The sequence below is a fragment of the Peromyscus californicus genome, unplaced genomic scaffold (genome assembly GCF_007827085.1).
Source record: "Peromyscus californicus insignis strain IS unplaced genomic scaffold, ASM782708v3 Scaffold_10__1_contigs__length_136768540, whole genome shotgun sequence".
NCBI lineage: Eukaryota > Metazoa > Chordata > Mammalia > Rodentia > Cricetidae > Peromyscus > Peromyscus californicus.
In genome coordinates, this window is record NW_026294391.1 from 53462334 (window position 1) to 53534422 (window position 72089).

The 72089-nt window shown below is 38.1% G+C and overlaps 1 protein-coding gene across 1 annotated transcript; it reads right to left on the reverse strand.

Annotated features, from left to right (window-relative positions):
• Nucleotides 1–8578: 8578 nt before the first annotated feature.
• Nucleotides 8579–54448, reverse strand: Eda2r (ectodysplasin A2 receptor). The gene is given in 9 exon segments (XM_052745452.1): nt 8579–9665; nt 12563–12635; nt 12637–12728; nt 14240–14325; nt 14861–15015; nt 15017–15040; nt 34901–34997; nt 48399–48495; nt 54341–54448. Coding segments are annotated over 7 exon segments (900 nt in total). The 5' UTR covers nt 34988–34997; nt 48399–48495; nt 54341–54448; the 3' UTR covers nt 8579–9282.
• Between the last annotated feature and the right edge of the window lie 17641 nt (nt 54449–72089).

Consider the following 72089-nt stretch of genomic DNA (forward strand, 5'->3'; position numbering starts at 1 on the left):
TAGGTTGCCCCCTTCTTTACATTTTGCCTTGAAACATCAAACAAATAAGCCAACAGTCTTTCCTTGAGAATGTTTATGGTCTGTGATTGAAATTTGTGTTGTGGGCTTTCCTTCCACCCAGTCTTCACCATAAGCAATATGGGAACTTAGTTGGATAAACATTATGTTTCCTAATGCCTGTCATCAGGAGGCATTCATGGAATAGTGGAACACAATTCAGTCTAAGGGGCATACAGACTCAAGCTAGAATTCCAGAACATCATTTAAAGTCATACAATCATTAGAAAATCACTAAATCTGTCAGAACTTTAGTTTTCTTCTTTACAAGATGAAGATTACCACAGGCAACTACCATCTACAGCATGAGGTTTTGGTTCAATAAAACACAGGGTACTGATGCATATGTAGGGGTCAACTCATATAAGAGTGCCCCTTAGTTTTTGTTTTTTTAATTGCTGTGAGAAACACCATAATCAAAAGCAACTTGTAAAGAAATGGTTGGTTTGGCTTACATGTCCAGATTCATCACTGAAGGAAATCAGGGCAGGAGCAGTAACAGGAACCTGGAGGTAAAAATTCCATGGAGGAATGCTTCTTACTGTCTTGCTCTCCATGCCTTACTCAGTTTGCCCTCTTCTACAATACAGGACTACTTGCCCAGGGGTAGCACCACCCCTAGTGAGCTAGGCTCTTCCACATCAACTGTTAATGGAGAAAATGTCCCATAGGCTTGCCTATAGGCCAATCTGAGAGAATATTTTTCTCAATTGTGGTTCCTTCTCAAATACTCTAGACTGTGTCAAATTGACAAAAAACCAATCAGTGTACTAACCACCGTGTATTAATACTCCATTCCACTTCATTGTCACTGCACTATTACTTACAAAGGGCTTATTAAGGAATGGAATCTTTTACCATCAAAAGCCACAAGGCTAAATGCTTAGTGGATGAAGCAGGGCAGTGGTAGCACATGCCTTTAATCCCAGCACTCAGGAGACAGAGCCAGGCAGATCTCTGTGGGTTCAAGGCCAGCCTGGTCTCCAGAGCGAGATCCAGGACAGGCACCAAAACTACACAGAGAAACCCTGTCTTGAAAAAAAAAAAAGAAGAAGACAAAGAAAAAAAGCTTAGTGGATGACAGCCATGCAGCTGAGCAAGTATCCTAGGGAGAAAGCCATTTTGTTCAGACAAACAGCACTGAAATCCCAATACTCATGTATAGATGATTTCTTAGTCCTTAAAAGGCTAACTTCTAAGTATACAGAAACTTAGCAGTCACACTGTGAACATAACTAAGTAGTGTTACTAGCCCAGAAAAATGTGAGTGTTCCTAGTCACTAATAAAAAGATTAATAACCATCTAAAAATTCCCTGTTTGATGCCTTGATGATTTTACTGCTCTTATCCATCTGTTCAGAGATCTAGTTTCCTCACATCCTTCTAGGGTAGAGTGGGGGTTCATTGCCCTGTGACTAGCACAGGCACACAGTGACTTCAACTCCACAGCAGACAAGGTTACTGCTCACATATTAACCAATTCTGTGCCTCCATCACTGCATACATTTGTGAATTTAATCTTCCTCACTACAGCAGCATTCCCAATTTTAATCAAGTGAGAATATAAGACCTGACATGTTTTCTTACATCCCAAACAGGACAGTGTCACCACAGTGGCCAGCCTCTTAACAACTAGTAACTGCCAGTCAATCACAGTCAATCAACATTTTATCCAATGATAATGCTAATATGCCTCACTGTGGCCTGCACTGGTACTCCTTTGCCTAACATCTCTTTACTTTGTCCAATCTGGAGACTGTAGTGACTTCCCCTGTCCTCCTCTTTTGGTCTGAGACATGTGCCTAAACCTTCCTCTAAGTTCCTCCTATATACTTCCTTTTTCACTTTCTCCCTGGCTATGTAGATAGTTGAAAAAGAATAGAACTGAACACATTTCTTTTTCACCCTGAATTGAGTAACTAAGTAGAGAGAAAGAGTGAGAGAGAGCAAGAGAGAGACAGAGAGAGAGAGAGAGAGAGAGAGAGAGAGAGAGAGAGAGAGAGAGAGAGAGAGAGATTACAGACTCAGCCCCGGCAATGAGGTATGTGAAAAGTATTTAAATTGACAAGTCAAAAGTAAGCTCAGAGATCAGTGATCACGAAATGTTTTTAAAACAGCCTTATTGAGTATTTTATATATAATAAAATTCATCCATTTCAAGTGTGCCTGTCCACAAATTTTTGGGGCGGTGGGGTTTCAAGACAGTATTTCTCTGTGTAGCCCTGGCTTTCCTGGAACTCACTCTGTAGACCAGGCTGGCCTCTAACTCAGAGATCCACCTGCCTCTGCCTCCTGAGTGCGGGGATTAAAGGTGTGCATCACCACTGTCCAGCTGCCTGTCTGCAGTTTTTAATAAATTTACTGAGAAGTGCAGTTACAACCATAACAATTTTGTCTTCTAAATAAAATCATGTATGACTATTAACATTTGTTTCTCTTGTACCCACTACCAAGAGATCACTAATTTACCATCTGTCACCACTCACTTACATTGCACAAACATTTAATATAAATGGAACTATGCAACATGTGCCTTCTGGTACCTGAATCCTTTCACTTTTTATAATTTGAGATTGAACTCTGAAATATCATGTATAAGAATTTCAATTATTTTAATTGTTGTTTAATAACTTATGCTATATTACAATTTGTTTACTCATTTATCAGTTGATGAACTTTGTATTGTTATCAATTTTGAATATTATAAACAATGTTTCTAAGAGTATTTAGTCATTATGTGTACATGTCTTAATTAACTTCAGTATATATTGAAGAGTAGAATTATTGAATCATATGACAACTGAAGCTTTAACTTTTGCAGGAACTGCCAGACTGTTTCAAAAAGGTCATACCATTTTACAATCCCACCAACAATGTATGAATTTTCTCCTTTTTTAACATCCTTGTCAGTATGCATTTTATTAGGATTAGACAATATTTGAAATAGAAAGAAATTTAATTTGCCTGGTTTTAAATAAAATTATAGTAGTGAAGAACATTTCAAATCAAATGCTAGTTCTTTAGCAGCCCCTTGAATCCAAACAAAAATACAGACCAAACAATGGAAAGCAATGTTCTTAAGAGGCAATCTTACTGATGGTCTAGCTTGTGTGTGTGTGTGTGTGTATCTGTTTTCCTATTTTTAAAAGTGTGACCAAAAGGGGATTTGGTTCATTCCTCCAAATATATGCACACAGTCTTAAGACTACATAAACCTGCTTACAAATTATAACTTCAGAACACAAAATTGTCTGGTAGATCTGTAGCCAGACAAGATTATAAATGTCATAAACAATTCAAAAGCAGGATAATTTAGACTATAACTCAGATCTCCTGGGTTACAAGTCAGAATCCCTGTAGCCCTGGTGCTACACCCAATGATTAGAAACACATTTCTTTCTGTACTGACTGAGCAGACATACAAAACAACCGAATGAGTCACCCCAGTTCTCTGAAAGCAGAGGAATAAACAAGACATTTGGATGTTCATCTGTTTATTGGTTCATATGAATTGTTTGCAGATTATCATAAACCAAACACAACTTGTCAGTATCCACACATGCATATGGCACAATATTTAACAAAATCTTTATAAATAGTTCATTTTAAGGAAAACAATAATTAAAATCTACCTACATTAAACACAAAACACCAAAGACCTTGGTAATAAATTGAGAGGCAGTGAATGAGGGTGACACCTCAGTGTGGCAGGGCTGTTTGTTGGGGAGAGTAATGTAGTACTAACATTTTTACTTAACATATTAAGACCCTTATGGAAGAATGTTGATCTTCCATACTACTTACAACCTTTCAAAAATCCAGTGAAACTGTAAGTGGAGAAAAAAAGTAAACACTGAAGCCTGACTTACCTCCACTAAATACCTACTTCTGCCTTGTAAACAAAATCAATTTCCTTTTGCTAGTTCAAATATGTAAAACTCAACAACTGTCCAGGCTCAGAGTTATGTTGAATATATTTCTAATGAATTCTTCTACTGACTTATATCCCCAAGTAGAAGACACATAAAAACATAGTACTCAGAGTTGTCCCACTTTATAAGGACACTACTTGAGCAAACATGCAAATATGAATTTGGCTATGGCCAAATATCAATTATAACGAAAAAAAAAACCACCCTTCACTTCTACCCAAGATACCTCAGAAATCAAATTAAAAAAAAAAAACCTTTACCTTATTCTAATTACCAGCTCCAACTGTTAAATTTAAGAAAATTGAAACCAAGATGATTCTTGGTATGGGTATATAATGACCTTGCTATGTCCAAGCACAGTGTAGTGGGATGCCTGGCTCATTTCATCACATTGTTTTTGCTGTTCTCTCATCACAATCCTTCTCACTAAGAAGCAGTGATATAGACTTGAGTGTGAAGCAGTGCCATGCACATGTTGACCTTTTAACAGCTGGGAACTCCTTAAGCCGAAACCACCTCAGACTGGGTGTTAGTTCTTCTCCACCAGAAGTATAGATATGACTAAATAAAGTTGGTGAGATAAGAAGAAACAGTCCCAGAAAAAAAGTACAGTGAACCCAAAGACCAAGATCTAAACCTTGGCTCGCACATATTTGCTAATGCTTACATGAGACCAGGTTGCCTGGTGTAGGCTAGTGGTTCAATTGCTTCTAATCCTCTGTCAAGTAAAATGGGACCTTTTAGCATTTTTCTCCCATGCTTTTAACACACTTATCAGTGGTTTGATCTTGAGGCCCTTAATCAGTGTTTGTAGATGAGCTGTTATTAAAAGTACACTTAACAGAATTCTAAAAACAGAAATCTTGTGGAGAATATTCTGTTAGGGATAAGATCTGATGATGAAGTCTATGTTTTACCTTAACCACCAAGCACTTCTGGGATAGAAACTAGCAATACAAGATTCATAAAGATTCTGAAATAATAAAGAATAATATAATCTCCAAGGAGGTTCGTGTTTCTCTCTGATCATGAAATGTGTAGAGAGGAGCTAAAGACAAAATGAACCTTCAAAAAAACCAAATGGACAGCATAGTAGCCATCAAACTGACATGTCAAAAGAAATACCCATACCTTTGGGTACCTTTCACATCTTCACTTAGCTAACCCTAAATAGGTTGGGAGTATTTTAGAGACCTGCTGGGTGGTTGTACAGAAAGCCCAGACATAGGAAAGGAAAAATTGGCTCAAGAATGTTCTGTAGAGTCCTGAAAGATCAAACTTCAGCCTGGCTTCCTGCTAGGGGTAGGTAGAGAAATATAGAACTTTGAATATTAGACAAAGCCCTGGAGACCCATATGAAATTTCCTTTCTGTGTTCTATGATACAACTCAGGACCATTGCTCTTTGAATATCCACTGGACCTTCCAATAGACTCACAGAATGCTATGAGTCTAGGGACCCATGAAGCAAGCAAAAAAAAAAAAAAATCTTATAAACCGTATTTAAGAGCTAATGGGAGGAAAAGCAAGACAAGCGCCTAAGATGAACTCCTGTGATATTTTCTAATGGAAAACTCCACCACAGCTTCAGCAACACTAGCAGATTCTGCAATGTATTGCATTTCTTAGTGGTGAAAATGTTTTATTTCCTCCTTTCCTCCCATCCTTTCATTCCTTCCTCTACTAATCTCTTTCTTCTGTAATACTAGGATGGAATCTATGACCTTGTTCATGCTAAAGGGAACAGCTGGGAACTCCTTAAGCCAAAACCCCTCAGACTGGTTATTATTATCTAAATTCCTATCCCTTGGGTTTCTGAAAAAGAGTCTTGCAATGCAATGCAGACCTGCTTCAAAATTCTGGTACTTCTGCTTCTGCCACCTTTATATTAAGAGAATACTAGCCGGGCGGGTGGTGGCGCACGCCTTTAATCCCAGCACTCGGGAGGCAGAGCCAGGCGGATCTCTGTGAGTTCGAGGCCAGCCTGGTCTCCAAAGCGAGTTCCAGGAAAGGCGCAAAGCTACACAGAGAAACCCTGTCTCGAAAAACCAAAAAAAAAAAAAAAAAAAAAGAGAATACTTGTATGCATCCATGCCCTGCTCTTCTACCTTTTAAAAGGCATCAGGAAGTGTCAAGTGAGGAGAAATGACTAAAAAGCCTTCTAGCCTTGCTATGTACCCCTGTTTCACTGAGTAACCCCTTTACTGTCTCTATCAAAGTCTGTATAATGATCCATGGAGATGACAGCTGTGATGTGAATAATGTAAAGTGCAGCACCCATGTGTGTAGTAAACCTTAACATCTTTGACCAGGATAATTGTTCTTATCTTTAGATTGTTTTGAATAAATGAAGTCACACCAGCATTGTGGACAGTGTCTACTACTCCCAAGCATACAGATCCAGTTGCTTTACTCATTTGACCACTTTTCCCATCTAAACCTGAACCACTGTGAGAGAAAAGGTATCAAAACTACTGGCTCTTTTTGGACAGAAAGGGATACTTAAAACCAATGCATGATGGTCGTATCTATATCCTGAGGGTCACATCTGCCATGTTCTACAGAAAGGTTATGAAGAAAAAGGTTTCAATTCATGCTGAGAAGCATGTGAAACTGGAGGTTCAGGCTTAAGAGAAATGGACTGACTATTCTCTAAGCCAAGAAAGCACCAAATGGTCCCCTTTGCTCCTCAGTGTTCTATTCCTGCACCTCAGAAACTTCACAGTCAAGACCTGACTGGAAGGGAAAAAGGTAAGAATACTAGAGTAATAAAAATGGAAAGAAGTTTAAGAAAAGACAGTTTCAAAAGCTAAAAGACATAAATTTGAATCCAACTAGTGAGCAGCCTAATCTTTGAGAATGAAGACTCTAACAAATATGCTGGCTTCAGAGCCATCACAGCTATGGAAAACTAGGACATGAGTTGTAGAATCAAGGTCTTCAGGCCTCCCTCATGATCTCTCTCTCTCTCTCTCTCTCTCTCTCTCTCTCTCTCTCTCTATATATATATATATATATATATATATATATATATATATATATATATATATCCTTCCACTCTGTGTGTGTGTTTATGTGTGTTTGTGTGCATGTGTGTATATGCTTGTGCATACGTGTGTGTTCAGGCCTCCCCTATGATATCTCTCTACATATCCTTCTACTCCATGTGTGTGTGTGGTGTGTGGTGTGTGTGTGTGTGTGTGTGTGTGTGTGTGTGTGTGTGTGTGTGTGTGTTTGTGAGAGAGAGAGAGAGAGAGAGAGAGAGAGAGAGAGAGAGAGAGAGAGAGAGATGAGAGAGTCAAAGCAGAAATTTAAAATGGAAAGCACTTCATTTTTCTCTCTAAACTCTCAGGAGAGTTCTGTAAAACCCTTTCTTCAGACCTACCTGACAAAAAAATATAGGCAGGAAAAATACACAGGCAGAAAAACTCTACCCTGTGCATCATTATTCCCCCCCACTTCCATAATTAATTAAAGAGAAATTACATGCCCAGCAGTCCCAAGGCTATGGATTCTGGGTCCCCAGACTAAAATAAGAAAACAATAAATGTTCAACGTCAGTCTTGGGGAAATGATGGGGCTTTAAACCTCTGATAGGATGGTGGCTCCGTATACTCCATTTTTAGAGTACTGATTATTGTGGGGCCTACGTCCCAGGCCCACGCTACTGGTGTTGAATAGAAGAGCAGGAAAGTCCAGCAACAACCACTGGCAAGGTTGCCAAGAGGGAAAGAGACCTAGAAGAAGAGCAGAGGAAGTTAGAATCTTGTGACTCAGTTTCATCATCACCCTCTTCCTTTTCTCTAAAAGTGCATGGTTAGACCAGTGATTTAGGACACAATAGCAGAATATATCACCTGGCCATGGAGATGGCAAATCTATACTATTCTAAACTAGCAAAGGTATTTTTCCTGAAACTTGGTTAAGTTTTAACAAGATGTACTTGAGAAAAACCCAAAGTGTTGCTTTCCAGACAGATAATGTCTTCAGTTCTCTCCCATGGCAGAGGAGTCACATGTGTGGCCCAAGGAACAGAACCAGAACCCATAAGTGAGTATGAGAGACAGTTATGCATTTTATATTAAGCTCCAATTCTTCAGTCATAGCTATACTACACATTGGGCAGTTGTGAGCTCTTATTCACTGCAGTACATACACAAGAACTGTATTACCTCTTGATGAAGAAATAGACTGGGCATCCTTAGTCCAAAATTCAAAGATTCAAAATCCCAAGTGCTTGAAACTTTATAACTATTTGGCATGACACTATAAGTGAAAAATTTCATACTTGATCACACATGACAGTTTGTACTAAGAATAGTACATGAAAGTACCTTCAGGGAATGTGCACAAGGTGTACATGAAGCATTAATGAATTTTGTACATGTTCTATTTTTTTCTCCAAGATGTTTCTACACACACACACACACACACACACACACACACACACACACACACACACACACCATGTATATTTATACATACATATAACATATGTATATGTGACATATATTGAGATACATACACATATGTTTTGAAATCCAATGATGGAGTTAGATGAACTCTATAATGGGACTGCTAATCCTGGGTTCTAGCCTAGTTCTGAGATTGGGTTGCTCTATGACTTTAAGAAAATCACTTTTCACCTCTGTGGCTCAATTCCTGCTTGTTTAAAATGAGATTAGCATATTTCTGATTTGCCTACCACAAAGGCATGAAGTTATGAAGTTCAAAACAAATGTAGTGGATATAGAAGGAATTTGTAGTTTGCGGCCAAATGCAGGGAAAGGAAGGAAAGCAAGAAAGGAAGCATGGTATAAGCATTCTCATAAAGATATTATAAAGGACACTTGTGTATGTTTTCATTCAATCCTTACAATAACTTATGAGCAGAAGAATCTGTGTCTGAAAGGTAAAATGATTTCCGCAAGCTCATAAGGCTATTCAGAAACTTCGATTTATTTCAATATAGAGTTGCACACTGTTCAATGCTGTGCTGCTTATACACATGAAAGGAGAAAACTGAATATGACTAGTTAATAGTGGGGTCCAGATGAAGAAACTGGCATCATGTCAGCCTGCTCAGTCTCCAGACAATTGTTGGCTTACAAGTCTGATGTAAAATTAGCTGAAAAGCTTAGTACCACAGCTGTTGCCTCTCCAACCTCTATCAGCCCAATTTCCTGCCACTCTTCCTCCAAAATCCTATTGAACAATACAACTTGGAAATTTGTTGAGAGTGGCCCACACCTTCTGGTCTTTTAACCATACCTTTCTAGCTCACCTCAGTAGAGTCAAAGGCTGGGAACTTCAAAAGGTACGTAGAGCCCCAGCCTGTCTCCGGAGCTTTCAGCTGTGTTCTCCCTCAAGGTTTCAGCTCCAGGACAAGGGGCAGAGGTGGAAAACTTTTGTAGGTCCAGCTCTGTACATTCAATGGGGGTATGGACCCATTGAGAATGGCTCTCTGAGGCACAGGAGGCCATGGTAAAGGACTCCTGGGTGGGAAAGCCACGAGTGGAGCTGCAGTCGTCATCCAGAATGGAGTTAATTGGCTTGATCTCAAAGATGCTCTCATTCACTGGAAGTTCAGGACTTGTCTCCTGGCCAGGTGGCATGGGGAAAATAGAATCCTCCTCCACTGCCTTTTCAGCCTCATATTGCAACGAATCTCCTGCAACTTGAAGCAGAAAGCCACTGGGTCACCCACAGTCAGGGTTTCTTCTCAACAGGGTACCTCTTCCTGAGCACAAAATAGGGAAGGGGTGAAGGGGTCTAGGAGCCAGAGTTCCTCTTCCTTCCTGGAGGACCAGAGCATCTAGAAGTGGGCTAAAATCACACATTTCAGGAATATACTTTCATTGAGGTGTTACATTAAGTCTGTCAGATGATGGATTAGGGAAGACAAATTTATTCAGCTAGAGATAAATGCTTCATAGAAAAGATATTTTAATACACCCCCTTCTTCCATGATCTGTGTATATTATATCATATGGCAAAGGAACCATGCTATCAGAATTATGGTAGTGGATGTTAAAATAGGAAGATTATCTTGAATTATGCAGATGAGTTCATAAATACCGTTAAGATAAATCATATTTTTATTCTATGATTAATGATGAACATTTTAATTTAGTTCCATTTTTCTAGGTTACTAGATGCATCATGATAAGTGTAAGAAGGCAGAAATGACACAGAGCATTAGAAAGATGTAGCATAAAACAACATCAATATACGACTGCTAGTTTTAGAAATAGAAGAGAGCCATGATCCAAAAAAATATGAGCAGCCTCTAGTTGTTCTCAACTTCCTTAATACTTCAACCCTTTAATACAGCTCTTCATGTTGCTGGTTTATAATGATAGTTTTGCTACTGTTATGAATTATATTGAAAAAAATCTGTGTTTTCTGATGGTCTTAGGCAACCTCTGTGAAAGGGTCATTCTACCCCCAAAGAGATCGTGACCTACAGGCTGAGAACCACTGCTCTAGCAGCTGAGAGTGACCTTCAGATGATAGCCACCAAGAAAATAAGACTTCAGTCCTATAAATTGATGAGGATTTCCCTAAAGCATACAGAAAGAAACACAGTCCCACCAATTTCTTGATTTAGGCCTTGTTAAGATCCAGAAAAGCCTGCTAAACTTCTGAGCTATGGAAACTGAGACAATCAATTAAATATGTGACAATTTGCTATAACAATGATAAAGATAATTAACCTATCATTCATGCATGAGTCTGACTCAATATTAGGTTACAAACTGAGTATATGTTTATATTTCTCCACTGTGGTTGTGGTTCTGTAGTTCATTCAAATTATTTGTGAGTACTTAAGAAAATTTCATACACAATTATAAATTTCTGGATCATTTGAAAATTTGGAAGGTTTTGCAGTGGTAACAAAGAGAAGGAACTGAGTAATGGATTCTTGTTTAAATGGGAGATGGTCCTTCTAGTATGTCACAATTCCATTCTTTTTTTTTCCTGCATTTGCATTGGGTTTAATTCATACTAAGTTGATATCCCCTAGAAAGCCCTAGAATGTGTATAAGTCTCTGAGTACTAATAGACACCTTTCTCATATGCAAATCATGAGGAAGCTACCTGTCCTTATGCTCCCAGGAGGACACTACAATAAGTGTCCTTAGGCTAGAAAAAGTTACTCATTTTTTTCTCTTCCAAGGGAAGAACAGGGAGACAGGCAGTTCTTAGATACTTCATCACATTCACCTAGCTGAAAGCAGGGACCCAAATACTTCATTATCCATGATCCAGAACTAGTCAAGAATTCTTAATTTACATACCACCTTCCAAAGACTGAATGGTCAATGAAACAGAGATACAGTGGTCCACCATAATCTGAACTGTCAGAGCTACCAGAGTAACTTTACGAAGATTGAAGTAGAGTTGAATAAGGGTCATTGACAATCAAGAGGGAAACATTATATCTCATGAAATGCTAGATTCATCTTTGCTTAGAAAACATGGAATACATACAAATAAATAATTGATAGGCTCTAGAGCCAAATTGACTAAGCAAGCTCTATTTAAGAAGGATTTTCCAACACAAGTAGAGTGAAGCTAAAATAAAGTGTTGCCTCTGGCACAGTATCCACATTAAGTTAAGAAATCCTGACAGTCCTTGTGTTTAGTAAACTCTATCCTTTCCTTTACTAGCACAGGTCTATTTATTAGTCTGAGTTAGTTTTCTTGTCCCCATTAGGTTCTTAGTTACATTAATTGCACTGAAGCTGCATTGGACACTGGTATTCTTGTCTGAGATTCTAATGTCTTATTTAGTCCCTGATGATCCTACCTCTTCCATATTTGCTGCTTAATGAACTATACTTTCTTTATTACATTATTGGCTAGTAGATGAAGTTTTAAAAAGTAATTAAGACTTTAAACATCATCGTCTATCTTGATTTTCACGTAACCATGTCCTATGGCTTTGGCCAGTTCTCTTGAGCAGTAGTATTTTGGAGGACAGAAAATATAAGAAAGTTGACTAAACACTATGCTCTCAGTAATTTCATTTTGGGAAATTTCTACATTGACAGTATTTACTGTAGACCTCATTAACTTTTATTAGCCATGTTCTAGGTATAGCTAAATCCTCTTCAATTCTGATGTTTCAGAATCTATTAATACATACATACATAAAAGAGTTTAAAACAAATTATCCAATCCATTTTCACTTTAAAGATTAAAAATAAATAAACTCAAGGGGTCTAGATAATTTGAGTTACACTACGATTTAAAAATAGAATTAGATGTTTGGTCTTTAGGTTCCTTGACCAAGTGATTTCCCATTAAGGCAAACTCTCCACAAACCCTTAAAGCATGATAAACCAGTCTGGTCCACTAAACTTCAAGGTAGATTTCAGCCCTTTTGACATCCCATCTTTTTTGATGCCATCCCAGATAGCTCCCATATGATAACAGAGCATCATTCCCGGGAATTTCCGTTGTGGCGGGGAAGGCACATTAACTTACAATCTCAGAAAAATTCCTCTTTTTTACCAAAAAAGGTATCTTATTTCTGATTCACATGAAATGTTAAGCAGACACACTTACCACATTGACAATGTCTGTTGAAGATCTGCTTGCAGTAGAGGAAGAAGAGTCCAAGGAAGGCTAACGCAAACACCCACCAGCAGACTGCCCACCAGTGCGACAAGTGTGGCTTCTTTACCGGGAACATTGTGTGCATCTACCTTCACTAAGCTCAACTGGAAGGTACCTGTGAAACAACAACCAAACAATGGGAGCCATTAGTCAATGTGGGCAGTTAACACTCAGACAAGGGCCCCGAAGTTTTTAGGCCCCATCTTCTCTTTTAAGTCATCTATCAGGGCTGCTATGTTCTTACCTGAGAGTAAGTAAAATTATAATGAAAACAGCAGAACTCATATGCTGCAGACCTGGTATAAATTAGCATGACTAACCAAAAAAATGCTGTTATTGTGGTTTATTCATGCTATGTTTAGTAATATAACCTAAAAAATAGAACCAAATTAAAATGTTCATCAGTAAATACTGAATCAGCAAATCATGATTTACCCCTAAGATGTCATAAAAGACCTTTCATTTATTAATATAAATAGCCAGTAGAGAAAAACAAAGCGAAGAAAGAACCTTCATAGAAAATGTTGTAAAGCACAAAATATTAGCATATATTGTCTAAGAATATGAATATATATGAAGTAATGCAAACATTTAAACACTAGTGGAAAATGTGACAGAGGAATGTGCCCATGAATTATCACACACTTAAAGACACTCTTAAAGACATCAACACACTTGTAGCCAATGCACTTTGAGTGGGAACAATGTATGTCATGTCTAGACTGAGTCAGTTAAAAGCTGGTACATCTAAATCACTTCTCTCTGTGACAAGGAACAGGGCACTATCTAGTCTAGCAATCATAGGCACATGATGGAAGAAGGACTTTGCCTTATGAAAGGAAACATGGGATTTGTTTATTACCATAGGACAGCCTAGTAAAAAGTTGCTTAAAATTTCATCAAAGTGGTTGTTTCTATGGAGGGAAGGAAAGAAGGGGATTCAGAAAGGATCACAAAGGAAAGATTATTATGTCTGTTCTCTTAAAAATCTGAAGGAAATATATAAAATTTTAGGATTTATTATCTAGGAATCTCAGCTAATTCAGGACTTTGTATTTTTAGACTTACTTGTATTTTGCAATGTCTTTTTTATACGTCATGATTTTTAGAGATACACCAATAATTTAAAGAGTATGTTAAAAGATACACAAAAATTATAGAAAGTCAGACAAAAAAATAAACCTCAAGTGCCATGGACATAGACTAGATTCTAGTTCTTTCTTCATATTCTGATGTGGTCTAAAACCCAAGTACTTCCATATACCATGTACATGACTCTAATAGCAATATTGACTCTAATAGAAATTAAGTATAGAAATGCGGTTATTTTTTAAAGTACATTGTTACATTCATTACGCCATCAAACCTAGCCAAGTAGCTCACAAAGTATGAATAAAAATATTTTCTCATTAGATTCAATTTTTAAGACTAGGGAAAGGAGGTCCAATGAATTTAATTTGAATAATGAAAAGTTGGGGTTTAATCATAGGCGATTGCCTTCACCAATACTCCAATGAAAGGAGTACTAAGGAGTATTCTCCTTCTACAAGAATAAAGAAAGAAGTCTATTGACTTTGTTGACACACAGAGGTTTGGAGAAGATGGGAGAGAAAAGTAGATACACACACTGAACCTCAGAAGAAGGAGTCTGCTTTGTGCATGGGATGCATTCTTGGTCCTGCAGGCCCCCAATGCGTGTCTTTCGGTAGAACCTGTGATCAGAGCAGAAAGAAATGGCAGAGCCATGAAACAGGCAATTGACCTATAACAGTCCTTCCTGAGATCATAGGGACTAAGAGTCTTTCCTTCATGTTTCCTTCATTGGAAGCAGTACCTACCCTTGAGAGATCTCTTATTTGTGTGATCCAGTCCACCTTTTTCCTAATTCATCACATCCTATAGCCAAAAGGTGAGCTAAGGTCATGAGACAGGGAAGCAGTTAGATGATCCCAATTTCTTCATGATTTCTGTGCAATCTATCTAAAGCGACATTTTTACTTTAAATTTTAGGCAGAATGTCAGCATGATTAATAAGCTTTTTAAGTGCTAATCCATATTTGATAATTGCTGGATATTTTATATATAGGGATCTAGTTAGGAATGTATGGCTTCTCATTCATAGAGCTTCAATAGAGCATGATGTGGGTAGTTAGAATACTTTTATTGGGGTCTAAGAGGTAGGATGATAAGGGACATAAAAGAGCTTTAAAAAGTCCCAGATAGACTGATACAATTTAGTAGGCTTACCTGGGCATACAGTCGCCACAGATAGCATTAGAGGTATTTGTGCAGTTGGCCTTCTGGACCCGATTGATGACAGCACAGGTGATGCAAGTCTGACACCTGTGATGTCCCCAGGTGCTTTTATACTTTCGGGGAGGACAGGCTATGCAGTATGCATCTGCCACCTTCTCCATAACCACAGTCCTGAAATAGAGAAGTACTAATAAGAGCTTTAAAGAGAAGATCTGCTATGAGTCAATACATATGAATAAAACGTAAAGCAACATTTTTTAAACTAAAAATTTTAACAACATTATTGGGGCCATTAAATCAATTCAGATTGTAACCAACACAGAAAACTGAAATGGAACTAAGTAGTATAGTGACATAAAATGAAGTAAAGCTAAGTGCATCAATAAAAAGAAACAAGGTTATACTATGAAAAAATAAACTCCCAAAATTTTAGTTATGTGAAGACAAAAGACTATTTCTTATTCACACTCTGCCTGTAAGAGATTTAAAGAGGATTCTGGCCTATATTAGCCACAGTGGAGCATACATGAAAGGTTTCACTCTGTGCTACAAAAATATCAGGTAAAAGATAACATTTTGTCCTCAAGAAATAACACATTTCACTTTTATCATGCAGCACAGGCCACACACATCAACTGATCAGTATTAAGTATAAAGAGTACAAGAAAGTACAATTTTACAATATATCAAAATGTGGGTACTAGCAAATATCTGACATGAAAAAGTCCCTATCTTTTTAATTAAAACTTTTATAGATAAAACACATATTAGTACATATTGGGTAATGATGAAAAATTACTTTTTATTCTAGTACAGTAAAAATGTTTTAATACCCAGTGGATAAGGGATCTATCTGGCTTTTGCTTCAGGTCAGCTATCAATGCAATGATACTGGGACTATTACTCCCAACCTATTCTTTCTGTGCATAAGATAACTGAACAATTGAAGAGATTGGAACAGATGTTCTGTAAAGATTATTCTAGCTCTCCTACTATGGAAATCAGTGTGATGGCTCCTTAGAAGATCTATCTCAATGTACTACTCTTGGGCATATACTGAAAGTATGCTTTATCATAACACAGAGACACTTGCTCAACAATGTTTATTGATGTTTTACTAGCAATAGCCAGAAATTAGAAACAACCTAGATGTCCTTCAACAGTTGAATGGATCAAGAATGTGGGACATTTCCACTATGGAATATCATTTGCCTGTTACAAAATGAATAGTTAGGCAAATAGATAGAACGAGGAAAAAAAATCATCCCGAGTAAGGTAACTCAGATCCAGAAGGACAAATTTGGTGTGTATTTGATATGTATGGACATTGGCTGTTATGTCAATTATAATCAAGCTACAATCCAAAGAGGGGATGGACAGATCTCCCTAGAAAGGGGAACTAGAATAGGCAGTTATGGAGTGGTAGAGGAACTGAAAAAGGAAGATCAAAAAGGGTGAGGGAGGGAAAAGAGGGATGAGGGAGGGAATATGGGGAGAAACAACTAAAATTCAGGGTCATTTATGGGGTCGTATGGAAATTTGATACAGTAGAAGCTTCCTAAAGTATATACGTATATGAAGGCAATCTAAATGGATTCACAAAATAACAGAGGAGGCCCCGCTCCAAGTGGACATCTCTTATCAAAAAAAAAAAAAATAGAAGCCTCTAGTACAAGAATTGGGTTATATCTAATTGAGTTGTTGGCCAATATGGTCCAATGGGAACTCCCAAACAACCCAGAATGTTGCCAATAGTATGGGTTGTTCTCCAAAAACTGACTGCAAGGCCTAATTTTTGAAGACAACACCTACACAATTCACTAAACATGGAGACTTCAAGCGAGTGCCTACCTAGAGGCTTCACCTATAAGGACTACTGTTCTTGGTACCAGAAGGTACTCTGCACACTACCAAAGGAGAAGCATAAACACCAAACCCAGCTATTAACTCTCTGATCAACAATGCTGTCTTGTCTGTGAGATATTCTAGGTCAATGGTGGCACAAAGCTTGTGGGGGTAACAACCAATATCTGATTTGACTTAAGGTCTACTCTGTAAGATAGAAGCCATACCAAATACTGCTTGAGTGACTAAGAATCTGAGACTAAATATCTCAGGGACCTAGGATAAAAACAAATACTGGTGTTCTAAAAAAAATAGCAATAAAATGAGTCCTAATGATATTCTACTATACTCATAGATCAGTGCCTTGCTCGGTCATCATCAGAGAAGCTTCCTGCTGCAGCAGATGGGAACAAATACGGAAGCCCAAAGCCATACATTATTCAGAGAGAGAGAGACTTTGGAACTCTCATCCTTAAATGTAATATCTCTATCAAATCCCTCCTCTATAGGATCAGGGAACCCCACAGAAGAGGAGGTGAACAGAGTGTAAGAGCCAGAGGGGATGGAGGACAGCAAGAGAACAAGGCCCTCTAAATCAACAGGATCAAAGCTCATGTGAACTTACAGAGACTGAGGCAGGGCCCACACGAGTCTGCCCCAGATGGTGTTCTAGAGCTGAAAAGAGGAGACACATGTCCCCATCCCTAACCCAGAAACTGTCTCCATTTGATAGCACTTGCAAATGAAAATGTAGTTTTCTCCAAGGGAATGTCATTGGAGAAGCAAACAACTCTTAAGGGTAGGCTGCATGCCTAGCAGTAGATGGCTGACAGAAAACAAGCTCGATGGCATCTTTGGACATTTTTTTGTCTCACAATGTCATGTCAGGGCTTTCCCTTTTTTTAAGTTTACCTTATTTTTTATTTTTATTTTTACTTTCTTTTATTTGTATATTTTTGCTTTCTTTTTACCCTACAGGTCCTTGCATATATATTATGGCTTTCAGTTGAGTGTTTCTATGGGATTCCTGAATATGAGAATGAATGAGTCTATTCTATATCTGTTTCTTGTGCCTTCTGTTGGGCTCTTTTCCTTCTATTTGTTTTTCCTATTCTGATGTGTGAGTTTCTGTTTTATCTTATTATATTTTATTTTATAATTATTCCATATAAACCTGTTTCTTTTCTACTGAGAGATAGCAAAGGGGTATATCTGGATGGGAGGGGAAGTAGGGAGGAATGAGAAGCAGTAGAGGGAAGGGAACCATAATCAGGATGTATTATGTGAGGAAAAATTCCACTTTCAATAAAAAGAGAAAAAACACCTGTACACTGTGGTTAAAAAATTATTCTACCTCTGACAGGTCAAACAGCTACAAAATTCATGCCTGATAGTACTCATAGATTTTTTTCAAGTTTATGCAAAATGATACAGTATTTCTGTTTGGGGGATGAAAATGTCTAAGAAATAGATAGAAACAAAATTGCACATGTGATTAATAGCACTTAATTCTATAATTAAAATAATTGAATAAGACAACTTATATATACCACAATTAAAAACAGCAAGTAAACCAATACACTTTGTGTTTTCTTGGGGAAAATTTTGAGATACCTTTTAATACTTGGATAACTATGTGAAAAATAATAAAATATAATTTGGTCCTGATATTATCAACAAAAACAAATTTCAAATGAATCAGATATTTAAGAATTAAAAGTGAAAAATACTTGGAGGAGTCAGTTGACTTTCTCTTTAGACTGGGGAATAGGAAAAAACTTTCTTAATTGTAACTCAAAAGTCCAAAGTCTATAAATAGCTAAGAATGTAATAAAAAATAAAAGAAGGTTTAGGCACAACAATTTAAAAGCAAAAGTGTAAAACAAAAAATACATATACCTTGTATCACAGGCTAAATTTTTATATCTCAAATATATAGAACTGAAACAACAACTGACTAGAAACTAAATACATAAAAATAAACATAAATGGTTCAGATGAGAAATGTTCAAACTTACTCATAACCAGGTGAATTAAGTACAACGCTATCCTCACATGTGATTTTTCACTTACTAAAGTAAACAAATTGCAAAAAAAAAGTTAACAATATCATGTGTTTAGAAAGCTTCAGGGTAAAGAGAGAGATGGCTCAGCAGTTAAGAGCACTGACTGATGTTCTAGAGGACCCGGGTTCAATTCCCAGCCTGTCCAGTGTCCAATTATGCCAGGAGAGAGAGAGAGAGAGAGAGAGAGAGAGAGAGAGAGAGAGAGAGAGAGAGAGAGAGAGAGAGAGGAGGAGGAGGAAGGGGGAAGGGAGGAGAGAGGGAGAAAGGGAGGGAGGGAGGGAGAGAGAGAGAATTGCATTTAGGATTCTGTCCCATAATTCAACTGTGCATGTGTTGTTACCATCATGGCTAGTGCAGAGTAAGTTCTCAGTGAACAAGTAACATTAGGTATTGCTATGCATTCTGAAAGTTCTCAGTGAACAAGTAACATTAGGTATTGCTATGCATTCTGAAAGTTCTCAGTGAACAAGTAACATTAGGTATTGCTATGCATTCTGAAATAAGTAGGACTCTGGTATCAGAAGAACAGGATGTGAGTCCCTGTTAACTAACTGACTAGAGAAGACAATCATGGAAGCTATCCACATTCACTGATAATCAAATAATAAATTTACATATTGTTCAGCATTTTCCTTGATTTTACTGGTTAATTCAGATAACACTTAATAAACAAATATTATGTATTATGAATCTGCCATGGGTATCATGACTAAATGATTAAAATAAGACAAAAATCCCTGCCTTCACAGACTTTTATACTTATCTATTCTCCATATAAACTTCTAAGGTTGTATTATTACCCCTATTTCAAAGGGAAAACTTTTTGTGCCAAAACACTTGGCTAACTCATGAGATTTCTCCATGCACAAACAGAGATACTGTGCTGTAGTGGACCTGAGCAACAGAGATATTGACACAAGTAGCCAGTCAAAGTACCATCTTTATTTTTTGAGTCTAAGAATACTATGTGAGGCTGGATGTCTGAGTATATACTGGAAGGTAGTATACTACAATCACTACAGTCTTAGAAATATCTTTCATTACAAAACTCAGAGACTTCTTTCCTTCAAATGAGATAAATAGAGAAAATGCTCAGGAAACATCTTCCAACCAACAGGTAGTCTAGCAGAGTAATGCAAGACCCAGAAATGCCAAAGAACAAAATATAGACCAATTAATATTTCTAATCCAAGGATATAGAAAATTAGTCTTTCAACCTGACATCCACAAAGAAGTCCAGAATCTGTATGTTAACACAGATAACTGCCTGATAAAGTAGAAGATTTTAGTAGGACTCTGAGTATCCTCAAAATATATCACATACCATAAACACCCATGACAACAAGAATCAAAAAATTCGCCGGCAGTGGTGGTGCATGCCTTTAATCCCAGCACTGGGGAGGCAGAGGCAGGCAGATCTTTGTGAGTTCAAGGCCAGCCTGGTCTCCAAAGCGAGTTCCAGGAAAGGCACAAAGCTACACAGAGAAACCCTGTCTCGAAAAAAAAAAGAATAAAAAAATTCAGATTAATGGAAAAAAGACAATCAACAAACACTACCAGTTAGATGAATCAATTATTGGAATTGTTTAACAAGGATTTTAGAGCACCCATAAAAGGTGTTTTGACAAGCAATTACAAATTACATTTAAATATGAGAGAAAATTAAAACAACACAGCAAGCAACACACATTTTCATTGGCAAGTATGGTTTTTGACATTAATGCTCAAGCAGGCTTGAAGCTTAAGGTCATTTTGCTCCTGCCTTCTGAATGCTGGAACTGGAGCTAGAAGTAACCATATTTAGCTCAAAGAAATTATTTTTAAGAGCCAAATGGAAGTTATAAAAATAGCTAAATAAATGAACAAAATTCACTGAGTTCACTAGAAAATTAGAAAAATCACTGAACCTGAGGATAAAACAATAGAATAAATGCAATTCAAATAGTAGGAAAATAAGATTAAAATAGAAAAAACAAGACAAAGATTGGAGAACTTTGGGGCTAAAATCAAGCAATAAAATTATCAAAGTCATATGAAAGAAAAACCAAAATAATTTCCATCAAAAAACACTCCAAGAAACAGAGGCTGAAAATTTCACAAATTTAGAAAAAGAATCACCAAATATGATGATCAATTAACATAGAATAAGTTCAAACAAATACACACAGAGTCAAGTAGTAAAAACAATATGGTAAATGGCACAAAAAATAGAGATGTTGACCAATGGAAAAAAAAACCCTGAAGATCCAAACATGAGTATGCATAACCACATCCATCTACGATTATACAAAGATGCTAAAAACATACACTGGAGAAAAGACTGCATCTCCAATAAAGGGTGCCAGGAAAACATGATGTCCACATGTAGAAGAAAGATATCAGACCTGTATGTATCACCTTTCACAAAATCTAACTCCTAATGGAACAAAGACTTAAATGTAACATCTCAAATGTCTAGAGGAAAATATATGAAATATTCTACATGAAATGAGTGTAGGAATGGACTTTCTAAATAGGAATTCAATGGCCCAGAAATTGAGATCAACAACTAACCTCATAGAATTATAAAGAGGAACTTCATAAAACTTAAAAGCTTCCATACAGCTAAAGAAATGATCACATGAAGAGTACTCCCACAGAATAAGAGAGAATCTTTGCCAGCTATACATCTGAGAGTATTAACATCCAAAAGATGTAAAGAACTCAAAAAACAAACAGACAAAAAACCCTCATAAATAATCCATTCAAAAAATAGGCTTGAGATATGAACAGATGGGAACAGCAGGGTACAAATGATCTGATCAGGGAAATAGGAACGAGAGGCTCTAATTATGGAAGGGAGAGGAAGATAAATACAGAAGAAATGGGGAGGAGGATGAAATAACAGTAAGCATGTCTAAAAAAGTCTCAAGGAATCACACTATTAGGTATTTACCTAAAAAGCCCTATTAAACATAACTCTATGTATAAATATATATATATATATACACATATATTAAATAAAATTTTCTTTTTATTTAACATAAAATATGTTGACATAAGCTTTTGGTTGACAATGCTCCCTCCAAGAGCCAAAGACAACCTAACAAAAACCCCAACACCAGGCATAAGAAGCCTTCTTTTGAATTTTTGGCTAGGCTTGTCCAAGAAACTCCTAAAACAAACAGCCTATTGCTATTGACATTGATTGCCCTCAAAAGCAGAAGGCAAGTCTCTGGTGCTAAAGACACTATGCACTTTAGGCATACGGCTCAGAGGCCCCTGTGCAGGAACTAACTTGAATGTATCTTCTGTGAGGACTAGCTTTCCTGATTCCAGAAGAGACCATGGAACCTTTCAAGCTTCCAAAGGAAGGACACAACTAACCGTCCTACCCATCTATGATGCCTATGAAGCACAGCAGTGACCACCATGATATAATAAGCCTAATAGGTACAGCAGTGGCACACATACCTTGGTGGTAACCAAGAGCCTTCTAATTTCACTTAAGATCTGCTCAGCAAGAGGGAAGTCATGCCTGGTACAAGAAACCTTTTCAACTACCTAGTGCTAGTGAAGTCAGAGATCTTAGAGGAGAACCTACAACTGTCATTTTACTAAACCACCAATATTCCTAACCACATTTTAAATATTTTTCTTTATAGCCACAGATAAGTGTAGTCCTTACCCCTTATCAAGGAAACTTATCTTTGCAAAAGGAGACCATTATAGAAAACGACAAATAATCAAAATTCAGAGTTTTAGTGCCCAGCCCCAATGGATACATCTACAAAACCACTTCTATTCCTAAAGTTCATGGAACTTTATGGATAAGGAAGTTTGTGTCTCCTAATAATGTCAGAAATACAATGCCTAAATATGAGCTGAACAAGGAAAACAACAAAGACATGTTAAAGTGAATGGGAAAAGACAGGAGGCTTCAACCTTACACAAAGACCTACAAGCAACCAAAGAATGCCCAGAGTGGGAAAAATAGTTTTCACAGAGAAGAGCACACCAGTACCAAGAAGAGATATGAAGTAATGGTTTTAGGGAGGAAAGGGAAGGAAGAAAATGATGTAATCATATTTTAATTTTAAAAACTAAAACAAAAATCTTTTAAAAATAAACTTTCTTTTCATGACTTTAATAAATCCTGTTTGGTGATTACACCAAAATATCATGTCTGATATCCCTAACAATTATATTTATATGTTGGGTGTGATGGTATGAATAAGAACGACCCTATAGACTCATTTATTTGAATGTTTAGTTATCAGAGAGTGGCAGTATTTGAAAAGGAATAGGAGATGTTGTCTTGTTGGAAAAGATATGGCCTTGTTAAAGAAAGTGTGTCACCGTGGGAATGGGTGTTCAGGTTTCAAAACCCCAAGCCAGTCCCAGTGTCTCTGTCTTTTCCTGCTGCCTGCAGTTTTAGATGTAGAACTCTAAAGCTCCTTCCCCATTACCATATCAGCCTGCATTCTGTTGTGCTTCCTGCCATGCTTATAATGGACTAAATTTGTGAAACTGTAAGCAAGTCTCAACTAAATGCTTTCTTTTAAAGAAGTTTCTGTGGTCATGGTGTCTCTTCACAGCAAAAGAACACTGACTAAAACACTGGTGAAGTAAAGTAAAGACACTTAAGTGATGGTTCCATATTCATAACTGGAAAAAGTTGAAACTATCAGACCCTGAAAAATCACATGTGTGTATTTTAGTATTTAGAACAGCTAAGTAAATAATATAAAGGAATACAATATAAATGGCACAAATAAATCAAGATGGAAAGATACCTTTGTGTAACTAGCAGGAAGGCAAGAAAAGACAAAAGGAATAGGAATGGCGACAACAACAATAAAATGGTAGCCTTAAGCTCTAAAATGCCAATCAATAACAATCTTAAATTTAAATCATCTAAGCAAAGCAATTAAAAGGCAGAAATGAGCATTGTAGATAAAATCAGATCCTATCAAATTGCCCCCAGTAGCCATTTCTTTCACTGATGAATGAATCATTTCCTAAGAATTAAGAAGATGCAAATTATCATTTAAAAACTCTTGTTGATAGTCATCTTTCATAGTTAGGAGGCAAAGAGTTTTTCCTTTTAAATGATTCAGGTTCCCAAATGATTTGGCTTCTAATCAGTTTAATAGCCAGGAAACATTTATCTTAATTTTATCATGCTTTTATGACACTGACACAAAACTTTGATGCTCATCATGGAGTAGGTATAGTTATTTGCTTTTAAAAGTTGTTTATATAACATACAAGAACAATTAGCTAACAATTATAATCAAGAATGGTTTATCCTGCAAATATATAATATTTTAATTTTAAGAATTCATTACTAAATTAATAAATTTACATGATAAAAACAAAATATATGAAAAGGTAGATATAAAATAATAAAATACAACAAAATTTGAAACCATTTCTGATTTTAATATATTTGTTTAATCTATAAAGGATTAAAAAATACTTTATTTGGCAATATTTGTCTACTCAAGTACCTTACATGAGTAGAAATTGGACAATAAACATTGCACTAAGAAACAGTTCACAGATTAGTATATTTCTCTGTCAAATATTTAAAAAGCAACAAAAATTCGCATAAAGTTTTATAAATTAGTAATTTAATATTATAGAAGAAAACACAAAATTAACAGATGATGGAAATATGCATTATTCATTTTGGGGTTTGACTTCTGGGACGTGGGAGTTTATGCATTATTGAAAATGCATGCAATTGTAATGGAAATTAGTAAAAAATGTTCAAAAGTGGTATCTGTTCATATATTTCAAGAATATTAAAACTGTATTTAGTTTACAAATTATACTTTTAGAATAATATCCTGAGGAAGTACTGTTAATTTTCTGCAATGATTTGTTTACAGTGATATTTATAATTCATGAGTGAAATATAAAATTGAATAAAGATAACTGAACAGAAATGTTGTCTTGGATGTTGTTAGCTACTTATCCAAACACCATGGGCTTTCTTTAATAATCAATGCTGATTTCATTCTAGGTAGTATGATGATCAGGCTAAAAAATGGTTTCTTACTTTGTTTAGTCAATCATGACAACATCATTCTTGTTTGCAAACACACATTTCCCAGTCACCCTACCTGGTATATAAATATGCATTACCCAGTAACATATCATATATAAAGGGGAATCTACCTAGAAACTTGGGGAAATATTTATTTCCTGATAAATGAAAAGTTCTTTTGGCCTTGTCTCTGCTTCATTACTTTTGTGGTATGAAGATATATGCCTGGGTTTTGACAACTACGAGCCATGAGTATGGTGACAGAATAGCAAGGTATTCAAAATACCTGAAAATTGACCATGTCCTTGGTAACACTGTTGATCAGCAAAACCAACCACAAGGCTGTCTGTATCCAGACTTCAATATGTTCATACATGTGCTTATACAGTAAGTCACTCTTAAATTTTAATTACTGATTGCTTTTCATTCTAAACATGGACAATTTGTTGAAGTTTTAAAACAATTCTTTTAATTGTTTGTTTTCAATTGGTACACAAAACATAAACGTGGTATTATATCAACTGAACCAACCCCTCAGCATCCATTTTCAGATGTTTACCATATATCGTCTTCTGAGAATTTTCCACTTACTGCATTAGCCTGTTTATTGATTGTGTGTTTTATTTTCATGGTATTTAGTTGTTTTTAGTACACTTGTCATCAGCACAGCACTTTCTGTCACACGAAAAACTAGCAAATACTTTCTACCATTCTCTAAGCTGTCTCTTTCCTCAACTGTTTCCTTTGCAGTATAAAAACATTTTAATTTCATTTACCAATCACTGCCATTGTAGTTCTATTCAGAAAGCACTTGATTTTATTTATGTCTTGAAGTTTGACTCTCACATTGAGTGTTTTAGGTCTTATATTAAGATCTTTGATGCCTTTCCAGTTGATTTTGATGCAGGCTCGGAGATAGAGATTTGCTTTCATTCTTCTCCAAGGGGCTATCCAGCTTGGCCAGAAACATTCATTGATGAGCTTATCTTTTCTTCAAACATGATTTCTAAAGCATGATTATGAAAAAATCATTTGGTTGTAGCAGTGTGGGCTTATATCTGGGTCCTATATTCTGCTCTACTGATCCATTCATGTGACTTTTTTTTTGCCAGTTCAGTGCTGTTTTCATTACTATGCTTCTGGAGTACAACTTAAATAATGTGTGAATATATGAGGTTTTTTTTTTATTTTTCCCCCCAGAATTGATGGAATTATCCAGGGTCTTTTGTGTTACCACATGAATAAATTTATTTTTTCTATTTCTGTGAAGAATGGCACTGAGGTTTTAAAAGGATTATATTGACTATGTTGTGGTGATATATTGTGTCCCCCCTATATATTGTTCACCCTAGTAAAGCTTATCTGAGGATCAGAGGAAAAAGCCAGCCACTATACTAAACATTGAAGTCAGACAATGGTAGCACATGCCTTTAATTCTAGCCTTCGGGAGGCACAGATCCACCTGGATCTCTGAGTTCAAGGCTGCACTGGGAACAGAGCCAGGCGTGGTGGCACATGCCTTAAATTCCAACGCTAGTTAACCATAAAGGTCTGGAGGTCTGTACAGACAGACAGGAAGTGACAGAGCTGGGCAAAAAGAAGTGATGTAACTGGGCAGAGAGAGGAAATGAGATGGCAGAACAGAAAGGCATATAGGTATGGGTATACAGGAAGTAGTTCTCTTTGGAGGCAGAGGGCTGGTAAGGTGAGGTTGGCTGTGGTTTGTCCTGTTCCTATGATCTCTCAGTTTTAATCCCAATATGGGGCTCTGGGTTTTTTTTTTTATTAATAAGACCGTTTAGCAATTCATCTTATAGCTATGTAGATTTTTTTTTTGGCAGTAGAGCCATTTTCAGAATATTGTTTCCTAATTTTTGAGCCTTGATGGTCTTTCTATCTGTCTTAGTTAGGCTTCTAATGCTGTGATAAAACACCATGACCAAAAGCAACTTGAGAAGACAGAGTTTTTTTCAAGCTTACAGTTCCATATTACAGTCCATCATTCAAGGAAGTCTGGGCAGGAACCTGGAGGCAGAAACTGAAGCAAAATCCATGGAAGAGTGCTGCCTACTGGTTTTCTCCTCAGGGCTTGCTTCCCTGCCTTTTTATAGCACCTGAGACCATCAACCCAGGGGTGACAGCACCTACAGTGATCTAGGGTTTCCCACATCAATCAAGTCAAGAAAATTCACTGCTGCCTTTGCCAAAGGCTAATTTTGTGGGGCATTTTCTCATTTGGGGTTCCCTCTTCTAAAATAACTCTAACTCATGTAAAGTTTACATAAAACTGGCTAGCACACTGGCTTCTCAAGTTTCCTTCTTCCTGCATTTAGTATGATTGGAGAGACAGTGTATTTATATCTTGTTCCTCATCTTAGTGGCAATGACGGGAATTATTTTCCATTTAGTTTGATGTTGTTTGTAGGTTTGTTGTATATAGCCTTTAATACAGGGAGATATTTTCTTTCAATCACTAACCTCTCCTTTACTTTTATCATGAAGGGATGCTAGACTTGTCAAGAGCATTTATAAATCAATTGAAATAATTATGTAATTTCTATCTTTAGGTCTATTTATTACATAAATTATGTTTATTGAGTTAAATATGATGGACCATCTCCATATCTCTAGAATAAAAACAACTTGGTCATGAATGCTCTTTTTGTTGTGAACTTGAATTAGGTTTTTAAGTTCTGTTTGAAGAGTATAGTGATTTAAATAAAAATAGCTTCCATAGGCTGATATGTTTGAATATTTGGTCCCCATTTGGTTGGTAGAGATGTTTGGGGAAGATTAAAATGTGTGTTTTTGTTATAGGAGGTATGTTACTGGGGTGAGCTTGGAGGCTTCAAAACCCTTCCTTTTACTATCCCCATTGCTCTCTCTTCTTCCCACTCAGGATTTTGAGATGTGAGCTCTCAGCTGTTCCTGGTAACATGCCTTTGCCTCACCATCACAGAATCTAAGCCTCTGAAACAGTAAGCCTAATTAAATAAGTGTCATTAGTAATGGCATTTTATCATAGCAATAGAAATGTGTGCGCTATTGAAAAAATCTGCATCTGTGTTCATCAGGGAAACTAAATTATAATTATCATTTAGTGTTTTTTTTTCCTAGTTTAAGTTTCAGGTAATACTGGATTCATAGGAATTTGGGAGGTTCTTTATCTTTCTATGTTATGAAGTAATTTGAGAAATACCAGTATTGTTTCTTCCTTGAAAGATTGTTAGAATTGAGCAGTGAATCTTCCTCATCCTAGACTGTTTAGTTGTGAGATTATTACTATTATTATTATTATTATTATTATTATTGCTATACCTGCAATCACATTGCTCAATTTAAATTTGTTTAAGTTGTTTACCTCATCTTGGTTTAATTTTGGTATATCATGTGTCTAGTGATTCATTCATTTCTTTTAAATGTCTTAATTTGGTAGAAGACATTAAATGTCTTAAAAGATTTTTCTCTGAATACCATTGGTATCTTTTGTAAAATCTGTCATTTCACTTGTAATTTTGATAATTTAGATTTCCCTTCTTTTTCTCTTGACTAGTTTTGTTAAGGGTTTATTTGATTTTATCTTTTCAAAGAACCACCTCTTTGTTTCATTAATTATCTGCTTTGTTTTATTATTGTTGTTGTTTCAATTTTCTTAATTTCTTCCCTGAAAATGATTATTTCTATCTACTAATTTGGGGTTTGGCTTTTTCAAATCCATAAGGTATATCAATAAGTTATGTATTTGTAGTCTGTGATTGTGTGTTTGCACATGTATGCAGGAACACAGTCAAATCAGGTATCTTTCACAATGGCTTCTTCAACTAATTTTTTGAGACAAAGCCTCTCAGTGAGTGTGGTGCTCACAAATTCAGCCAGACTAGCTGGCAACCAAACTGCAATGAGCCTTTTAGCTATGTCTCCTCAGCACAGGATTGCAGGTGCATGATGCGACGTGTGGAGTTTTGCTTTTTTTGCATGGGTGCAAGGGGTCTAAACTTTGGTCCTCAAGTGTGTGAAGCATATAATTTATTAAATGAGCCATCTCCTCAATATAACTTTTCTGTATATAGTTGACAGGTGAAAAGTCAGCAGGAACTTGTGAAGCTGGTTCCCCTCTACCAAAGAAACCATTTGCTTATCATTGTCAGAAGGGACAAAGGACTATTTGTGATGCCTATTAGCATACCAAAGGACATGCTAGCCTGAGGGTTTCTCAGTAGCACAAGTACCTGTTAAACATTTCCATAATGGCATCCTGGCTCTACTCATTCAGCTCCTTACCTTAACCATCTCCAGCTCATAGTCTTCCCTCCCCCCAGCTTCTCATTTATCCTTATAATCTTGCTATTTTCCCTATGCCCACCTCCCACTCTCCTTCCTTCCTCCTCCTCCTCCTCCTCCGCCTCCTTCTCTCTCTCTCTCTCTCTCTCTCTCTCTCTCTCTCTCTCTCTCTCTCTCTCTCTCTCTCATATTCCTTTCTTAGTTCTTTCTCTTGTGCTCTCTTGGTCCCCTTTGCCCACACTCTGTCTTCCTCTCTGGTTCTCCCCCAAATCCCCACCTCCTCTCATGGCCCAGTCCAGTGTACTACTTTCTGTCCCTGCCCAGGAATCTTCCAGATGGCTAGGGCTGTACTCTCCCTCATACCTACAATAAAAACCTTCTGCTTAACTGTACCTTGGAGAGATCACGTCATTAATTTATATAATAGTAATCTGAGTTGCCAATTATTATCTTTCATCTCTGGGAATACATCATTACATGCTCTCCAGGCTTTTAAGGATCTCTCCCAAAATTTGTTATAATTATAATTCTGATAGATTTGCCCTTAATACAACTTGGTGTTTTAGTGTTTCTTTCTTTCATTGTTCCTCTCTCTCTCATATATATATAAAATGTTCTCTGATTTAGGAAAAATATTTTCAGTTCCTCCCCATTTTGTGATTGATATGCCTCCTGAGCCTGGATAACCATCCTCTTAGTCTAGATTTTGAAAGCTTTTTCCTATGGTTTTATAGAATACACTGTTTATACATTTTAGCATGAACTTTTTATCTTTAATAAAATTAAAACATAATTACATCATTTCCTTTTTTCCATTTCCTCCCTTTAGCAACTTCTATACCTTTATTTGGGTCTCCTCAAAAAATTCCTAATTTTAAATATACCTATAAATGCATAAATTAATAAAGACAGCATCCAGGGTCCATTTAGTGTTGCTGTTATGTTTATGATTTCAGGATTGACCACTCACTCACTTGGTATTTTGGATAACCAATTAAGGAGCTCATCTTTCAGTAAGTCTAATTCTCCTCTCAGAAAGCCTTAGTTGCTTGTAGTTCTTAGTCTCTGGGTGAGACTCTATGAGCTATCTCCTTTCTACCTTAGCATGGTATTTGTGTTGCCATTATTCAAGTATTGTCTAGGCAGCCATATCATTGAGGTATTGTGGCTCTAGGTTCTTTGTCATTTCTAAGATACACAATATCACAGCGGACTCCTGGTACTCTGGCTCTTACAAATTTTCTGCCTCCTCTCGCCTCCTTCAATAGTGTTTCCCGAGTCTTCAGTACAGGAGTTGTGCTGTAGACAAATCTGCTCTTTCGGTGGTGTCCAAAAGAACTCAAATATTTTAATTATATTTTCTAATTATTTTACTTCTGTTTATGTCTTTAGTGTTTCTTTTCATCTGCTTCTGGTATTCTTTCTTCCACAAGATCCATTATATTATATATTGAGGCTATCAATTGAGTTTATTTTACTTGCTGAGTTTCTTATTACTGATGTTTCAATTTTATTTTTCTTGTATTTCTGTTTCTTCATTAAATTCCAGTTTTGTATGCTATATTGACTTTCTTATTATATATGACTCTTTATTTTTACTCTCTGTGAGTTCTTTTAAGATTTTATTTCTCTCATCTTTTATTAAACATCCTATTAAACTTTATATATTTTTTCTGGGCTTTTTTCTAATTCACTATCACTGTGGACCAGTATTATGATATTTTCCATGGAGAGAAGGTCATATTTCCTTGATTTGTCATCTTTCTTGTTCTATTCCATTGAGATCTATGCATCTGGATTTTTTTGTTGATTGAGTTTATCAGTTGTTTAATTGCAGTCAAACTATTTTCAGTATTCAGTTGATAGAATTTATATGCATAGTTCAGAATTTATACCCCCAGTCATGTACTCAGGGTGCCTGACACAACCAAATATTTGACTATTATCTGTACAATCAACCACACTGCTGGATGGAATTCCTATGAAAATATCCTTCTAGCCAATTAACAGCAGTGATCCTTTTAACTCCAGTAACCATGGGAGTACTAATACACATGGATAGTATGGTAAAAGAGTGTTACCAAGATTACAGGTAGAAGGGATGTGGTCTAGATAAAGATAGGAATTAGTGTTAAATCAACTGGAAGAAAATTGAGATGAGGAAAAGTATCTGGGAGCAGAGCATTGGGATATTATAGCTTCTACAGTTTAAACATTTTTTAAAGTTTTGGAGAGCTGGAGTTAGTAAGAAAAAGAAGTGGAGTCATAGAAAATAAAGTAGAATGAGGGAGAAAATACATGGGTTGTGTGTAGGAAGAATACCACACAGTACATAATAGTACGATGGGTTCAAAAGCATACAAAACAATCACACAAACTGAGCAACATATGATCTAAAGCAAAATCTTGCAAAGTACTTATTCAAGAGTTAAGATTAAAAGGCAAAAAGAAAAAAATGAAAATTAACAAAACTTTTAACAGTAGCAAAAAAGTGCAATAAAAGCACTTTGGATTAAAAGAATCATATCAGTCAATATTTCTTTTATTTAGGAATGGGTTTTGAATTTTTTTCTGTTCAAAAGTTTCATGGGGCAAATTGCACTAGTGGGCGGGGTGCAATTTGTTTTTTATTCCAGTATAAAGCTGTAAAGCCTGGTTTTGTGTATATATTGTCTCATAGAGGTTAGCTAATACCACTTTAGATTGAGTGTTTGGCACAGCCACATTGAGATGAGCAGCGTAGTTCTCCGTTCCCTCCTTGGTACTCTGTGTGGTTTGGCAATTGGAGAAAACAGGTTGCTGTCTCTCGTTGTGGGTTCCCATGGATTATAGCTACAGGCTTGGTATAAAGAGTGTGTCACTTACACTATCACATTTCAGCCCCTGAACCCAACCAGCTCTCAGTTTTGGGACCGGTCTTTCTTCAGGCTGTGTCACCATGTTGGTGTATGGGGAAGGGGAAGGAGGTGTGAGCTTGTGTCCTGCAATTCCCACTTAACCTCAACAGGAAATCTGCTGTGAGAACTAAAGCTTTAGTTCCAAGACCTCATCTCCAATTGCATATCCAGTCCTTGGTTAGCAGCTAACTGTTACTGCAGCTCTGCTGAGTGTGTGTACTGCGAAGTGCTTCCCTGTGGTTTCCAATTACCTCACCAGAGCCAATTTGTGCAGCCAGGCACCAGTTCACAGCCACTCTTGTCTGCTTCCCCACAGAGATCTCACTTGGCTTAATAAGTCCATTTAGATCTACTGTCGCTTGCAAGAATAAAGATTATCCTGTACTCTCCTGTTTTCTTTCAGTGAGTTGCATCATGAGATCTCCAATCTGCCATCTTCCCTAAAAATGCCTATTCTTAAATTTTTTGAGGAACTTCCAAGCTATTTAACAGCATGATTTCATTCTTACCATAGTGTGGAAGAGTTCTTTTTCTACATATTTACCAGCATTAAAAACAAAATCGTTAGTATTATTTTATTTATTTATTTATTTATTTATTCATGCATTTTTGTTTTTTTGAGACAGGGTTTCTCTGTGTAATTTTGGTGCCTGTCCTGGAACTTGCTCTGTAGACCAGGCTGGCCACAAACCCACAGAGATCTGCCTGGCTCTGCTTCCCGAGTGCTGGGATTAAAAGCGTGTGCCAACACCGCTTGGCTGTCAGTATTATTTTTATTTACAATCTTTTTAGGGTGAGTTGTGTCTTGCTGTTTCGACTGGCCTTTCTCTGATTAGTGATTTTGAGCATGGTTTCATGTACCCATAGGTTATTTGTATGTCTTCTTTTGGGAAATGTTACTTTCAACTTAGTGCATCCTACTTAATTTGAAAGAAAGATGGGACCCAGTTGTATCTGATTCCAAATGTATTTCTTAGGTATTCACTGTCACTGTACTCTTACAGCTGAACAATTTGCACATACTCTTTGATCTGTGATTGTCAAGCCTGTAAAATGTGGCTCACAATAGTTTCTTGGCAAGACTTTTACAAAACCAAACAAAAAAATGTACATGTACTTGAGAGCTCTTTACAATGTCCAGACTACCAGACAAATATAAATTCTTTATATTTAAAGGTTTTCAGAAACAGTATCGCCATATGTGTGTGTGTGTGTGTTTTTTTTTTAACTTTCAAGTGGTGTGGAAGTAAATGGCAATCAGGGAGGCACTGAGTCAAATGGATCTTTCATCATGGCCTTCCTTTTCTGAATTTCACGACAGCAGCTTGACAGATTAACAGACCTCCTTTTCCCTTAAAGATGCAGCTTTGCAAATACAGATGGCTTTAAAGGTAATAGCCAAACCATTTGTCATGAAGACTGATGCAATATTTAAAAGAGGTATTTTTTCAAGACAAGAAATTCGTTGCATTAGATTCATCCTAATATCCAATACAACCTATCCTCTGGTAGCCTTGGCTTGGCTTTGGAATTCCTACTCAACCCTGTGAGCATCCCACTATAGGATACATATTAAAACTAGAGTTAATACTATCCTTTGATAGCCCTGGGCTTTAGTCTCTTTATTTTTTTTAACTTATAAATGGAGGAAGGAATTAGGGTAAATATTTTCTTTATTTCTTTCAGCCAATAGAACATGCTACTTAAATCCCCCAGAAGATACTTAGTGCCCTTAGGAAAAATATAAATACTTCTCATCAAAAACTTTGAGTCCCCAAATTGTCTGACCTATACTTCCCTTTCCCTTTCATTTTATACCACTTTCTTTATTTATGAACCAGTTGTGTTAATCTTCTTATTCATGAAACAAGGTTAATTTGTACTCAACTTGGGACTGTATTAGCTATAGGTTATTCTCAGAAAGCAGTTACTTAGGAAGCTCTTCCCAACTCCCTACATCAAAGTAGCTGCCCACTCTGCATCATAACAACACAATTTTGTCCTTGGAGCCTCAATGTGTGTGTGTGTGTGTGTGTGTGTGTGTGTGTGTGTGTGTGTGTGTGTGTGTGTTTAATTTGTTTCACTGTGGTACCTACAATCACACAGGCTGCTTTGCAAATTTTTGGTAAGTAATTGATAAATGAATAAATAAATTTGTAAAAACAAGCATGAGCACACAGAAGCTCTGCTGGCTGTCTTCTTCTAGCCTTTGTAGCTAAATTTAATAGCATCTCCAATTGAAGAAGCAACAAGGGATCTGAAGTAAGTGAGAAATAAGAAGTGTCTGCCTTGCTCTGTTTTCATTGCTTTTCTTTTTATTCAAGCTTGTACCTTTAATTGGGTGATTCTAGGCTCCTGCTGGTTTCCTATCACTGAATCTTTTCTTACATGGCTTTCTCAGTAAACCAGACCCTTCAGAACAGACACCACTTCAGGTTTCTTGGTTCTTCTCTCTTCCACATTCCCAAAACCTGATATTTTGTTTCTAAACATAATTAAATATACTTTGCTTTGCTTAACAGATTTCTCTAATGCAAAAAGCCTACACCTTTATATTTACATGTCTCTTCATGAAGTACCCTAGTATCTCATTAAACTCTCCCTTGCCTCTGAGTCTGCTAGCCTCAGTTCTTGATTGAACAGTGACTATTATTTCATACTATTTGTATCTCATTGTATCTGCTGAACTGAACTAATAGTATCTGAGATTGACTGTACTGCTAATATTGGAATTTCACAGATTTTTTTCTTTAAACATTTTTCTTTATTCATTTCACATCACACCACACACACATACACACACACACACACACACACACACACACACACACACACACACACACACTGCACTACACTTTTCCAGGTTCCTGAGATGTTTAAAAACAAAGCACTGATCAGAAGGGTTTACCTTGGAGAGCTCCTGTCCAGGGCCACACTGTTGGCAGGTGACACAGTGCCCCCATTGGTCCCGGTACTCATTTTCTTGACAATCCATGATGGAAAAACTGTGGGCACAGAAAACAATTACTACTGAGATAAACAAAAGCTTTGAAAGTAGTGGCTTCCCTGACACCTGGCTTCTATATCTTCTTACCTGTGGCTTTTAGTGAGAATGGCCAAGGAAGCCAACCTAAAGTAGCTAACACTTTTAGAGCATTGACAATGTGCCCAGAACTCTTCTAATGCTTCCTATGTGATAATACATTCAATTCTCAAAGAAATAATGACACAAATTATTATCATTTCCATTTTACAAGTAAGGAAACAAAGGCACAAGGACAAATTTTCAGATAGTGCTTATACCAGGAGCTTACTGTCAATAGATAGATAGATAGATAGATAGATAGATAGATAGATAGATAGATAGACAGACAGACAGACAGACAGATAGACAGATAGATAGATAGATAGATAGATAGATAGATAAACAGTTGGGTTCTTTCTAGTAACTACAATCTAATGTGTGAAAAGCTCTTAAGCTTTTAAAAATCACTTTCATACTTATTTTATTTGTAAATACTTCCAATATTTTTCTGACTTAAGCAATATGGAAATTATTTTTATTTGTGAATGAAAAAAATTAAAATATGATTCTTTTTTGCCAAAGTGTCTGATTACCCCGACTGGCTCATTCCATTGCAACTTGTAGTCTTGGATAGATTACTAATGGCCTAAGTTACTTAAATTGAGGAAAATGAACATCATGCTTCTCTTCTACACCAGACATCTTTGGAGAGGAATAAATGGGTTAAGTTCCTTCAAGCCATCATGAAGACTTTGAAGAACTATAAAAGTAAAACAGCGTAAGTGCAGAGATAGGCAGCATGACACAAACACATTTTTTTATAATGATGGATCAAGGAATATATACGTGGTGTCTGTCTCTCTAAAATTAAACTCTGATGGGACATTTTTGTCACTCCCAATCTCATGTAAGTCTGTATTTCAGGTGGGTTCTCAATGTACTGATAGACCTTAATATATACTTCTAATTATAAGAGAGGGCAGTATGACTACCAATCATCTTCACAAAGGTCACTAATAGAAAATAGATGTCCTGGCTGGCATTTTTGTTGAAGTACAACTTTTCTCATAACTCTTCTTTCCCATTTCTTCAATCAATGGATGGTGTCCTATGAAGTCCACTTTTGGCACAAAATGAATACACTTCCTACTATTGTTTGTCTCAAATTGTCATCCTCAGAAGGCAAGCTTCCCCTCCTTACTCTCTATACTTCTCATTGAGGGGAAAAAATTAGTATTCTCATAACCCTCAATGACAAGGGAATTCAGTATTGTGGAAGCAAATCCAGCATAGATTATTTAAAGAAAATTGCTCCTGAATAGTTTTCTTTAAAAAAAAATATTTTATGGAGTCCAAAAAGCAAACCTCCTTTGGAGATAAATTCCTATCATAAGCACCTGAAATTTTCATGGAAGCTGCTGGCCTTGGAGCATATGTGAGACCCTATTTTCAGTGTGGTGGTTTCCAAAGCCCAATCCACCCAATATACATTAAATTTCTGGAAGCTTAATATCTCCCTTTAAACCTTGTTTGAGATTGCTGTCTAGGTAGGCTTCATGACAAATACACATACCGGGACATAATAAATAAATATAGAGTTTCTTTGTCCCCTGAAGTGGTATTGTGTTCCCCAAAATATTGTGCATCCTAATAAACTTTTCTGGGGTCAGAGACAGAACAGCCACAATATTAAACATAGAGGATAGGCAGTGGTAGCACACGCCTTTAATCCTAGCATTCCAGAGGCAGAAATCCATGTGTTCAAGGATACAGCCAAGCATGGTGACTCATGCCTTTAATCCCAGGGAGTGGTGGTAGAAAGCAGAAAGGTATATAAGGCATGAGGACCAGAAACTAGAAGCATTTGGCTGGTTAAGCATTTGGCTGGTTAAGCATTCAGGCTTTTGAGCAGCAGTTCAGTTGAGATCCATTCTGGATGAGGACTCAGAGGCCTCCAGTCTGAGGAAACAAGACCAGCTGAGGATCCGGCGAGGCAAGGTAACTGTGGCTTGTTCTGGTTCTCTGATCTTCCAGCTACACCCCAATACCTGGCTCAGGTTTGATTTTATTAATAAGAACTTTTAAGATTCCTGCTACAGTCCCCCCCTTTTTTTTTTTATCAAAACAGTTATCCAAAATATAAATTAAACTGTCTTTCAACTGGAATTTAAAACCTGTTTTTATTGAAAACACAAAACTGTGTGTGTGCTAGACTGTTCTGAAGAATCCTGGTTATGTAGATAAAACTGCCTAATAAGTAATAAATGTCATCACCCATCAGTAATTCGAGGCCTTATATGAAGCTATTTCCTGTGAATAGTAGTGTCCTACAGCAGATGTTTATTTATGGTAAGCATAAGAAAGAATAATTAGGCATTGCAAATACAACTAACTCTTCCTAAATATCCTATCACTGACCCTGTCCTCCTACAAAGTGTTACAAAAGATGTAGTTTTGAACAAGTCAGCAATGCACAGTCAGACCTATGAATTTTCTAGTAAAGAACTCCTAATGCAGCTGGGCGGTGGTGGCGCACGCCTTTAATCCCAGCACTCGGGAGGAAGAGGCAGGCGGATCTCTGTGAGTTCGAGGCCAGCCTGGTCTACAGAGTGAGTTCCAGGAAAGGCGCAAAACCCTGTCTCAAAAAGCCAAAAAAAAAAAAAGAACTCCTAATGCCCGACACCATGTTAGCACAGAAATGGTAATCTAATAGTGCTTGCTGCTTGCTCCTTTGTGAACACATTTGCTTTCTCGGCCTATGATTAATTATGTATGTATCTAGGAAACTTTGTTTCTCTCTCCAATAGTACCTTTCCAGACAACGCATTGTAAACCCACGAAAAGGAAACTTGGATATGAATCACCACTCTGCCATTTCCTAGCCCTTAAAATGGTTTTCTTTTTCACAGCATTATTCATTTCACCCTTAAATTTTGTATTTTAATAATACAAACCTCCCACAGTAATTTATAAAGAAATAGATATTCTTACGTAAAGGACCTAATATAGAGCTTTGTGCAAGTGTTAGTACAGGGTAATTAGTAGATTCTCTTCTCATTTACCCCTAGTTTACCAGAGACTTTTTAGAATTGTGAAGAATTCAATAGGAGTTACATTTGTCACCCCAGACATTTGTAGGAAAGGAAAGGGTAAAGCAGATAAAATACTTCAGTGGCCCACTTCATCAGGAGCATGGAAGTCATGCCAAAGAAGCAGGTATCTACAGAACACATCTTTCCCCAGTAACTGCTCCCACCAATGATGTGAGGCTTAAGAACAAGTTTACTTCAATGTGGGTAGTATCTAAGTCATCTTAGCTAAACTGAAATTATATTAGTGTTTGTTGAATCGTTTTCATCAGGCTATTCCTATAAAAGAAGAACTCAGTGTACAAGGCTTAGAACTTTTCTCAGATAATTACTTCTGAAATGGAAGCACAAAGAAAAATATACAAGTTAATTGGGGAGGATATTAGGGACTTTAGTGAATAGCAGATACTTTCCCAAAGAATAATCTCTCTCATTGTCACATGCTAGTGCTATGGCTAATCTCTGACATGGGACTGTATTCTTTTTATATCACTACATTAGTGGAAAGAGGGGAGATGAAGGGAAGTGTCAGGCATCTCTTGTCTCCTCTCTGGGAGCATGACACAGGCTGGGTGGGGTTCTTTCTGCTTCTGCCAAAATTCACAATCCATTCAACTGTACCAGTACAGGCCACACTCAAAAATTCTGCCCCCACCTTGCCCAATAACAAAGGAAGAAAAATATAGACAAACTGATGAGCATTGAACAGAGCCCAGATGCAGTGGACACATTCCATCATTTGTGACAGGAAATACTATCCAGGTAAATATGTAGAGCCTTTACATTGCCTACTCAGGTTCCTTGCTCTCCTTTTCCAGTAAATATGACACCTTCCTGCAGGTAATTGCCATTCTAGTTTCTGTCATTATATATTTTCACTCTCATTTAATGTCATATAAATTCAAATATAGGACATCACGTTTTTGCTTCTTGTTTATATGAGTTTTCTCATAAGAAACATTGAAATGTATAATTTAAAATTGTTTTGATCAAACAATATGTATATACATTTTTGTGACCTTAGAGTATGATGTTTTTAAGCTTTAGCAAAACACTATTAGCTACCAAAGGGCAAGGTGGGAAGACAAGGTTTACACTTAAACTGAGTACTTAAACATTCAAAACGTTTTATCTCAAGACATGATTAAGAGACTAGGAAAGAGCCTCCCTCTGAATTGAAGTGATTTTGAACCCCTGGAATCCCAAAGTGGAGGTGGACTCTGGACAACATGGAGCAGGAAAGCTCAAGGATTGAGATCCTGGTGGTCTGTCCACCAAACACCTCTAGGAATGAGAAGTTGATTTTGAACCCCTGCAATCCCAAAGTGGAGGTGGACTCTGGACAACATGGAGCAGGAAAGCTCAAGGATTGATATCTGGTGGTCTGTCCACCAAACACCTCTAGAGAATGAGAAGTTGCTGTCAATTCTGGATGTTCGTTTTCTGGAAAAAGAATGCCCATCTCTTACAACCATGAGTCATCAAGCATTCATCATTGTTTGTAGAATCTGAAAAAATTGAAGGCCCTTTTTTTCGGTGGGTTGTTTTTTTGTCTGCTGAGTCACTCAGGCATAATATGAGTAAAGAGGAATCATTTTTCAGTATGTCACTGTCTGATAATAGTGTGGGCTACTGCTCCCATTAGACTCCTATCCCTTCAGGGAGCACTGCTCTTCTAGCCAGGGAGCATGATTTGCAAGGGGGTCCCACACAATGCCATTAGGAAGGCCTGGCATTCTAGGAATGGCCATGAACTTCAGGGAAAGTGATGTCCTGTAGTGAGCCTGAGCCTTCCAATCTCAGCTTCCAGTGGTATCTCAATCATGTCCACCACCAATATCCAAATAGTGCACGATGCTAGTTCCCTGACAATACCTTCCACCACAGCCTCTTTAACACATGAAATACTACTAGTACCAGGCATGCCTTCTACTGAGGCCCACGCTATGTTCTCTACTACTCATGAGATGCTATTTATCACAAACCCCTATGACTTTTGAATTACTGTGGCTGAGTACCAGTAGCTGCTGACTTTAGCATCTCAGGACTCACTTGTGAAGTCAGACTGGCAGGAAGGTTCTCTCTTGTTTGAGTAGACCACATGTGCTCCACAAAGCACAGAGAGCATCAAAAGTCACCGAAGAGAGAATCCTCAGTTTCAAATCTTTATTTATGCCAGTATGACAACTGTAAGAAAAGTATATATCAAATGTTTTCACATTATAAGTCATAAAATAAAGGCACAGGTAAGAAGCCCTGATGTGCTTGGATGTTATAATGTGCATATACATTAGATATTGAAATTATGGATATGATGACTGCAGCTGACAGTCCGTGAGATCTAACCATCTAGGTAGCACCACAGGAATCATCAGTGGATGCTAGTTTGCCTAGAACCGTAGGCCAAATGAAGAAAGACCAATGGTCTTCTTACTTACTCCTAGCCAGGAGCTTTAGGTAATTTTCTCTTTCCTTTGGCTCTCTAATCTCTGACCTCACTGCCTCAGACTAGGTCATCTCTTTGGTATGTAAAGGTTTAAATAGAGGAAGGAGTATTAGGCTATGGTATGAACGCTCAAATGAAGCTGTTGACCTCATAAGGGATACTTCAAAGCCTTCAAAAATAATCTCTGATGTTCTTGTCCCTCAGAGCCACCTTCTCTACCCCTCAGCCAGATGAGAAGATGAAACAGAGATAAAGGACTTTAGAAGCTCTTATCTTCTGCCACTCTTGACCTCAAAATCCTTGACCTACTCTTGTTTGCCTGTTCCATAAAGCCCAGGATCTGTACCTGGATCATCCACAGTCTTCAGCACCAGGTTTATGCTCAAATACTAAAACTATAATTTACTGAAAACTGACCTTAGGAAAGGTCTTTAAACACCATGTTTTATTTCATCATTTTCTGGAACATAACAATAAGAGTATGAGACTGCAATGAATATGGCATATATACCACATTAGATTCTCTCTGGCATGGCTATCCACATATCCAGAGTTTCTGTACAGTCCCACTAGTCTTGAATGGAATTCTTTGCCATAGAAGATGAGATCTGAAATTCTATATAGTCATAGAATCCCAGACTTGTGGAACAGGTAATACTCATGGGTAAATTTTGACTAATGGGTGAAGGGAGACAGGAGAGAACCAAAAAGAGAAATTCTGCCTTTCTTCTCTCCTATAAATTGTTAAGTAGCATTATTTCTCCCCCACATCATAGCTTTGTTGGGAGATCTCCAAAGCAGCCAGTAAGAACACCTGCCTCTTCAAGGTTGGTCATGAAGCCGTATCCAGCATGGAAACCCATCACCTGGCACAATTTCATTCTTCACCACTCCACTTGCCTGTTTTCACTCCTATATATTGGTTTTCAACATGCTCAATAAACCACTAGTTGATTTTTGTTATTTTTTAAGTTTAACTTTAAAAGAAAGATCGGGAAAAAAGGGGAAGGGAAAACAAATCAAGGTTAGATGGTGATTGGTTTTCATTGGATGAATGTATAAAAATAGCACTCTGAACCTCATCAATACATAATAATTCATATGTTAATAAAAATTAAAATATTTTTTAAAATAAAGATGGAAGATAACACATAAGACACAAAAAGTTACAAGTCAGATAACGAATAAAATATTTGTGCCTAGAATATAGTTAGAATTCTTATAACTCAAAATTTTAAAAAACATTAATTTAAAATAAGCTTAGATTATGGGGCCCATGACTGGGTTCATGGCCCTGATGCAACCACGGTCTATGTAGATGTCAAGGCTCCTGATACCACTGAAGGCTGAGAGGACAGTGTTGTACAGTGTTGACCCCACCCCTCACTGGCTGCAACCCTAGGGAGAACTGGTCCTGCCCCTCACCTGCTGAAGCACTCAGGAGAGAGAGTCTTACACCTCACCTGAGCAGCACAATAGAGATAACCCTGTTGGCAGGTGGCGTGAGTGAGCGGGCCCTGAGAGAATGAGAATGGGAGAGCAGGTCGAACCCCTCTCATCTGCTATGTGGTGGCATGGGTGAGGGAAAGATGCTCTCCTCCCCTCGACACTTGCAGCAGGTAGGGGAATCTGACCCAAACCCTCCCCAGCTGCAGTACTTGGGAGAAGGAGCCCTGCACCTCACCTGGGCAGCACAGGAGAGTTAACCCTGTAGACAGTGGCATGGGTGAGCCCGCTCTGATGGCATGAGAGGGACATAGCTGGTACCATCTCCCTAGTCTGTGGTGTGGTGGTGGGGGTGGGGGAAAGATACCCTCCCCCCCTTGACCCTACCTCCTCCAGATGGTAAGGGAGCTAACGCTCCCCTTTATCAGCTACGAGGAAAACAGGCCCTGTACCTCATACGGGAATTACAAAGGAGCTGACCCTGTTGATGGGGACACAGGTAAGCTCACCCCAAGAACATAAGCATGCGGGATCTAGCCCCACCCCTCATCTGCCATATGGCATCATGGGTTGGGGGAGAGATTCCATACCCACCGTCTCTTTATGCCTGAGGTGGGAGAACTGCTACTGCCTCCCACTAACTGCAGCACTAACTGCAGCACTCAGGATAGCAAGCCCTGCCCCTTACCTGGGCAGCACAGTACAGTCAATCGTGTAGGCAGAGGTGTGGCTGAGCCACCTCTGAAGTTGTGAGCTTCGGAGAGCTATCTCCACTCCTCGTCTGTCATGCTGCAGCGTGGGCAGGGGAGCGATGCCCACTCTTACCTCTCGCCCCCCACCACCTGCGACAGATGTGGGAGCTGATCCTCCCCATTACCAGCTGCAGCACTTAGGAAAGCAGATCCTGCTCCTCACCTGAGCAGTGCAGTACAGTTGACACTGTTGGCAGAGGCAAGGGTGAGCTGGCCCTGAGGATGTGAGAGTGGGATAGCTTGCCACAACCCCCCTCATCTGTCATGAAGTAGTGAGGGTGAGGGAAAGAGGCCCCCCTCCCCATGTGCCTGCCACCTGTGGTGGGCGAGAGAGCTGACCATTCCCCTTACCAGCTGCAGCACTCAGGAACGCGGACCCTGCACCCAACCTGAGCAGCACAGTAGAGCTGACCGCATTGACAGGGAGGCAAGTGAACTGCCCTAGAACGTAAGCATGGGAGATCTGGCCCTGCCCCTCATCTACCACATGGTGGTGTGGGCAGGGAGACATGCCTCCCCAAGCCCTCACCACCTGAGGCAAATGGAAGATCTGGCCCTGAAGTCGTAAGAGTGGGAGAGATGTCCCTGCCCCTCACCAGCTGCTGCTCATCATTGCAAGAGGTGAACTAGCCAGGGAAATACTGGAGAGCTCACCTGGGTGGTGAAGATGAGGGAGAGCTGACCTATCCTGCAACCACCCAGGCCCAGAATCAGGGTTATGAGTTGGGGCCACCCTAACATCCACCCCATCTATAATTTACGGAGCATGTGAAGTGGCTAGTCCTGCAGACCCAAAGCTGTAGGATCTCCACGACACAGAACAACAACAGGATATCCAAGAGGAGTCCCAGTGAGGACTCAGCTTCTATAATGATGGTATAGCAGAAACCAGAGGCCTTGAACCAGACCAATGACTCTTAGCAATGAACACCTGCACATAAAGATATATGGATAAAAGGGTTTACTGCGTGACTCACTGTGTCACACTGCAGCTTCCATAATGAGATTTTCCTTTTTTTTTCCTTTTTTCTCTTAGATTTTATTTTGCAGGAAAGGTTGCAAGGGCAGAGGGCAGATATAAAGGAATGGGAAATGAATGGAATCAAGATGCATGATATGAAAGAAACAAAGAACAAATGAAAAGAAAATTTAATAAAATAAAAAATTAGCTCACTTTTTTTTTGAGACAGGTTTTCTCCATGCAAAAGCCCTGGATGTACTGGAACTCACTCTGTAGACCAGGCTGGCCTCAAACTCACAGAGATTTGTTTGCCTCTGCCTCCCAAGTGCTGGGATTAAAGGTATGCACCACCAACAACCAACTAAAATTTGCAGACCATATGACTAATAAAATATTTGTACCTAGAATATAATTAGAATTCTTATAACTCAAAATTTTAAAAACACAATGTAAAATAAGCTCAGATTTTAAGCAGATATACAAGTGACCAATAAGCACATGAATGTGTGCTCAGTAGGAATGCAAATTTAATATATGTGCCAAGAGATTAAAACATGTGTTCCCACATAACCTAGTAATAAGTGTTCCTAGCAGCATATTCATAAGAAGAGAAAGTAAAAAAATTAAATAAAATGTCCACCAACTTATAAACCAAGTAGACAAACAGAATGTGGTATGTCTGTACAACAAAACATTATTCGTCTAGAAAGGGCAATAAAGCATATAATGTATGCTATACTGTGTAATATCAGTCTTTAAAATATTATGTTTAAGGGAAGTAACTAGACATGAAAGGGCAACAATGTGACTTCTTTTACATGCTGTCTAATGTGTAATATCAGTCTTTAAAATATTATGTTTAAGGGAAGTAACTAGACATGAAAGGGCAACAATGTGACTTCTTTTACATGCTGTCTAAAATAGACAATCCGCAGAGACGTATGCGGGGAGGAGGAGACAGTGACTATGCAACGGGGAACGAAAATGACCCGGAATTACATAGTGGAACCTTGTAATATATTAAAAAGCAGGAAGTTGTATACTTGAAATGGTAAATTTATGTTATATGAATTATGCTTCAGTTTTTTGAAGAAAGATGACCTTCATTTTTTAATTAAATACTTGAAATATCCTCCTGGACCAAATGAGTTATTTCAATCAACTTTTCGCCCAAATTTCGTAACTGATGTGTATGTACACATATATGTACTAATATTATATTATTACATTAATATTTTATTAAACGTGTACACACATATATTTATCCAGTAAGAGTGGAGTGATTAAAAAAGTGACTAGTGCTTCTTTACTTGTCCTGTCTGTTATCTGCATAATCTGTGAGCCTCTTCCCATTGCCCTGATTCCTCAGAAAATAACCTAGAAGAGAGTTAATGCAGGCAGACGGGGAAAAGAAAAGCAATGAGGTTGGCATTAAGAATAGTCTAACATTAGCTCACTGTGCCCTGAATAAATGATGTTGGCTAAGTTTCTGTTGGGTGTAAGGTACTCACACTGCTGGGTGTGCAGCTGCCTCTGACCACCATTTGTGGCTGTTGGTCTTCTCAACTTGCAGAAATGCCTGTGGCATGAAGCATGGTCTCTATCTAGGATGGGTAGAACTTGGAGGATGACAAGTCTAAATTAAGAACTCAGGACTTTAGGCTATTTGCTTTGCCCGGACAGTCCAGAAGTCCTGAGATTTAAAAAGGGTGATGAAGATAGCAGCTGGCCCATTCCCTGCCCATTCCTCTCATGCAAGCCCAATCACCACCCATGTGCAGGGTGCTGTCAAAAATCAAAGCAGTTGCTCAGTTTGGCCTTGAGAATAATTCTTTCCTTGAAAATCAAACTTCTAATCTGGGTAGTGCTGTGATCAATTCCAGATGTTTGGCCTGCAGTTCAGATGTTGTTGTAAACGATTCGACACTGTCTTTCAGTTTTCTCTTTTCTGCTCTGGCCCAGATCCATTTCCAGCTCAGCTTTCTCTTGTCAGTTTCCTATTTCCATATTGTCAAGCATCTTATCCTCTTCCTAGCTCACTGTTTGTGAATTTTCATTTTTTATTTTACTTACAGTAAATGATCCCAGGAAGAGCTCTGCCAAAAGTAACAGAGTGATACTCAGTGCTGACTCAAGCTACACAGTCATCATGAGGTTGATTAGTTTAAACACTTCAGACCAGGGGTCCTCATTCTTAGTCATATTTGAGAGACTCCAAAATATAATGATACCTGGGTACCAGTCTTGAGTTTCTGATGTAATTAGTCAAAGAATGAACTGAGCTTCCAGAACTTATACAGTTTACCCACTGATACTCAGGTACAGCTACTCGAAATAACAGTGTGAGTGTAAGGTTTCTTTTAGCTTTGACTTTCTGTATTTCTTGAATATAAAGCATAATCAGCAAAAGAGAATTCCTGTTCTTCCACAGTGAGAGGCAATTCTCCCTTATTTTCTTGTTTGTAAGAGAATGAGAGATAAAGGAGCAGAATGTAGGAGAACGGATCCTTTAAAACGTATTAGGCTACATTATCTTCGACCCTTTCAATGGCCTTTCCTTTTACTCACAAGAAATCTGAAGTCCTTTTAATGGCCAGTGATGTCTTACATAATCTGGCTGCCTAAACTTCCTCTGTTATCTCCAGCTATGTGCTCTACTATTCTTCCCCTTACATTCACTGCAGCCACAGTGGTCTCATTGCTATTCTTCACATTAAGCAGGAATATTTTCAGTGGAAGGTCTTCATACATTCTAAGCCAGGAATCTTCTTCTGAATATATACATTTGATTAGTTCTCTCAACTTCTTCAGCTCTTTATTATTATATCATCTTCTTAATAGGGCTTCTCTGACCACTATTTTAAAATTGGAATTCCCCTAACCCCCCTACCCCCCTCTTGTTTTATTATTCTCCATAGTACGTATGACCTTCTTACATGATGGTTTTCTTAACATATGTCCTATTTTTTCTCAAACTAAAGAGGATAACTATGACATCATTGTACCTATTATATTTACTACCCAATCCAAAATATTTAAAACAGTGGTTGTCACACAGTAGGCTCTGTGTAAGTATTTATTATTTGAGCAAATGATAAAAAGAAATTCTATAGAATAATAGTAACAACCTTATAATTTGTGTGATGTCAGTTAGTTCCATGAACTTTAATGATAATCTGCTAAGGCAGATTTTATCAAAACAAAATAAATGAGTCTCTGAGAGAAAATATTACCTTAAGTTCATTTATATAGTAAGAAAGAAAGCCAATCTTGGCATGTATGTTACAGTTGTGTAGCTTGGTCCTCTTGTGGGACTCCTAACAATGGGAACAGGGGTGTCTCAGACTCTTTTACTGGCTTTTAGGACCCTACTCCTCATACTGGGTTGCCTTACCCAGCTTAATACATGGGGAAGTGCTTAGTCTCACTGCAGCTTGATATGCATGTTCTGTTGATATCCATGAGAGACCTGCCCTTTCCTGAACAGAGATGGAGGAGGAGGGGGTAATCAGAGGGGAGTAGGCGGGAGCAAGTGGGGGAGGGACTGGGATGGGAGGGTGGGAGGGAGACTGTAGCTTAATATAAGATAAATAGATAAATAAATTTACTTAAAAATTTAAAAAATATTTTAAAAAAGAAAGAAAGCCAAGACTCAAAGGTAACTTAGAGTCCCTAAGTGCATCATGCTTTGCAAGGCGGTGTTTTACTAAAATTGTGAGTGTATAACCTTCACTGATATTTTTTCTTTTTGTGATATTTCCAGTGAACAGAAAAAAACCTTTTCTGAACATGAACTTGATTTTTCTTTAAATAATCATTCTAAAAGGTTCCTGAGGAAGTTTTGGGAAATGCCTACACCCAAGACTAATTAAATGAAAACATTAAGGGGTTACGAATCATTATACTAGGTAAATAGTGGGATAGACTTAGATGAATAAAGAAGAATGCCACGAATAAAATGTTAGGTGACACACATATTTAAAGTTAGAAAGAGAATAGCAGCCACCCATACACAAGGGGAACCCAGGGAAAACTAGACTCTGGTAATAGTAATGCATGTTAAAATGTTAATGATTAACTAGTGAGCGTTAGTGCCAGATTTTGGTGCAGGAATGCACAAAGGGGTTAAGATGTATTCTTCTTCTTCTTCTTCTTCTTCTTCTTCTTCTTCTTCTTCTTCTTCTTCTTCTTCTTCTTCTTCTTTTAAAGATTTGTTTATTTATTATGTATACAGTGTTCTGTCTGCATGTATGCCTGCAGACCAGAAGAGGGCATCAGATCTCATTACAGATGGTTGTGAGTCACCATGTGGTTGCTGGGAATTGAACTCAGAACCTTTGGAAGAACAGCCAGTGCTGTTAACCGCTGAGCCATCTCTCCAGCCCAAGATGTATTATTCTTATTTTGATTTTTGTAAAAGTAAGTTTCCAGCCAGCAAAATAGCTCAGTAGGCAGGTAAATGTGTTTGCCATGGAAGCCTGATGAACTGGACTTGAGCCTTAGAACCCATATTTAAAAAGTAAATTGTCTTTTTATACTTAAATTTGCTAAAATATATGCCTGTGATAGAAATAGTTTTTAATTGGCTTCTTTTTCTATTTTCCTATTGGCTTAAGAATTTCATCTATTCATGATACCAACTTCAGGAAAATAAAAAGGAGCTGTACACAATTAAAGACTGACTTACCTGTCTACTTTGTCCTTTATTCCAGTACACAAAGCAAGAGGTTATAGCTCATCTGAGGTAGGCAGAAGTATATAGTTCCTTTTCAAGCCAGTTGTCACTGTAGAGGTAGAATTAATAGTCAGTAAACTGGGCCACTTCTATTTATCCAAAGGCAAAGAGTAACCATGTGAGTTAAATTTCAGAATGTGTGCCTGCACACATAGCTACTATACAAAAAGACACACACTTGTCAAAAAGACAAATACAACTATACAACTTAGAAGACTGTAAATTGAGCAGAAGAAAAGGCCAAAAACTCACAAAACCATATATATATCAAGAGAGATGATTAATAAAATAATTAATGAAATTAAATTAAGGTCAATCAATTCTAGGCTGACTTTAAGAGGAACATATCCTTTTGATTTCTGCTGAAACAGTCATCGCAAGTAGAAGCAAAGGCACAGAAAATACCTTGGATCATGTTCAAGGGAAAGAATGAGACAATGTATGTGAAAACGCTCTGGAAACTTCAAATTGTGCTTCACATGTGAAGAGCTCCTAGGACTATTGTTACTATCCCACCCAAAGCAGAGCAACAAAGGACATTGGAGACAAGCCACAGGTCACATCAACATTCAGCCAATATTTAAGTCTGCTTTTCTCTGCTGTCACCCAAGTCTAAGTGAGTCACTGATTTGTGTATTGACCACCATAAGACAGCGTATGCTATGAGAAATAATTAGTTACAAACCATTAGAGTGCTTGAAGTAGAGATTCATTAGCTTCCCAAGGAAATTTGGTAGTGTCCCAGAAAGAAATTGAAATCATGATATGATTTCTTTATGTGGATGTCTGGAAATGGTATGATTCAGAAAGTGTGTTCTAATTTCTAATTTCCCTTACTACTTTTTGGTCTTGCATCATATTGTTTCTACTCTGATCAGATTACCAAGCAGTCTAGAACAACTGTACCACCCTGAATCCGTCAGTCCTTTTTACCCAACAGTAATCAAATATGACATTTCTTCCTCAGAAGGCCAGGGAATGAAATATCCTACAGAAAGAGTGGGATAAAATAGTAGGTACATGTAATTCAACCCAAGGCAAAAACCACACAACAAGACTGGGAAAATCAGCCCAGAGATTGAGCCTATTCGTAGAGAATGAGATGCTGTTGCCAAAGTTGTTCCACCACCCTTTTAAAAGCCATGCCCATGAAATGGGAAGGATAACTGAAGGTGAACATAAATAAGAAAGATTGATACACACTTACAAAAATGTCACAATGAAACTCAAATGTATTGAATGCTAACTAAAACATTTTAAAGAAAATAAATTTACATGAAAAAATGTTCAAGAAGAGGAAAAAGTACAGGAGTTGAAAGGGTTAGTACTATAAAACATATCTGGTAAAAATAAACCTATTATCTCATACATAATTATGCTTTTGTGAAATAATTTTCAGAAATAATTTCAGATTTTGAAAATCTCACACAAAAGGTCATATTAGCCTCATCTTTTTATTGCTCAGAGGAAAATACCATCCATCTGTATTTGAACGCCTTGAATAACAAGCAACTCAGTACTCATAAGACAGTATGTTTTCATTATGGTTTATTTATTTTTTCTTCATTTTGACAACTGGTTAAAATTTAAGATAAAACTAATTGAGACTACATAGGCATGAAATTCCACAAGGATATATCAAGATAACCTCAACTCTTATGATCCAAGTAGGAAAACTGGAGGTACAGGAAAAAAAATACAATGTTCCTCAAACATGCATAGTTTGTTAAGACTGTAATCTAAGTCTCTGCTCAGGGCTCAGTGACTTGTCTATTTCCCCTACACAAAGAGGCAGGCCACCTTCATGACTGACTGCCGACTGACTATGTTACCAAGGATGCAGCTTCTCTTTTCTTCACAACATAATATTGGCTGTGTAATTTCTCAACAAGAAAAATTCCAGAGGATAGACTGGGTCAGGGAAAGGCAGCTCATGGAAGTGAAGTAGTACTGCCCACTTATTTTGGCTTATTCACAACAGTGACTAACAACCTCCTGGAAATAATGACATTTTACTGTTTGATTCCATCATATATTACATGGAAACCACTTTATTTTTCATAATGGGTTGCTATTTCTTACATATAGAGTAACTGTAGGATGGATGGTTAGTCACTAAAATACTCAGTTGATAATTGTTTTCTACACTAGGCATTCTGTTAGTCACAAAAGAGAAAACCGACCAGAATAAAGAAGGCTGATTAATGTGTAAGAGAGCATGTCTAGAGAAACACTGGAAAAATATATAGTTAATGCTAATCTAAGACAGACTAGAGCCATATCGACATCTCTCCTATGTATTTAATAATAATGGTCCATCTAGTATATAAACTAATGATAAAACTGGCCAATACACTTCCCATTAAGCACTTTATGGGAAAATATAAGGGTGGGGCCAGTCTTCTAAAGGAAGCAGAGGAAAAAAATATCTTTTCCTTCAAAAGCTTCAGCTTTGAATAATGACTTAGCTTACTCCCTGCAGAAGGCATTCAGTGGAAGAGATCAAGAAGACATTTAACTAAAGGAAAGCTATATGGCCTGCCTTAGGTTTCTAGGCCAAGATATAATTTGCTTTTCTTCTGGGTCTAGGGACTTTTTCCTCCCTGGTTTCTCTTACTGAAAAATTTCAAAGACAAAGTAACTGGTACAAGGTAATTGGATGATTACCTTCCTCTCTTCCTCTCTAGTTCCAGAATTAACCTATCTAGCCATCATCTTATACACAAGCAGCTGTAGAAAATGAAGGGGAAAAGTGAATTAGAAGAAAAAACAAAACTGTGGCTTGCAGTTATGACTCAGACACACAGAGACCAAATGATCTCCATCAGGTTACATTTTCTCTGAGCATTCTCTAGTGAAGAAATGATACAATTAAAGAATTGAAAAGAATAATACATTATAAAGAAATTTGTCACATTCTCCCATAATGTTTCTTTTGTAGTTACTGACATCTGAAGGTGTTACCACTCCATTTTGTAAATTCAAAACCTCAGACTCATATTTTAATTAATAAATACCATGCCACATGAGAAATGAAAAAAAAACCAGCTGATTTACCCAGGAACAGAAGATGGAGGGAAATTTGGTCTCTGATCTTCAGATCTCTGACCTTTCAGAAGAGAGAAAGAGGTTGCAGTAAGTAGCCCCAGAAAGCATCATTAGAACATCTGAACAAAAGGAAAAACTTGCAACAACCAAGCATTTCCCCACGAACAGATAATGGATTCTTTCAGAGAACAGTGAAGACTTTTCCTCTAGAAGTGTTGTCAGAGATGAGATGGGTGTTTAAAGGTGAAGTCAAGTTTAAACGAAACATATGACTCATAAAAGCCTACTATTCATCAAGCATTGGGCTAGATCCTTCACAAGATTATCATTTTTAATCCTTTCAACAAGTGGGAACTATTTCCCATTTTTTTTTCAGGAAAACAGAAACCTAGGGAAGTTTTAATTTTCTCACTGGGCTTACTCATGATTCTATAGGTGGATGGAAGGAATATCTCATTGTTGTATAAAACCAGACAAGTGAATACTGATGCAGAATGGAAATATTGAGCATACAGTGCCTTTAGGATTCCAAACAATAGATTCCAAATCACACTATCTAAAGACGTGGGATGAAAATGTGTACCCTTTCAAAGTATAAACTAACCCTAAGAGATAAACTTCATCTTTCCCTTTTCAAATGCCATGTAAGTCATCAACTTCAAATTTCTGAAGAGTCAAAGTTAGGGCTTTGTCTACTTTTCATTTGTTCACTTTTGTGTCTTCTTATGCCTGCCCAGCTGATTCACATTTACCTAATTATTCTTCCTACAGTATAGATCTGACTTTTTCTTTAATTCAGAAACTCACAGTGGCTGTACAATGATCTGCCAAATAGACAGAAACGCAAGTATCTGAAGTCTTGTGTAGTTTCCCACCAGTCTTATTTCTACTTGTTCCTAATTGTACTAAAGCATCCAATTCAACTAGTGTTCCTTTCACATGTTCTGAGTTCCTTGCCATCAAGCAGTTGTTCATGTTTTCTCTGCTTAAAATGCCTTCTCTCCTTTTTCCACCTGTTGAAATCCTATCTGTGCTACATAATCTATCTTAAATAATAATGGTTAACATTTATTGAGTGCTTATTTTGAACTGTGCTAAGCATGTACAAGTATTTTACATAGATTAATTCAGTTCATCCTCAGAATAACTCGATGATGTTGGCACTGTTGTCTCAACTTTTACCTATAGTAAAATGAACCTCAGAGAGGGAGAAATCTTCCTTTTGACCAAGGTCACACAGTTGCTATTTGGTGGAATGAGATCTGAATACAAATAATTTTGCTCTCTAGCACCCATAGGTGTATTAGGATTGAAAAACAGTTATCTGGGCATAATGAACACATACCTGTACTTACAGCATTTAGGAGCTGGAAGCAGGAGGATCAGGAATTAAAGAGCCTCCTTGCTATAGAGAGAGTTTCATTTAGTCCAGCCTTATCTACCTGGGAACCTCTCAGGTCCTAAAGATACCCGAGACAACTCTAACTCAAAACAAAACACTCGAAATCAAGAGAGAGAGAGAGAGAGAGAGAGAGAGAGAGAGAGAGAGAGAGAGAGAGAGGGAGGGAGGGAGGGAGGGAGGGAGGGAGGGAGGGAGGGAGGGAGGGAGGGAGGGAGGGAGGAAGGAAGGAAGGAAGGAAGGAAGGAAGGAAGAAAGAGAAAGAAAGAAAGAAAGAAAGAAAGAAAGAAAGAAAGAAAGAAAGAAAGAAAGAAAGAAAGAAAGAAAGAAAGGAAAACTGAAAAAAGCCACAACTTTTCTGTTTTTCTCTCTCTCTAGTTGATATGGTCCTTACTTGACAACTTCAGAGCATTTTGACTAAACTTTTAAAGTTTATTTTGTGCAGTATTATTTGTGTTCCTACGCTCAGGATGAGTCTATTAAGCCATAGGGGATACAGCCTCTGTATCACACAGACAGCTTAGTACTTTAAGCTTTATGATAGAGGGTATGTATTCAATATGAATCTTATGTTGGATTAAATGTATGGCAGGATGAAGGGGACAGGAGAGTTACCTAGACAGAGAGTTCCACAATTTACTACCTCCCATTGCCCTACGTGACATTGTCCAATGCTGCCAAAACCTGTCAAAATGAGATCCCACAGCCTGTTTTCCCAGCCTAGTCTCTGGCAGGTCTCTTCTCCTCCCTGCACCCCGCCAGTTCTTGCAGCTGTCTGGTCCTTGGCCAGTGTTTGGGGTGAGGCCGGATCAAAATATCACTGTCCTGGGCTCGGCTTCCAGCAGCAAGTGATCAAATGAAACTCAGTCACTGGTGACAAGGCTGGATTGAAAGCCCCCATACACAGTGCCAAATTGCTCTTTACACAGGCCCGGACTTGCCCGAGCACCACGTGGGTGGGCTAGTAGTTCAGCTTTCTGCAGGATGCTCTGAATGTCCAATCCATTCCCTCCTCCTCTCTCTTCCTTATCTCTGGATCCCAGATGCACAAGGTTGTTGGACAAGTCCGGGCATATTCCCAGCGGCCATCTGGCTCCAGTTCGAACCTGTACAGGCAGGAACTGACTAGTCAAGGCTGTAGGGATAACAGCCTAAGTTTCTGACATCTCAGAGAGTGCTGTCAGGGCACAAACGATGAAATGACTGATAGCCACAGAATACCTTCCCCCAAGTCATGCTGACTTTGTAGTACCCTCACACGGACATCTGATATGGTCCTCTATTTCCGTCCCTAGGTGACACAGGTTCCAACTGATTTACCACATGAAGGAGTGTTCCCACACTTACCCTGTAAAGATCAATGGATGGATCATACAACTGGACTCCCTGAACAAACACAGAACAGACACCCTGCCCAGTAGCCGCCTCCAGCCCCCAGCCTGCATACCGCTCTCACAATAGGCGAAATCCGTTGCAACCAGTGTTCTGCTGGACTCATTTCACTTTCACGTGTGGCAACAACAGATCAAATCCATCCTCTATTTCTTTCATGTTGTGCCTATCCCCCTCCTCTCCTCTGTGAGGCACGAGGGACAACTATTGGACTATTTGATGTGCCTGGGAGTGGTTATGCAAATAAACCCCGCCCCTGAGAGGACACTGTGAGTCTGGCGGGTAAACAATGGCCAAGCCACAAGTATGGCAAGAGTCATTAAAGCTCCAGGAACTGAAGCCGGGGCAAGTGGGGGAAGGGCCTAGAGTTGGATCTAGCTGAATCTGCGGGGAGGAAGGGAGGAGGCAGCTAAATGCAGCCCAGTTTTTAAAAGTTCTGTGCATGACTTAGCAGGCTTAGAGTTTCAGAGAAAACCAAATGTTGGGACAGTTGGAATTCTCAGACACAAGGAAAAGCCACTTCCCAGTTCTGGCTTTTCAGTTTTATATTAGTACTGTCAGAAGATTAAGATTTTTAACAGGAAACATGAAGCTGAGGAAAGACCACTGAAAGAAACACTAGATTCTACACTTCACTCTGACTTTAAGCCATGCTGTTACCTCTGTTGGGTCATGGGTCTCTCACTGCACATACATCTACGGTATACACACACACACACACACACACACACACACACACACACACACACACACACACACCATGTACATAATATCTCTAAGGGCGCTTCCAAAAATGATACTTTCTGGTAGTCTTGTGATTTCACAGGCCACTGTAAGGGATGTCCTAGAATGCATTAAGATAGGAAGAAATGGGAGCCTGAGCTAAAGTATAGAGGATGGAATGTGCCTTGACCAAATTGAGACACCTCACCTGGCCTGGGCAAAGGCCGTAAACAGGAATTCAGAATCAAGTCTCAGAGGCTGAAAACCCTTTGGAGGAAAAGAACAGAATTGGATTAGAATAATTACAAGAATTTAGTTGCATACAAGTGTATATTGGATAGAAATAAAGAAATAAACACACTTCCGTGCTATCTGACATTATCTCTGAGGTTAAAATAAAAAGTATTTCCCTACACAGCTAATTTTGTCCCTAGTGAAGAGGAGGGACCAACAACAGAATAATCTGCCTTTTCTTCCAGAGAGAGCAACTTTTTCAAAAAGAGTGGCCCTCTGGTTTTCTCCATCTTCTTCAGATGATAGTGTCTGTGCTAGCTGAGTTTTGAGACCCCACTGTAATAAAAAGAATGCTGGTTTGGGAAATAGAACCCTTGATCAAGCCAATGTCATGTGTAAAATCATATAATCTTTCACAGTCTTGTTTTGGGCATTTGAAACTTGAACAGATTCACAGCCTTAGTGGCCTTGAAATTCTAAAATGGTTCTTCTCACATGCTTGTGTACATATGTGGTTACTCGGGGTTTCTGATAACACACACATTCTGTGTTAGTATCACTATGGCATGAGGCTGAAACTGATTTTCTTTCTTTCTTCTTTTTTTTTGGGGGGGGTGCGATTTTGAGGCTGGGTTTCTCTGTGTAGTTTTGGTTCCTGTCCTGGATCTCACTCTGTAGACCAGGCTGGCCTCAAATTCACAGAAGTCAGCCTAGCTCTGCCTCCCGAGTGCTGGGATTAAAGGCGCGCGCCACCGTTGCCCAGCAAGACTGACTTTCTAATAGCATTCCCATTTGATGCAGTTGCTTCTGAGTCACAGATAATACAATAAACAGGAAAGGTCGAGATGGTGGCAAGAAGCAACCTTAGCTGCTCCTCTCTGCATTAGCCAGCATTCTATACCACTAATGATCAGTTTTTGAAGAAGACGGGCTTGTCTGGGCTCACAGATTTGGAGATGTCAGTCCATGGTTGGTTGTCCCTGTTGGTTTTTGGTCTGTGGCAATTTAGCTTATTCCAGTGGCACAACGCCATTTATTTGCATGATGGCCAGAATCCAAAAGTAAGACTTATCAAAAGATCTGGGTCTCACTATCTCCTTCAAAGACCTAGCCCTAGTTACCAAAATACTTCCCACTATACCTCACTTTTTAAAAGCTCTAGCATTTTCTAGAAGTACAATGGGCTATTGTCCAAGCTATGGACAAATAGATCCCTGCAAGACATTTCAGGTTTAAACTAAAGCAATCCATAATCTTGCAAATTATGTTCTTTTGTCACTAACAATTGTCCTTTGAATTAGGGTTTACTATTCCCATTTTACAGCTGAAGTGAATCCTAGTATTCCATGATCATATCTGGAAGAACCTGAGAGAAAAGTGGCAGAAAACCTTCAGAATGTGGAAGTTATTGTTGTATCATCTGGAAAATGTCTGGAAGTAACTCTGCCTCCTCCCATAACTTGTCTAATAACAGAATAATTGTTGATCTTCACAAGAACTTGACAGGAATTCTTTCACACATTTTAATTGATTAGATTAATATATTTATCCTAGCAACAACATAAAAGAGCAAAAAACAATGGAATAATCCCTGCTTCTATTTTTAAATGTCATATATACTTCCCTAGCATGTTCTGTCTTAAAAATACATTCTCAATTCCATAACTCAGCACCTTTCTTCAACTGTTCTGGTAGCCATGTGTTCTCCCTGCTTTTGTAATTTCTCCACACTAGTCAATTCACAGCTTAGCAACTAGAGTGACCCTTGAAATATTAATAAACACAAGTATTTTCAAACCATTTTTGGGTTGTCTTATTCAGAGTACAACCCAAATGTATTAATTACAGTTTTAAATTGTTTATAATCTACTCTACTCCATCTGACTGCCACCAATCTGTCATCTGTACTTGATGTCATCTCGTACTAATCTGCTTCATCACTGTGCTCAACCAATTCAATATCTTTGCTTTATTTCTCCTAATACTTGACACGCTAAAGACTGGTCTTTGGACTTGTGGTTTCACAGTTCAAAAATTTCTTCCCCGGCCATCATCATGGCCCTATTCCCAGCCATTATTATGACTTCATCCATCACTTCCTCTAGCTCTCCATTCAAATTTTTTCAGAAAGAGTTTTCAAAAATACCCTAATACAAGAAATTGTCTGTGCATTTTGGACTCCAATGGATAAATGAACTTTGCCTCAGCAGTACCTCCAGGTACCTGAGGTGCAGTGTGGCACTGGGCCAGAGTAAGGCTCTCATCTATTTCCTCTGTATGGAATCTACTTTTTTCCCATGGGCAGTGAAAACTGAGTTGGGTCACTTCACTTCTTGGGATTCCCCCAAACTCTCTTCTTGTCATGGGCAGAAATTACATCATGAAACCAAAGAGCATAATCCTAGTTGAAATGTTTCTCTGATTATACGTCATTGCTAGAACATGCTTTATATACCTAACTGGAGGAAAGACAGGCCCAGCCTCCCCTAAGCATATCTATGTTTGCAGAGAGGTTCCTCTTGGGTCACAGAGAGAGATTTGGGGGCTCTCTAATGTCAACCTTCAGATATTCCTCAGAACACTTAAGAATATTGGCCTTAGAGAGTTCTCAAAGAAGCCAGGATAGCATCTAATTTGAGGGTAAAATATAGACACAGTGACTTATTATAATAGAAAATAATGTCTCTTCAGTTAGACTAAGGCTCTTCCAATCTATAGAGACTGAAAAGTGCAAATGAAAGCAAAAGTTAATGAATCACAGAATGGTGAGAGCTATAGAGCTGACTCTTTGGATTCTAGTATGTCTAGCAATATTCCTAATTACACGATCAGTTTCTTATGTCTGTTAGTCAGCATGTGAAATATTCCGAAATAACTTTGGCCAGAGCTGTCTCATGTAATGGCTTGGGTCTTCTGGATTACAAAGCTGGGTTATAAGAAAGTTACTTTTATCCATGCGATTTTTCAAACTTCAGCTGAGTTCTAACATAGTTCATTAGTGTTATTTTTATCATCCTGAATCATGTTTCTTTTCATTTACCAGAAATGACTATTTCCAGTTCATTCCTGTTAGTCAAGACTCAAATACTACTCTAAAACACCTCCTAACTAATCACTTCACTTACCAAGAATATAAAAGAGCGGTGACCTCTCCTTCCTTAATCTTATCCTTCTCTCTTATTTAAGAACTTCTTTCTGTCTCAGAGTGATCTATCTGCATTCATTCCTACTGTCTGCTGCTTATTACTTTTCATGAATCTTTGTAGTCATTTCCTTTCAGATACTTCTGCTGCCTTTTGTATTTCTAGTTTAAGCCAAGTCTGCAAAGGATTTACCATACTTACTGGTTTTATATGATCATTTTTACGTCTTCATTTCTTTTTGTTTGTAGCTTTGCTGTTTTGAGACAGTGTCTTCTTATATAGTCCAAGAAGAACAGGACTGTATGACCCTTTAACCATAGCATCTCTAAATCAGGCATTGAAGGTATAAGCCACAATGTCCACCTCTACTTCTTCATTTATGAACTCACCATATTCCGCTTTCCTTAGGGCCACTCACGGATTACTTCGAGAGTTTCCTCCATTGAACCTCTCACCTGACTCTGACTCATCTCAGCGTACTGTGAACCTGTGGGTCAAGAACCTATTAGTCATTTCACTAATTTCCAGGTGCAAAAGAGCACCCAGAGCATATATTTTAGAAATTTTTATTATATCTATTAGCAGGTCTTAAACAAATTAATTAGCATATGACTGGGTGGGAAGGCTAAAGGATAAATCAAATCATGTTTAAATTTATCCTTGAGACATCCAGGCCTCATGGTGACCAGCACACAAGATTTTCAATACCTCCTCAACTAAACAGAAGCGAACATTGGAAACACATAATAAATAGTAGTGACAGTTAAATGTTCATTATCATTTCATTAACTCTGCATATCCAGTCCTATTTTAATGTTCTGTATGCAAGATTTCATTTTATAATTGAGAAAACTGAGTCACAGAAATGATAGGTAATTTCCTGTAGTGCCAAACGTGGCAGGTAACCCAGAACTCTCAAAAGTAAGTGATCTCTGAATTATTCACTGTCACATTAAAAACAACCCATTCTTTCCTTCCCAAAATGGACCATCCTATCCTATCTGGAGAACTATTCTATACTTCAAATGTTTCCCTGAAATTTCCTACTCAGTACTGAATTTTCAGTCTCGAAAAAGGACTTTCTCCTTTATTGTCATGACTTTTGCATATTTAATACCTCTGCTTCCTTTACTTTAATTGTAATGGCCATGCTTTCTTCACCCATCCTGGCCTTCCCTCCGAAAGGAGAAGAGAAGGGAGCCTCTTCTTCCTGTCCCTTGTGGACATGCATCAACAATCATCCACATCTTCACTGGTATCAGTATTAGCTGTCTTCTCTGTTGTGCCCACCCCCTCTAGCCACAACATTTGAATCCCCCTCCCATTGTAAATTAACTTGAACCTAGATCTACACTGCCTCCTCTTTAATAAGCCACTCCATCTCTTCTCCTTTCTTAGTTAAGGTCCTGATCAGATACTGGGTCAGATACTATCTATAAATTCAGATAAAAGCCCATGGCTAGAGAGCTCATAGACCCTAGTGGAGAAGATAATGTTTTTGTTTTTATAAATAGGCATAATGTACTAATCAAATTACTTCTAAGTAACTATGCTTGGGCCTATAGATTAGCGCTAGTGTTGGCATTCATCAAAGAAGTTTCATTTTGCAGGGCAAAATGCAACTAAAAGAAATTAACTAGTCAAAGTCTAGAAAATAAGTGATTGTTGAATTTTCAGCCATGAATGGAACGTCTAAAGCACTCCTTCCAAGGCTCAGGAAATATCAAGAAGTGGGTAAAAAGAATTTCAGAACTGGAAGCAGGATTAGGGATTTGTGAGTCACTGTTTTCCAAGCATAACATGGCTAGTGCAGTCTTAAACACAACAGCCATGGTTAGCTGCATAAAATCTGCACAAGAATGGACCTGTTAACACTTTGTCATGAAGCAAGGGGAGGATTCTATCCTGTACTTTGCCTGAGGATTTATACAGTGGGAATGATTGATGGGGGAGACAGATACTTTCCTCAACAGTGTAGCCACTGATAAGGTGTCCACAGTCCTGTAACCAACCACTCACCTATGCTCCTGTAAATAAACAACCTCCATGAAACTCATTGAATATCACACACACACACACACACACACACACACACACACACACACACACACACACACACCATGAAAATAGAAGGGACTTAGTTGGGAGGGGGAGTGGTAATAAGGCATTGATATATGATCAAGCTATATTGTGTACATTTATGAAAATGTAACAGTGAAACCTGTCACTATATATAATTGATATATATTAATAAAATAACTTTTAAAATTCTGACCACAGTCCTCTGTATTTACTGTTTCCATGTAATCATTCATATCAACAGCCTTATATATTTTAATCAGGCTTCTTACCCCATGTGTTGTTCTTTGGACCACAACTTTAGTGCCAAAAATTAGGGAACATTTTTGCTCATTTTCTTCTTCATTCACAACTTTTTCCAGTGTTGGTCACTTTTCTTTTGGAAACATTCTTTTGTTGGAATAAGATTTTCTTCTCCTGGTTTCCTTCTATTTCTCAAAATATTCCTTCTCAGATCATGTCACAGATATTTCTTTTGTCTTGTTCCTATGAATATTTGTTAAAGTCAGTCTTCTCAAAATACTTTATACACATGAATTCATCTACCTCATAGGCATCCCTTTGAAGTATGCATTCTTTTCATTATTTTATAAAGTACAGAACTCAAAATCCAAGAAATAGACTGAAATGCCCAGGGATGCAAGTAGCATAAACTCATTCCAGAATGAAAGCCAGAATCTGATTCCAAACATGTCCTTCTTAAAAAAGTATAACTCAGCAATAGACTCAGTTTTGATCCTAAATTGAGGTTCTTAATCACTCACTGGCTTATATGTTGCATGATTTTGAAAAAGTAACTTAAACCTTTGTGAACCTCAATGTCCATATCCATAAAAAAGGGAACAAAATAAGAATTTTTAGGAAGATTAAAGAGGAGCATTTTTATCTGAGTTCTAAACTCAGGAACTCAGTAACTGAAATTATCACCATTAAATCCTGGGGCTAGCAGTGATTATAGTTACTAAACATTTTCCCCTTGCTATGGTCTAAATATGTATATCTTCCCAAAACTCATATGTTAAAACCTAAACTCTAATAGCAGGGAATTTGTAGGTGGTCCTTCAGAAAGTGATTAGGTCATGAGGGCAGAGACCTTATGAAAAGGATTAGTATTCTTATGAAAAATCATATCAATCATAGATATTCATTACCCCCTCCATCATGTGAAAACACAAGGGGGCAGCAATAGAGGAAGTGGACATGGACTAAACTGTGAATCTGCAGACATCTTAGTCTTGTACTCCAAACCTATAGAACTATGAGAAATATATATTGCTTATAACCTACTGAGGTAAGAGATTTTGTTTTACCACCCAGTCTAGCTAGAGTTTTCCTGCCTGGCCCAGGGTCAGGGCAAATCTCTCTCACCTGCCTGTCCCGCAGCCGCTCAGACCCGACAAAGTAAACACAGAGACTTATATTGGTTACAAACTGTATGGCCATGGCAGGCTTCTTGCTAAGTGTTCTTACAGTTTAAATTAATCCATTTCCATTAATCTATACCTTGCCACATAGCTCGTGGCTTACTGGCATCTTCACATGCTGTTTGTCATCGTTGCGGTTGGCAGTGTCTCTCTGACTCAGCCTTCCACTTCCCAGCTTTATTCTCCTCCTTGTCCCACTACACTTCCTGCCTAGCCAATGGCCAATCAGTGTTTTATTTATTGGCTAATTAGCAACACATTTGCCATACAGAACATCCCACAGCAACCCAGAAAGGACTAAAGCACACCCTACCCAACTAATTTTCTGACCCTCTATTACTAATATAAATGAAACAATTTGTGTAACTTGAAAACTATGTTATGTGACTTAGAATAATGTAGTGCTTCCAAGACAGGAGCCAGCCACAGAATATTCCCATATGAGCCAAGCCCAACACAGGCTTTGGCACGTTAATTAAACAACCCCAAGGTGGCATTGATACAATAGTGAAAGAACCCTAAAGTGTGGAAGTCCCATAGCACAAAACAAACACCATTGGAACAATACAAAGATTTGGAAATCTGCAGGCAATTCTAGTATCTCACTGCCCAGAGATGGCTTCTGCACTGATATCCATCCCCAAGATGACTTTAGTGACTGCTGAGTTTCTGGCACTGTTGCTGAGTTCAGTCATTCCTATCTGTCAGTGTTAGTAGTACCCTAACCTCTCAAGGACCTTTTGGGACTTCCAACAGTGTCATCCTCTGGACCCACTTCTCTACCTGACCAACTGTTCCCTGCTTAGTGAGATATCTGCTTGCATAAGGTTATTGTAGCCTGTATTATAGCATGGTATTGTAAGGAATGTTGGCGTGAATAAACAGAGCATATCCAAGCAAAAAGTCTTGTGTGGACGTCCTAACTGCCAAGTTCCTCATAGCCCACCTGCAGTGCTCTCCACATGCTCACTGAAAACTTCACTTATTAATCTATTTCCTTGTCAACACTTCCTGGTTTTATTTAGTCTTTTGTTACTCAAACACTGACTGAAATAATACGATTTTGACTGAGGCAAGTAGCCAGACCCACAGTTTTTTCTACATACTACACTAGCAGGCCTAAGCCCAGAAGCATATTGCTGAATATATGCTTATTAGTAATTTTACTTTAAAGTAACTTGGAGGCAAATAGCCCTTCTCTGTCACTCAGCTTTAATTGATGAGGAAGATACCTTATTATAATTATGCTAATTTACTAGTTTCAAAGGACAGAATTGTTATCCAAAAGACTTTTACTATATATAGGCACCAGTTCTAGGCAATTTATAAAAGTTATCTCACTAAATCTTTGCTGCTGTTTACAAGAATAATGCCCCCACCCTCGCAATAGGCTAATATATTTGACTACTTGGTTCTCAGTTGGTGGTGCTGTTTGGGAACATTATGGAACCCTTCTTGTGGAGGAAGTAATCCTTCAGAGAGGGCTTTGAGATTTTGCAGCCTCAACCAGATTCTTGTTAGCTGTTTGCTTCTTGTGTGCTATTGAGATGTGACCTGTCAGCTTCCTGCTTTTAACACCATGTCTTCCCTATCATTATGACTGCTAACCCACTGGAACCCTAAGTCAAATAACTCTTTCTCCTAGAAGTTGCCTTTGGTCCAAATGTTTTATTACTGCAAAAACAGCAACAACCAAAACAGATGCAGTCTTTTACAATACTTCAACTATTAGTCCCATTTAAAAAATGAAAACAATAGGAGACTGGAGAGATGGCACAGTGAGTGGTTAAGAGTGCTTTCAGATCTTGCAGAAGACCCTGGTTTGGTTCCCAGCACCTACATTGCGGAGCTCCCAACCACATGTATGTAACTCTAGTTTCAGTGCCTCCCTCTTCTGGCTTCCTCCGGTACTACGCATGGAAATGGTGCCTATACATACATGCAGGTACTAACGCATAAACTTAAAATAAAAACAAATATTTTAAAAAGTATAAAACTGGAAAGAATGAACACATAAAATAGTAGGTGGGAACAACATCAGCAACATAGTAAAGTAGGACATTTCAGTACTTGTCCCCTTGTGGAAACATCAATTTTATAAATTATTCCGACGTAAAAAGACCTTCACAAAACTGAGGTGACCATGTGAGGGATAATTGTACACCACAAAAGTGAAACTCACTGGAAATGATAGGAAATGAAGATTTACATTATCCACATTGCACTTCCCCCAAGTGCAGGTGATATGTTGTGGGAAAAAATATCCTGGACATATGTGTGTGTGTGTGTGTGTGTGTGTGTGTGTGTGTGTGTGTGTGTGTGTGAATGAAGGAAATTGAAGTGAGCATAAAGTTATGCAAAGGACCACATGAAGCATGAAGAGATCTGCGTCTAATATTTTATGTATTTTAAGTCAGGATAAGAATATCTTTTGGCTGGAATTGCCATAGGACTAATTGGGGAAACATTGGCTATTGTTCTGTTGATGAGCATGGTGTGTCTGTCAAATTGCCTTCTTAATATTTATATTTATGTCCATGTATTATTGCTTCTGTCAGTTTCAAACTCATAAATCTCTTTTATATACTGAGTAATGGTTACTGTGGAGGATTATAACTGGTCAAAATTCTGGGAATAAATGGCTGTTGAATGTTTACCTTTAAATTGGAGAAGATAATTATACATGCATATGAAATGATACATGAGCAATCCACTAGTGTGTCATATCCACAAAGGAGAGTGGAACTTCCTCCCTCAGCAGTCACCAACTTCTTATAGTTCTTTTGATAGGAGTGTAGAACTAGGCATTACTCATCCATAATGAGATGTTAAGTGGCTTGATCTTGTGCAAGTAATCATAGCAGCTATGAGTCGATGTTTGATGCAGAAATGTCATGTTCAGAAGTTAGCATTTCAAAACTCTCCTCCAAATTGCCTCTATTATGCTTTCTACTCCCTCTTCAAAAAAGTTCCCTGAACCTTGGATGGTTATAAGCAGAACACTCAGTTATTTGTATTTGGTATTTTTTATAATTACTTACCTCACAGAGAAGTTTCTTTTCCTGTAGTTGATGTCAGCATAAATCTATTGTGCAAATGTAAGTGTTTAGAATGCAATTTGACAACATAAGATATTTAGGAAAACAATACTGTAAATGCTTCCCTCTAGGGCTAATGGTCTTCCTAATCATGGAGTTTGGACCATATTTACAGTATCAGGCATAAAATATTCCACTTGGATCAGGCCCAATATCCAACCAGAAAGTGATTAGTTACCCTCATAATCATCATATCATTATGGAGAAGGCACAGTATTTCCCCCTCAGAAATACAGATAACATCTATGGCTTTATGTAAAGTAGCCAGTAGGGAGTTTCCTAGTCAGTTGGAGGTTTATTTGTTTAAGCCCTGCATCCAAAATGAGTAGTGCCTTTGCAAATAGGGTCTTGTTATCTGATTATGATGGGAAACTAAAAACAATAGCAATAACCTGTATTGCTTTGGGTACCTCTAGGGCCTACCTGAAGAGTAACTGATAGAGATATCCCATGGCTGGCACTGAGATTTTTGTTAGCGAACTCATATACTCTAGGGACAGTGTTGTCTACCTTTGCAGGATAATTCTGTCCACACTCCCTTCTTAGATACACATGTTATAGTTACTTTCTATTGCTGTAATAAGACACCATGACCAAAGCAACTTAGACAATTTTAGGAGGCTAAAGCATATGACCATCACAGTGGTGAGCATGACAGGAAGCAGGCAGGCAGGCAGGCAAGCATGACTTTGGAGCAGTAGCTGAGAATTAACATCTTGAGAGACAACCAAAAGGCAGAGAAAAAGCTATCTCTGAATGGCCTGGGATTTTGAAACCTCAAAGCCTGCCCCAAGTGAAAAACAACCTTCAGCAAGGCCACACCTAAGAATCCTTCCCAAACACTTCCAACAAATAGACAAGTATTTAAATATATGAGGATACTGGGGAGTTTATCATTCAAACCAATAATACACACACACACACACACACACACACACACACACACACACACACACACACACACGCGCGTGCGCGCACACAGAGCTGGAGTTTTCTCCAGTCCCGCCTGGACCTACAGCCTTTCAGACCCAAATAAACACACAGAGGCTTATATTAATTAAAATTGTATGGCCTAATGGCTCAGGCTTCTTGCTAGCTAGATCTTACATCTTAAATTAACCCATTTCTATAAATCTATACCTTGTCAAGTGGCTATTGGCTTGCCGGTATCTTTACATCTTGCTTCCTCCATGTCTGGCTGGTGACTCCTGACTCAGTCTTCCTGTTTCCAGAATTCTCCTCTCTCTTTGTCCCACCTATACTTCCTGCCTGGCTACTGGCCAATCAGCACTTTATTTATTAACCAATCAGAGCAACACATTCACAGCATACAGAGCGATATCCACAGCATGCACACACGTGTTTAATTGTCTTATAAATTAGTAGATTTACTTAAGACATCTTCATGTATCATTAACTTTGGCTCACCCACTGTCTTAATCAGGATTTCTTCTTCTGTGTGAAGGGACACCATGACCATGGCAACTCTTATAAGGAAAACATTTAATTGAGATGACAGTTGACAGTCTCAGAGGTTCATTCCATTATCATAGTGGGGAACATGGTGGCTGGGAGTATGGCAGCATGCAGGCAGACATGGTGCTAGAGAAGGTGCTGAGAATTCTTACATCTTAACTTGCAGGCAACAGGAAGTGGTCTATTGTACTGGGCATGGCTTGAGCATATATGAGACCTCAACGCCCACCTCCACATATTTCATCCACTAAGACCACATGTACTCCAATAAGGTCACACATCCCTAATAGTGCCACTCCCTTTGGGGACCATTTTCTTTCAAACTACCACCTTTCATTTCCTGGACCCCAAAAGCTTATATCTATATCATAATGCAAAAATGTATTCAGTCCAACTTCAAAAGTCTCCATAGTCTATAACACTCTCAAACTTATTTAGAAGTCTAAAGTTCAAAGTCTCTTTTGAGATTCATGCAATCTCTCTACTGAAATTTCCTGTAAAATCAAAATAAAAAAAGCAGATCACATACTTTAACATATAATGGCACAGGATATACATTAGTGTTTCAAAACGCAGGAAAGAGAGCACAGTGAGGAATTACTGGACCAAAGCAAGACCAAAAACCATCTGGCAAACTCCAAACACTGCTGCATCTCCATGTCTTATGTCAAGTGCTTTTTAGATCTCCAACTCCTTTCAGCTTTCTTGACTGCAACATCTCTCTCTCTCTCTTAATCTATCTCTCTGCCCCCCCCCCTCGGGCTGGTTCCATTTCCTGTTAGCAACATCCCATGACTCTGACTCTGGCATTTCCAGCATCCTGGGATTTCCAAGGCAATCCAGGCTTCACCCTCACAGCTTCACCCAATGGCCTCACTAGGCCTTCAGGGACACACCTGGCCTCAGCTGCTTTCCTTAGTCATGGAGGGAGATTCCATAACTCCTTTCTTGTATCCTTAATGTTATTTATTTGCGGCACTATTTACCATGTGAGAAAAAGCATGAGGTACAATGAAACCCACTATAAGAGCTTTTATTAGTGGAGAGAACAGAGGGATTAAGCAATAGGCCTACTAGAAACAAATGGTGTGGAAAAAGGGGCTGGAGGAATAGGTGGAATCTGCTATTATAGGTCCCCACCCCAGTATGTGCATATGGGTTTACATAGCTACGCCACACATGACCATAAATTATGTGATGATGTAGCACATGGATTACATAGGATGCAAGACCCTGGGATGGCTAAGCATTCTGACTGACTGATGAACAGCGCAAGTGTGGTCATGTAGCTGGGGGGTAGCTGAAAATTATAACACCTAACTCTAAAACCATGTGGCCAAAGCTGTCAAGTTCTGCTGCTTACTGTGGCTACTTGTTCAAATATATCTTCATCAGCTTTCTCTTTTCAATGGTTTCTTTCACTGACTAGGCTTTTCTGGAATTTGCTCTGTAAACCAGGCTGTCCTGAAACCCAGAGATCCACAAGCCTCTGCTTTCCCAGTGCTGGGATTAAAGGCATGCACCACTACACCTGGCTGTAAGCCTTTAATTCCTTTTCACAAGTTGGAAATTTAGCTGGGTGGGATCTTGCCACGAGGTCACCACTCCCTTTATTCCATTTCTTAATCTGTTTATCTTCTTGAGCACAGGACTTAGTTCCATTCCACTTCCTGGTGCTCCCTTTCTTCTCAAATTTTACATTTTGTAATTTCCCTGTTCAGCTTGCTCCTTTTCAGTATAAATCTTCATTAGAGTTAACACTGGTAACCACATGACAGAACCTACACAAGCTGTTTTGAGATTTCCTTTAACAATGCAATTAATCCAAAACTCTTTACTTTAGCCTCAGGCAGACTCTTCTGACAAGGACAAAAGGCAGCCACATTCTTCACCAAAATATCACAAGAAGGATCCCTAAGCCACATACTAAAATTCTTCTCCTTTGAAACCTTTTGAGCCAGCCCCCCCACCGTTCAATTCACACTCAGCATCACTGTCTTCAATGGCCCATTAAGTAGCATTTAAAGCATTCAACTGCTTTTCTAATCCACAGTCCCAAGGTCCATAATCCTTCAAACAAAAGCATGGTCAGGTCTATTACAGCAATACCCCAGTCCCTGGTACCAACTTCTGTCTTCCTTAGAGTTTCTAGTGTTATGAAGAGACTTCATGATCATGGCACCTTTTATAAGGAAAACATTTAGTTGAGGTGGTGATTTATAGTTTCAGAGGTTCAGTGCATAAGGTATTTATACATCTACTTTTGGGAAACATCCAGCCTGCTTTCTATTCTCATCAACTGTGTATTACAGTTCCCCTTTACCCACACCCATATTAGACTTTATTGTCATTTTTGTTCCTGATCTTGGTCATTCTGACTGTGGTAAATAAATTAATGAAGTAGCATTGTTCTGTATTTCCCTCACAACAAATACCACCAAACATTTTTCTTTAATTAAAATACATTTCCATCATTTTCATCCACTTTTTCTTCTAACACTTCCCATACCCCCACCCACTCCCTTTCAAATTCTTGGCCTCCTTTTCAAATTATTATTATTATACATATATAAATGCACCCTGCTGAGTCTGTTTAATATTGATTGTATGTAAGTTTTAGACCTGACTACTTGATATTGTATAATCACTTAAGCGGTTCATCCCTCAGGAAGACCAATTCCCCCTCTTTCAATAGTCATTGACTGTAGCTCTTCTTCTAAAGGTAGAGTCCCATAAAATTTTTCCCATCCACATTTTCATGTTAACTGGTATTGTCATTATTTGGGTCTTCTTTAGATGACCTTACTGTTGAGATTTCATGGGTGCAGCTTCCTTGTCATATTATAACACACCATCTTACATTAGATTTCCTGGTAATCTGGCTCTTATAGTGTTTCCGCCCCCTATTCTGAAATGTTCCCCGAGCCATTTATGTGTAGAGGTTGTGTTATAGATGACATATAGCATCAACCAGGGCTGTGAACCCTATGGTTAGTTGTTCTGTCAATTTTGAGCAGTTACAGTTTTCTGTATTTGTCTTTAGCTGTTGCAAAAAGAAGCTTCTGTAATGAGCGATAAGAATTACAGTTACCTATGAGTATAAGAACGACCATTTAAATATAGTTAGAAACTGTACTGAAATAGTGTCAGTAGTGCATTCTCCTCTAATATCCACAACCTCACTAACCATAAGTAGTTCACTAAGTTAACAGTACAAAACATGATTGCCCTTCTATTCAACAGGACTTAGGTCCAATTAAAGAGCTGTTGGTTACCACCATGCAATATTTTAACTTTAGGGATATTTTGTCATGTAGATCATTGTTGTGGTTCATAGGTATGAAAACTGAGAAAGACCATTGATTGTTTCCTCTGTTAGAAGCTTGAATAGCACCTTCAGGTAATATGAAACTTAGTCCACTGGGAGGAAACTTTGTTTTGGGACCTATTTTTATTCCTCTCAATTCTGTGTCCTAGTTGCATGGGGTCTTTAGCAATATGGACATAGCTTTAATTTCTGGGAGGTAAACAAAGGCAATAGCCTATATTGTTTTGGACTTCTCTGTTTAACAGTATAAAAGGACTCTCATGACTGGTACTGTGTAGGTAGAAGTTTTCCTGTGTCCAGCCTTTCCTGCAGCTGCTCCGTCCCAAGTAAACACACATGGTTTAATATTGATTACAAATTGTATGGCCTAAGGCTTCAGCTTCTGGCTAGCTAGCTCCTTCATCTTAAATTAACCCATTCCTACTAATCTGTATGTTGCCACGTGGCCTTGACATTGCCAGTCTGCTGGCATCTTGCTGCTCCTTGGACGGTGGCTAGCCTCTCCCCTGACTCCACCCTTCTTCATCTCTGCCTTCAGTATGAATGTACCACCTAGCCTTATTCTGCCTCACCATTGGCCAAACAGGTTTATTTATCAACCAATGAGAGTAACACATATTCACAGCATACAGAAAGACATTCCACAGAAGTGCTGTAGTTTGGTTAGAATGTCTGTTGCTCTTGAAGGAGTATCCCAAGTGGCATAACTTCATTTAAACTATATATATATATATATATATCTTAACTTCTGTTTATGTGCTAGTATCACACTATTTTTAATACTATGGCTCTCTGTATTATAATTTTTAAATCAGGCAAGGTGATACCTCCCAAAGTATTCCTTTTGCCCAAGATTATTTTGGCTATCCTTATTTTGGGGGCTGCCATACAAATTTTGAGGTTGTTTGGTTTAATGTCTGTGAAGAATAACACTAACATTTTGGTTGGATTTCATTCAATCTAGAGCCTGCGTTTGAATGGGCATTTTCACATATTCATTCTTCCAATCCATAAGCATGGGAAGAATTTCCATCTTTGAGTACATTCCTCAATTTCTTTTTTCAGTGTCTGAAAGTTTTTAGTGTAGATGTCTTTCATTTCCTTAGTTAGACATCTTCTTAAGTATTTATTTTTGTGGTTTTTGGTAATAGGATTATTTTCTTGATATGTTTTTCATTGAGTTTGTTATCAATATAGACTGAGGCTTCTGATTTATGGATTATTAATTTTGCATTCTGACACTTTGCTGAAAGTATTTATCAGGTCTAATTAAGAGTTATTTTCTGGAATCATTAAGGTCTCTTTCATTTATAAAGGCATTAGTTTGCATGGACCCATAGGAGACATTCAAACCACACACTGTCATGTTTGAACAATATCACCTTAGGAACAGAAAAAAAGGAATAAAGATCCCCAAAGAAGTGCAAAATGTAACAGAAAAAAACACCATTAAATCTTGAGAAATGACAATAACCTCTGTGTTTTTTGCCTTCTGATATATACTGGGCCCAAGACTCCTAGAAGCATTCCTTATGATTCAAAAGCATCACATGCTATAGATCTCACTGGTTGGACTATTTTTCCTGAAACTTTCCAAAAATGATATTTCAGACTATTGTTTGGGAGTCTTGGAATATTCTGCTTCTTTAACTTCATTAAGGATTACACTGTTAGAGGATCCCCTTTCCTGGGACCAATTGCTCTCACGGGCATCCTTTGAAATTTATGTGAAGCCAGGAACACTGCTGCAGGACTTATATCCTACAACCTTACACAATTGGCAAAATGAGCATATTCTAAAATTTTACAGATTTTTAACTTCACTGTGTCAGCCTAGAGGTATTTTTTTGTTTGTTTGTTTTCTCTCTGTGTATGTGTGTGTATGATAAAAGCAGACAGAAAAAAATATTTAAGGAGAGAATGATAATTAGTGTGATAGAGAAAGAGACAAACAGGAGAGGGTGGTGGGAAATAGATACCGATAAGCTAAATAATACACTTGAATCAAAATGTAGTTATAAAATCAGTCATCTTATACAATGAATATATTTTAATGTTTTAAAAGGAAAATCCAAGATACTTATTCTCACAGCACTACTGTATTAGTGAGGGAAAACTGGTGAGCAAATAAATATTATAAAGATAATTCCGTACATGAATGGAAAGAGAAGACCAATTCATGTTAGAGAAACCTGTTCAGTTTCTTTAAATTCTCCAAATGATTCCTATATACAAATACTGTGCTAATTAATGACACCACTAGTATTGAGAGGGCCATTTCAAATAGAAAAGATGGCTT